The sequence below is a fragment of the Epinephelus lanceolatus genome, chromosome 16 (genome assembly GCF_041903045.1).
Source record: "Epinephelus lanceolatus isolate andai-2023 chromosome 16, ASM4190304v1, whole genome shotgun sequence".
Lineage (NCBI taxonomy): Eukaryota > Metazoa > Chordata > Actinopteri > Perciformes > Serranidae > Epinephelus > Epinephelus lanceolatus.
Genome location: NC_135749.1, coordinates 9540434 through 9593350, shown reverse-complemented (window position 1 = coordinate 9593350; position 52917 = coordinate 9540434). Strand labels below are relative to the sequence as shown.

Genomic DNA, 52917 nt, shown 5'->3' with positions numbered 1-52917 from the left:
CAAGAGGGTTGCCAGTAAAATATTTCTCTGGGATTTTTCTGTTGGAGGAGAATGGGTCTCAGAAATATTTGATGTACTAGGTGAATGTGGACTTGAAGATGATTGCTTTAAAATGGGAGCTGTAGAGGTAGAGGAGTTGAAAAAACAAATCAGGACTAAACACACACAGTCATGGGCAGTAGAAATCCTGCAAAAACCAAAACTGAGAACTTGCTGTTTATTTAAAAAAGATTATAAATGTGAAAAATATGTTAAGTATAATTTGTCTAAAAGTAAGAGGTCACTGTGTGCACAGTTAAGATGTGGTATATTACCACTACATATTGAAACTGGAAGATACAGAGGTGTAACTGAAGAGGACAGAAACTGTGAATATTGTGAACTGAACGAGGTGGAGAATGAAATTCATTTTACCCTTTATACCATGATTTACAACAAGTTTTGTTTAGAAGTGTTTCTGCTCCTGATTTTGATTCATTTAGTATGGAGGATGGAGATTTAATTGAATATCTTTTTGATAATGTCTTTGCCTTTGCTGAATTTATTTTCAATGCATGGGACAGGAGAAGAAAAATAACCTAGAACAGATAAATGTCTCAAATCTTATCTTGATTTATTTAATTTTGTTTATTTGTCTGGATACAGGATATATATTATTAGTTTATGAATCGGATCAATTATGTATTTATTTATGTCTGGTACTGATAGAACTCTGTTTTTTGTTTTGTTTTGTATCTTTGGATCTGTGCTTTTTTATGGTTAGGTGGCTGTGGGTGTGTTGATAGGTTGGTATATATATTGGAGTATGATTTATTGGTGGGAGGCTTATGTATAGATATTGTGCTGTCCAATTAGCTGGAATGTTTGTTTTGTTGTATTTAATGTGTCTGTATAATCCCATGTAGGATGGGTCATGTAAATGTCCAGACAGGAAAATAAAATATTCATTCATTCATTCATCTGCTTTTCTGGGGGCAGCAGGCCAAGCAAAGCACCCCAGACATCCCTCTGTCCAGCAACACTTTAAAGCAAGGCATTCCCAGGCCAGATGAGATATGGAATCCCTCCAGCATGTTCTGGGTCTGCCCCGGGGCCTCCTACCAGTGGGACGTGCCTGAAACACGTCTAATTGGAGGCACCAGGAGGCATCCTGATCAGATGCCCAAACCACCTCAACTGACCCCTTTCGACGCGAAGGAACAGCGGCTCTACTCCGAGCTCCCTCCGGATGTCTGAGCTCCTCACCCTATCTCTAAGGCTGAGCCCAGCCACCCCAAGGAAGAAACTCATTTCGGCCACTTGTATCCACGATCTCATTCTTTCAGTCACTACCCAGAGCTCATGACCATAGGTGAGGGTTGGGACATACACAACAACAAACTGGCGATGAATGGAGAGAAAGACCAGGTATATGTACACTGCAGGAGAGGACGGTGGCAATCAACTTGATGCAGAGCAGCTGTGAGGTGAGTAATGAGATGAGCAGGAGCCACGCCCAGACAAGAGAAACAGACACCATGAACACAGAACAAGTGGGCGGGGAAATCAGGAAAACACAGGGGCAACTTCTTTTAATCAGTATTAGATTATGGTGATATTTTACACATGCACACCTCAGCTGCCACTCTGACACCCCTGGACTCTGTATATCACTCTGCCTTAAGATCCATCACTGTAGATAGCTGTAACAGCCATCACTGTGATTTATGTGCTAAGGTTGGGTGGCCCTCTCTCTGTGTAAGACGTCAAAGACCTTGGGTTTTATTAATTTATAAAGCTCTTATTGACCTTTTACCTTCTTATATCAGTTCAGTGCTTTCCTTTAATGTGGGCCCGGTCTAGTGATTGGATTACACTCCAGGTGCCAGTTTATTTGTTGCCACTTTTAAATACCTCAATACTTTGTACTGCTTTTAAATGACTGATGGTTCACTGATGTAATTTACTTGCATTTATTCAATCAACTAAGAAAACAAACATTACACAATGGTGATTCAGCAGCTGTTTCACAGGCAGGAATTCAATCAGGAAGACAACTAAGGAAGAGGAAATTGCTCTGTGTACTAGTGTCAAACATGTAGACATTACATTACTTCCCTGCTGATGATTTACACTGAGGACTTAAGATTTCAGAGATCTATACACATTGTTCCTCTGTGCTAAAGCCCAACAGGAAGAGGAGAAAGCTCGACCTGCAGGCCAACAACGAGAGGTGCTGTGTGTCTTTACAGAGAGCCTCACATGATCCCACTTTAATTATCACCGCCCCGCGAGACAGACACTGTGGAGTCCGTCTGCATCCTGGACACCATCATCACCCAGGACCTCAAGTGGGAGAACATCAGCTACCTCAATGCATTTCCCACGGCAGCTGAGGAAGTTCAACCTGACGAGGGTGATGATGGCGCACGTCTACACCGCCATCAAGTCCATCATCACCTCCTTCATCACCATTTGCTACTGCAGCATATTATTTGCTCTGCTGAGAAGGCTGCAATCTTCCATCCCTCCAGGACCCTGAGGCGAGCATGAAAGATAATTGCCGACCCCTCAAACGCCCAACTTTTTAAAACACCTCCCTCCAGCAAGAAGCTGCAGTCCATCAAGACCAAAATCTCAAGCCACAACAGCAGATTCACTTTGACTTGGCTTTTTTTTGTTACTCACTGTATTGTTATGCACTAAACACAAATTCCGTCTTTGGAAAAACCTACATGGCAATAATTCTGCTCCACCATTTGACTGTTTCATATCAATACACTTTTTAAAAATGTCAAAATATACCCTCTCCGTCACTTGAAAAAGCATGCTGGCCATCAATACAATTTAGGAGCCACATGCAGGACACCAAAACACACCTATCAAAGAAACAAAGGACAGTGCCTGATTGTACACCCCAACATAACTCACCACAGGAATGGGGAGCAGTGACTTTGCAGCCTGAGGACTTGCATGGTGTATAGTAGCATGAATGAGTTACACCTAGAGCCCATTCAAACCTAATCAGACCCTCTTAAGGTGGACTGACCTTTAAGGTGGCCCAGCTAACCATAGTGCACTTCTTCTAGTCTCAAGACCTTTTTAAACAGGAGTTGTGCAAATTTGCAGGAAAGCCCAATCAGTCTTCTTTCAGCATTGGCAGTATAAACACTAAATCGGGGAGTGCAGCAAAATGCTGCCTACCTACTTTTGTTTATACAGAATGCGCCTTTTTCGGGGCAATGGGGGGCGTGAGCAAGTAACGTGTGACGTAACCAGTGACGTGGGAGGGAAGCCGTGGGAGGGAAGCCGTGGCTGGTCAGGCGGCGATTCTCTCGTAATTCGGCCCATCCTTCACCTGGCGGTTAATGGCCTCTTTGTTTGCGAGGACAAGGAGGGCGCACAATTCCTTGTCTCCCCAGTTGCTCATCTTTACAGTGTCTGTCAGGTTTGTGTTTCCCTCTTGCTACTAGCTGCTCATTCCTGCTATCAGCTGTTTATCCACCACCAGTGGCTCGCACATGTGGCGTCATCAACAGCCCCTCCCACAAGTCATCAACAGCCCCTCCCGTTGCGGAAGGCCCCCTTGGGCTGTTTATACTAAAAGGGTTCTGCCAATATGTGTACCCTACGAGGCAGAGAATTGGGCACCTCAGATCAACTCGCCAATCTGGCTCTGTGTGTCTAAACGCTCGCAGCTTGCCGGCAAAACGGCCCAACATTCACCGAAAATCTGGCAGTGTAAAAGGGGCTTCACTTTTTAACTTAGCGTAGGCTAATGGATTGATATTTGAGCACAGCTTGGGTGGAGACAGACGGTATTTTGTGGTTGCTCGCCATTGCGTCTCGCCAGTAAAGGAGCAATAAGGGGTTCGATGTCTGTCATTTTTTTCTTTTTTTTTTAAAGTACTTTTTGTTTCAATGTTTTGTTTTGTTTTTCTTAAAGATGATTTTTTTTGGGGGCTGTTTCGCCTTTAATGACAAGACAGTTTTGAAGTGTGGAAGGGGGAGAGAAAGAGGCGACGACATGCAGCAAAGGGTCACAGGCTGAAATCGAGCCCATGGCCACTGCAGCAAGGACGCTGCCTTTGTACATTGGGTGCTCGGCCTAACCACTGAGCCACTGGGTGCCCCGTTTTGTTGGTTTTCAAGCCTGTTTTTCATTAGCGAAAACTAGCATTAGTATGATCACAGTTAACCATAGCTGTAAATGCACTGTGCTAAGCAAGCTAGCAGACAGTTAGAATTAGGGTTAGCTCCATCCTCTCATCCAAATATGATACATCTTGGATTCAAAAATCCGACGTGGCGAGGGCCAAAATGTTAATCTCAAGGCTTCACAATGGGAGTTCACAAACCAGTGGGTGACATCACGTTGGCTACGTCCATTATTTTATACAGTCTATGAGAACCCAGTGCTGGTGTCATGATCCGCCAGGTTGGTAATCCATCCATGGGAAGAACAGATACTTTCATAGTGTATGCAGCTAAAAAAGATTGAGTTCTCTTTTTCCCCTTTAAAAGCATCACTGTGGAGCAGGCTAATGAGCAGTCGAGGCATCAGCAGTGTCCTCTGATGGCACTCTGCCCTGGCACCTCATTTCCATCACAGAGGATGATGGCAGCTCACACGTGCACACAGAGGCCCGGCTTACATAATTTAAGAGTGCAGCCTTCATGAGCTCTACAGCTGGGACGTTATCATCCTCTCCGCTGACAGAACAGATGAGCGTTACAGCCGAGCCTCTGAGGAGTCATTCAGATGAATCTGACGGCACTTATTTGCATGAATGAGAGGTCGGACACAGCTGGAACATCTATCAATTTCTCTTTATTTATACACATATAGAAAATGTTTGGCACATTTCTCCTTAAAGTACATTATATATATCTTTTATCTGAACATTTTATGGCTCTATGACCACTTATTATTATACATTGATAAATTGAAACCCAAAAGGCAATCTTGGCACTTCTTCACATTCATCAGGAACTCTTTGCTCCACAGCCAACCAAGAAAAAGCAGGACCCAGGAAGGACAGAGTCTGATGTCATCCACAGCTGTCTTTAATGTGACCGTGGATGCTGTCACCGCTCGTGTTTGGGCATAATGTCTCCTCTGTCCACCACGGCCATACCAGGCCTGCTCATTTCCTTCGGGGACACATCCGCGTAAAACTCAGCCACCACAGGACAGTGGTCTGACGCCACACCGCCCCACGACCAGTTGTCTGGGATCCAGGGGTTGGTCAAGCCCTCCCGCACTACCATGCAGTGTCCTGTCGGAGGAAGAGACACAAGGAGACGGGAAGTCAGAGGACACGTAGGAATGCATGCAACTGAGACAATGTACAAAAGAATTTACACAAACTTTGACCTTGGAGAAGCTGCTATAGCTTATATCCAAATATCATGAACTAAAGCGTGAGCTGAAATTGCAATTGGGATTCATTCATCATTAAAAGACTTGGTCTCAGACAGGTAAAAAACTCCTAGCTTTGAAATGATACCAACACCCTGCTACTTTAATTTTCACAGCCCTGAAAGACTCGTATTTTGACTTTACTTTTCTTTAAGTAGACTGCACTTGAGACTTGTTTTTGACTTGACTCGTAGTTGTCCTACATAACATTTTTCAGTGACTTTGAATTGAGACTTTGAGTAATCTCAAAATACTCTTGACTTGTCTTAGACTAGTCTTAAATGACTTGAGTCTTGAGTTTGAGTTATCTTGAATACGTTGAGACCTTATTAGGACTTGTTTTACGTGACTTTGATTTTAAAGTTGACTTGGACTTGTCTCAAATAACTAGAGACTAGATTTTGCTTTGAAATTTGACTTGAACTTGCCTCCAAGATTTAATTTGGTCCTGTCTCAGATAACTTAGACTAACTCGACTAAGACTTAAGATTTGACTTATACTTGTCTTATTTTTTTTTTCTAATATAATTTGAAACTTGATTTGTTTTGATTAACTCTGACTCGAGACTTGAATTTGTCTATTTTTAAATGACTCATGACTTGACCAAGACCTTTGTCCAATAATATGAGACTCAATGTGTTTGGACTGACTGACTTGAGACTGAGTAATCTCAAAAGACTCAATTTGGACTAGTCTTAAATTACTTGAGACTTGACTTGGAGTTATCTTGGATATGTTGAGATCTTACTAAGACTTGCTTTAATTGACTTTAATTTGAGATTTGACTTGGACTTGTCTTGATTCACTCTGACTCACAACTTGACATGGACTTGTCTCAAATAACTTGAGACTAGACTTAAACTTGTTTCATCTGACTTTGCCTTAAAATTTGACTTGAGATTTAACTTGGTCCTATCTCGAATGACTTGAGGATTGAATTGGCTTGTCTCTAACAACTTTGACTTGACTTAGACTTGTCTGAAAAGGCTGAAGACTTGATTTGTACTTACTCTTATAATCGGAGACTCGATTTGTCACCGATAACTGTGGCTTGAGACTTTAAATCAACATTTCTCAAAAGATTTGAGACTTGATATAGACTTTTCTCCAGTAATATGAGACTCGATTTCTCTAAAGTGACTGACTTGAGACTTTGACTAATTTCAAAATACTCAAGACTTGACTTGGAATAGTCTTGTATGACTTGAGACTTGACTTGGAGTTATCTTGAATAACCTGAGACTCACAACTTGACATGGACTTCAACTTGTTTCAACTTCAACTTGTTTCAAGTGACTTTGCCTTAAAAACTTGACTTGAATTTGACTCTAGAGTTAACTTGGACTTGTCTTGATTGATTTTCTTTTTTTGTTACAATTTGAGACTCGATTTGTCTCAATTACTGACTTGAGACTTGACTTGGAGTTCTCGTGAATCACTTGAGATCTTACAAGACTTGCTTTAATTGACTTTAAGTTGAGAGTTGACTTGGATTTGTCATGATTTACTCCGACTCACAACTTGACATGGACTTGTCTCAAATAATCTGAGACTAGCCTTTAACTTGTTTTAAATGCCTTGAAACTTGACTTGAACTTGACTCAGGATTTAACTTGGACTTGTCTCGAATAACTTGAGAATTGACTTTGTTTGTCTCAAATGATTTTTTCTTTTACAATGTGAGTCTCGGTTTGTCTCAACTGACTGTGACTCGAGATTAAGCTTGGACTTGTCTCGAATAACTTGAGAAACACTTGACTGAGACTCGAGAATTGAATTCGACTTGTCTCAAATGATTCAAGACTTGACCAGGACTTTTCTCCAATAATGTGAGATTCGATTTGTCTAGATTAACTGACTTGACTTGTTATGAATGACACAGTGCACCCACCTGAATAGATCTTCTTGAGGGAGCGGCTCACCCAGATGTTGTCCAGACAGCGGGTGCCCTGCGGTGAGCGGGTGCTGATGTTGGTGAACAGGGACGAAGGTACCAGAGCACAGAGCTTCTCTTTCCTCAGTATGTCGAGCTCTGAGCTCTGAGGAGGGGAGCCGAAATCTCCCAACACCAACAACTCCTTCTCACCTGCAGAAAGACACATGGAGGAAAAGGATGAGATTAGTGTCTGACTCGTGTGGTGATGTGTAGAAGACTTTCACTGGTCCGGCCTGACAGACTGACCTTTGAGTGTCTCCTGGATGCTGGGCGAGAGGTGTGGACACTTGGCGTCATCTGTGTTGTGGTATTTGCCGTTGGACTCTGCTGATGCAGCTGTGGCCGGCATGTGGACGTTCACCACCGTCAGCTCGTATGTACCAACCTGACGGGAAAAGTTAGATTTTGGTCAGAATCCAGTTGGCAAAAAAACTTCTTTTTAGCAATGTCTGTGTGTTCCCACATCTCAGCAATTACCTAGTGAGTTCAGTGTTAGGGCAAAACCTGAATTACATTCAGTAGCACGAGGAAAATGTGTGCTTTGTGCTCTCTGAAGTGTTCATGGATCAATATATTGCTTTCCTTCCATTCCTTTATTTCAATATAACATAAAAAAGACATCGATTTATTATTGAATACATTCGACTCGAGCAAACATCCCTCATCTGAGTGCTACAATCAGTTTTGGGAATCAATCGTTACTTACAATAAAGTGAGCCAGGTAGAGTCGAGGGTAGGTATGATTTCCGTTGCCGTTGACAACAGGAGAGTCCAGAACTGCAGCATCCTTCAGATCAATACCAGACGAGGAGTCCCACAGAAAGCCGGAGTAGCTCACTCCCTGTGAAAAAAGAGGATCATGGGAAATGGAGTCAGATTTGGTTTCAACGATTATCATACATACATTCATTCATTCATTTTCCATAACCGCTTATCTGTTAGGGGTCCGGTGGGGGCTGGAGTCCCAGCTGATATTGGGCAAGAGGTGGGTTGCACCCTGGACAGTTCGCCAGACTACCAGACTATCACAGGGCTGACACATAGAGACACCTACGGCCATTTTAGAGTCACCAATTAACCTGCATGTCTTTGGACTGTGGGAGGAAGCTGGAGTACCTGGAGGAAACCCACACTGACACAGGGACAACATGCAAACTCCACACAGAAGGGCTCCCCCACTCTAGGTTCTAACCGGGAACCCTCTTGCTGTGAGCTGGCAATGCTAACCACTGCACCACTGTGCCGCCCGGATTATCATACAGCCCTACTTAAATAGCCTCAGCACTATTCCAAATGAATATCTTATGACCACTTATTAATATGTAATTCACTGCATCACAAGGCCACCAACATGAACTATCTCTGGGCTTACTGAACGGCAACAAGCTAAGCTGTTATTTATAGCACTTTACGTAGCAACCCTACATGTTTATGACTCTATATGACTATTTGTCAGTCCGTTACAGACACGAGCAAGAGGGATTCTGACTGAAATGAAAATATTACACACATTTCCTGATCATAGCTTGATTGAATTCTTTTCTACAGTGCTGTACGAGCCTTGAGTTTACTCTCCCTTATCTCAGACAGAGAGATGTATTCTAGATATAAGGTCAACTAAAAAGGCTTAGTCACAGTTATCAAACTACGTTTTCTGCTCATTAAAAAGATGGTTTAGTGACTCAAAATGTCCACAGAGATAAAATGATGTTTTAATGATGTCTGTGAGGAAACAACTTCTTTGCAGCAGTGAGCACTTGAAATGCAGAGTAAACTAGAGACCATCTGGTGATGGGGTCACTCCAGCCATGATACAGAAATCTTTAAAACAAATTTAGGTCAGGGGCGTAAAGTGTGTGACGATGGCCCCTTCCCTACTTCCTGCCCTCTTACTTCGATCCCTGTGCTTGGACCCATCTTCGAACTCAGCCTTCACTGTGATTTCAACTACACATGTGTGAAGTTGTTATTTCAACCACCCATCTTATGTGACCGAGGCCACGGAACCACAGCTGACCCAGCGCTAGTTTGCTTTGTGCTCGTGATGTCTGAGCAGATATTTTAAAGAAGAGAGATGGACAGCTTCTTGAAGTTAAATAAATCCACTGGGATTAGCTTTACTGGAGCGGCTTAAACCTTAAAAATTGTGGGGATTGATCTCTTACATTTGGGGGGAGATCAGCAGAAGTTTGGGTTTGACACATTTGGGTACTTGAGTTTCTGAATTGAAGCCGTCAGGTGCCAAAGTGAAGCACAGCAGAGCAGCAGCAGTTTTCTGTCCCACGACCTTCAGTGTAAACGCACTCAGTATCAGTGTTACAAATGGCTGCTGTACCTTGCCGTTGTGTCTGGTAGGTTTTTCAGACACAACACTTTTCCACAGCCCTCGTGGCCATTTCCACTTCCGTACGCTGGCCAGGGTTCCTTGGTTCAACTCCACACAGAACTGCAACATAAAACAGAGAGAGGATGTTTTGTCAGCACTTTGCACAGTTGACCAGATTTGTTGTCAGTTGCACTTCATTATTTGGTAATGATGTAAATTGTAAGTGTAGTTTTAGTTCTGCAAATTTCAGTAGACTAAGTAAGTGAACTCGTGGAAAAATCAGTTACTAACAGGAAAACACCACTACAGTCCATACAGGCCTGTGATAAAGTCACACAAGTAGCTGCAGTGTGACCTGGCTAGACCTTTGAAAATCCTGCTAACATCAGTTTATAGTCACACCCGTCTCAGTCAAATTATTAGCTAAATGGTATGTCCATTTAATTAGGCCCTGTCTACAAATACAGATATTTTAAAGACTGACATTTTCTTAAACATTTTGGGCTCTGATGCACATGCAAACAAGTTTAAGGTGGCTAAAATAGAGATTTTTAAATGCCTTCTTTAATGTTTACTTAAATGTATTACTTCATAAGGCACCAGATTTTGTAGCTGTGACATGAAAAGACAGTAACATTTTAGACATTTTACACTGCAGGGATGATAACAAGGTTATAAGGGGTCAGTCGTGGTATTAACAACAGGAATATCTTCATAAATTGTTTTTTTTTCGGTAATAGGGTGATAATAGGACACAAGCAGGAGAAATATTAAAGAAGTAGGCCTAAAAGTAGACCAGACCATTGTAGTAATAACATGGCAATGATTTAAAATGGTAATAAAATGGCTGCTCCTTTGCTTCTACACACTAAGATTATATTAACCATAGGTTTTTACCACTCTCTAAGCAGCTCTGTGGGGAAAATATTAGTAACAATGTTGTTGTAGTACAGCTGAAATTCAGAACTCTGCATTATAAGCCACCCGGGCCAAGGACACTGTGAGTTGATGACTATGAGAATCCAAGCATGGTGAACACAAAAACCCGCCACAGGGGCCTGAAAACACACACAGTGGTTAACTTAAAAAACATCTCCTGATGTTTATCTGATAATTAAATGCCAACACAACTATAGAGCTTCTGATCTATTCCTAATCTGCATGAAGCACATGACAGAGAGGAGTTCATGCAGAGTGCTGTACTTTATTCTAACACTTGAGGGCAGATTCACTGGTTTGCAGCAAAAAGAGGTTTTAACAGTCCAACACGCAGTGAAAAACAAAGAGTTCATTGAACTCCAATAGCCTTATCTCACAGAGGAAATACAGTGAGAAAGAGGAAGCGTCTCGTTGACATCACTGAGAGCTAAATCAGTATGGTGTAACGTCCTGGAGAACACGCAGAGGTAACTCGGGGTGTAAATGAAACAAGTAGGGGAAAGGAGAGGAACAGAGGGAGAAGCACAGATGGACATGCTCGTGAAGGCTCAGGTTGCTGCTCTGGCTGACCTGCCACTCGCTCTAAATTTAACCTGAGAGGCTCCCTTTGGGACACCGGGAGAGTCAAAGGTACACCACCTAGTGCACGCACACACAGACACGACCTCCCCATGAGAGACCCACGCTGAAATAACATCCATTAATATTTGAATTGACAACCTGCAGCATTTGAATAATAAATGTCTACAGTAGAGCACAAGTCTCACACAAAAGTACATTTGCTATAGCTGCAAAGTGCAAGCTGCAAGCTTCGAATTATGTAATCCATGGTCTTGAATCATTAATTTGAGCACTAACTGAACGTGGCATTGAACAACAGTGTCGACATTTTAGCATATGTTCCCCATGTAAAGGGGACAAATCTGAAGTATACCTGGTGTCTCCATCCTAAACTGAAGCAAAAAGATCCAAGCAGGTCATTTACACTGTTTATATAACGCTGCATTAACGTTAGAGTCAAGTAGGAGCTCAAGTTGGGTCGCTGTTTTAGCGTAAGGCTAGCCATTGTGATTTAGGTATTGAGATGCTTAGACTACACAACTTTAGCCCTGATTTTCCACTCCCTGACCATTTTTGGAGCTCTCAGACGAAAGCCCAGATCAGAGGAAAAATCAGTGTTAGCTCAACAGCTGCATACCGGTACTTAAGCGCCCTGAGGTTGTGGGTTCAACACTTCTCAAGGCTCACTGAATGAATGCTATTGTCCAAAGGGGGGAGTGAAAAATTGCACATTGGAGGATCTGGGTTCAATTCTTCAGTGATCTATCAGTCTGTTTTGCAAACTGATGTCTAAGGGAAAAAAATAAGCGCCTGCCAAGAGGTTCGTCTATGGACCGCAGATGCTCCCCAGATATCTAGCATGCTAAATATCCGGACCAGTCATGGACCTTGTCAGGAAACTACAGCCAGTAAGAGCGCAAGACATGGGATGGGGATAGAGACATGTATGCTGCGGTGCTCTCTCAAGAGTGACATAAAGAAACTGACAGAGGGAGGGAAGAGAGAGGTGGAAGGTGGACTACTGCATGTAACATTTCTGTAAGTTATTAGCCTAACAGAGTGCTGCTTTGTCACTTTGACTTTGATATTTTATAGTATAACACCCCACAACCCCTGGTTGGGTCGACCCATGCAGCAGATTACATAATCATCGGGTTTCCTCCTGGAGGAAGATCTTATAGTGTCAGTCAGACATATAGTGTGAAAACCACAATCACTTCACAATTACAAGACAGCAAGTTGTGTAGTGTAACAGCAGGGCTACAGCGATCTGACTTTGACAGTCATGTAGTGTGAACTTAGCTTAAGCTATGGTCCAAAATAAACAGTGAGAGTTTTAAGGCAATGGACAGGCTCGAGGTGGGAACACGTTCTCACCAGAAACAAACCGCACCAGAGTTCGTTTGCAACCGAGACCACCTCCTCAAGAAGGTTTCAGTCCGGTTGTTTTGGTGCACACCTTGGTGCGATTGCTGTGTTCACACCTGCTGAAACAAACCGCACTTAAGGGGCAAACGAACTTGAGTTCGATTGAACCGGATCAAACATGGCAGGTGTGAAAGCACCTTTAGCAGGTGTCATCTGATGAAGCAGTTTGTAAAACCCTTTCAGGCAAATTTCTGCATGGTGATTTTGGCCGATAGAAATAAAAGTAACTTCTAAATATTGTTCAACACAGTGTTCAGTTACTGTAATAATTTGTGCACAGAATTTAACTTGAGAGCACTTATTTGTGATCTTAAATGTATTAAATATCTCCTTGTCCAGGCTTTGGGTACTTGTAACATACATGCAAAGCACAAACTGCTTCATTTTTGGCCACATTGTTTGACAGATCTCTGGAAAGTGTTAAAACATTCTGTCCTCATAGGGACAGGAACACAAACACAACACTTTTACAAGGACAGTACAAAGTTCCATAGCACTAATTAACACTTAAGTCCCGTAATAAAGTCTATGAGGTTATGACGCAGTGCTACAACAGCTCTATCAGGCTGTGGTGAGATATACAACCACAGACCTGCACTCTGTTTTCACTCCCCATTGCTGAGTAAGTAATAATATTAATAATAAAGCAATTTCAGGCTGCCAGGAGGGTTCAAACCCCCGACAGCATTTACGTTCAGCTATAGTCCCCAGGGGCCATTGAGCCTGTAAAGCGAACAAGGATGAACAAGTATTACTTTGCCAAAACACCCTCATAATTCAGCCTGTGAGGACCGAAGTGCGGGCACAGCATGTAGCCGGGGCCCTGGCAAGGAGCCCGGGCCTGGAGGAATCACCTGACACCTGGACGAGACCATGCAGGTACAGGAAAAAATCACAGAGCAGAGGCTCGTTTCTCACTGCCAAAGATTTAATTATCTGATTAAGATTTAATTTGGCTTTAAAGACAACAAATTTAAAAAAAAGCCTAGGTGCAACCCAATCACCAGAAACAAATGTTGGCACTGTGCATTTCTGCAAACCATGGTTTCAACAACGCTGTGTTAAGTTAATCAGGCACGAAAAACACTTGGTTATGGTCAGGAAAAGATCATGTTTGGGCTTAAAACCCTGTTTTGGTGGCACAACAATGTTTCGGCTTTAAAAAAAGACACCTTTGTGTCACTATTTCAGCAGGTAACACAGCCAGATAGACGTAAAAAACAGCTGCTTTTGTGCCAACATTCAGGCAGGAAATGCAGCAATGTTATGGTAAAAAGACAGCTGGTTTTCGTTCCACTATACCCAGCTGAAAAACAGCCGCAGCTTACAAAAAACACATCCACATGTTGGGGTAAAGCTGCTGGAAAATGCAATGACTCACTTAAAAAACATTCTCGTTTTTTTGTTCTCCAACAGTGGTCTGCAGTCGTCTTGCCCAAGTGACACACTACATTCCCCTCCACCACCCCATGAAAAAGTCAGCTCATATGCTACATGACATTAGAAATGTTGATATAATACATATGGTACGTACAAATGCTGTGGGTTTTCACCAGTATCAAACCAAACAAGTCAAGAAAAACTTTTCACGTGATGAGATGTCATTTGAGATAATGGTTGTCTTAATAAATGATCAGTGCTGCTTTAATTTATTGTTTTAATTATTTCAGTGTCCCCATGCTCCTTCCTAACCCTGAGAATACGTTTAACCCCGCTACTGGTAGAGCAAAACCATCCTTTAATTCTATTTAATAATTTAGTGTTGTGGCTGTAATGAACACTGCTGCCTCTAAAGGCTGCTAGGAGAACTTTGGCAAGGAAACAATAAAGGATGTAAAGTAGATGTTAACTGTCTTCCAGACATTATTACTGAAATTTAATTGAAATGCTTTTAAATTTTCTGTCATAATTCTTTTAACATTTAAATTCATCGTCATTAAAAAGTGATTACAAATGTATTAAAAAATGATTCAAAATATGCCACCTTTAGAAATATTATTCAGTTAAAGAAAAATGTATTGTTCTTTACGTAAGTTTATTTGGATCTAAAGTTCGGTGGTAGCACCTGTTGCATTATGGGCGGCAGAGAGCGCCAACATGGCTTCAGGGCAGAGAACCAACATGGTTGCAAAGGAAGTACATACGGCCCCAAAATAATAATATTTTTTGTTTGTATCTGATTATAATATTTGTTTAAGTGGCCTGTTTGGACAATTCAATATATTTTCTGTTGCTGTGCAAACTTTTTGGGACCTGTCTACCATCAGAAAATTCACATGAGAGACTTTTGTTGGGCACGTCAAAATGCTGGACATTTGTTTAGGGACTCTAAAAGTAATTACGAGATTTGTATTTCAAACCTTGTTTTTTTATTTTGTAGTTTTCAGGGATGTTTACATATGAGTATGTCTCAGATCTCTCTTAAAAAGAGAAATGAATCTCAAGAGGCAGACTTCATAAAGGCCAAATATCCAGTTGTGTTTCTTTCATTTCCCCGACACCATTCATGGTCACTGTGACTGAAGCATGAGCAAAAAAAAGACAGACAGCCTCTTCACAGCAGGATGAACAAATAAAGACATTTAGGAGCAAACAAGAGTGAACTCACTGAACCTTCAGGCGACTGCCAGATCACTGGGTGTGAGGTTGCCAGTATCCACACAACACGAAACAACAAGGAGAGTGTGTGTTTGTACTTCTGTGCTTTATGAGGTGAAAAGCTTGGTCATTACTGCAGTTATTACGTGTTAATTATTGTATTTTCACAAAGGCTATTTGATAGTAACCAGGAAGGCCTTTTACAGTGTGAGTAATCATGAGCTTGAAGCCTAACCACAGACACAGAGTTCCTTAGCGACAAAACAGACAGAGGACAACAGTCTAAAACCGGCACTAACTCTCTGAATGACTAATCACAGCACATGTCCAGCAAACATGTCCACCACACTTAGAGTGAAGTGCTCTCATGGGTATTTGGAAAATGTCTCAGACTAAACGGACATTTATCCTGTGCAGCCGAGGGTCTTTCCACTGAACGTTAGCTATGCCACATTTTTATGACACAAATCCTCATGATTCACACTTTGCACAGATTATGTTTTGTCAGAATGAAAGAGTCTTTTGAGAGTCTGTTCAGCTGTGGTAGCTGCAGCCTGCTCACACAGCTCAGCTCTGCTACCTCTTTCCCAAATTTGGATTTTGTGGCTTCAGGAAGTGACAAGACGGAGGCTGAAGGCAAATCCAGCCTTCGAAAGACTGTGGGTGATGCTACATCAGTGTTATGTTCAGTTGATGGTGAAGGCATTGACAAACTGGAGAAGAGACCCAGCAATACACCCATTGTAATTCTTAATTTATCTTTAAATGTCCATTTTCTAAGAGCGTCCAGGAGGTAAAAGAATACTTCACCCCTTAAATGACCATTTGTACATCAATACTCCCGTGTTACACTGAATTAGTGAAGAGAACGTTTTTTCATGCCTCCAAGGAATAAAGAATGTATTTAAGTAAAAGGGGTCTGCGAGTTGGGAGAGTTGCTACCTCAAGCGAGGGAGTTCAAGTATCTCAGGGTCTTGTTCACAAGTGAGGGTAGAATGGAGCATGAGATGGATCGGCAATTTGGTGCAGCCTCTGCAGTGATGCAGGCACTGTGCAGGACCATCATGGTGAAGAGGGAGCTGAGCCAGAAGGCAAAGCTGTCGATTTACTGGTCCATCTATGTCCCAACCCTCACCTATGGTCATGAGCTCTGGGTAGTGACCGAAAGAATGAGATCACGGATACAAGCAGCCGAAATGAGTTTCCTCCGTAGGGTGGCTGGGCTCAGCCTTAGAGATACGGTGAGGGGCTCGGACATCGGAGCTTGGTCAGTTGAGGTGGTTCGGGCATCTGATCAGGATGCCTCCAGACCCAGAACACACTGGAGGGATTACATATCTCATCTAGCCTGGGAACGCCCTGGGGTCCCCCAGGAGGAGCTGGAAAGTATGAGGCTGTATCAAAATATCTGTTTACAAGCTCTCACACAACTCGTGCAGTATAATCCAAGTCTTGTTTACATAATCGAATGCTCAGTACCTCCCAAACAGACAGACCTTCCTGACAGGAAACCAAACTAAAAGTTAAACTTATCTGTTCTCTTTACGGAGCCAGACTCCATTGACAAAACCAGGAATTTAACTAGCTGGAATCTGCCTCAATCAGTTAGTTAGTTTGTGCTATTGTGTGACTTTTGTGTTTTAAACCGTTAGTTCAGTTTCAGCAAAGTCACACAGTAACACAAACAAACCACTAGCCCCTTTTACACTGCCAAATTTTCCCTGAATGTTGGGCCGTTTTGCCGGCAAGCTGCGAGCGTTTAGACACACAGAGCCGGATTGGCGAGTTGATCCGAGGCGCCCAATTTTCCGCCTCGTAGGGTAGACATATTGGTGGAACCCTTTTAGTTTAAACAGACCGAGGCGGCCTTCCGCAACAGGAGGGGCTGTTGATGACTTGTGGGAGGAGCTGTTGATGACGCCACACGTGCGACCCACTGGCGGTGGATAAACAGGAAACAGCTGATAGCAGGAATTAGCGAGCAGCTAGTAGCAAGAGGGAAACGCAAACCTGACAGACACTGTAAAGATGAGCAACTGGGGAGACAAGGAATGGCACGCCCTCCTTGTCCTCGCAAACGAAGAGGCCATTAACCGTCAGATGACGGGAACGGTGAAGATCGAGCCGACTTACGAGAGAATCGCCGAAGGACTGACCAGCCGCGGCTTCCCTCCCACGTCACTGTTTACGTCACACGCTGAGCTACACATTTTGTTACTTGCTCACGCCCCCCATTGCCCCGAAAAAGGTGCATTCTGTATAAACAAAAGTAGGTAGGCGGCATTTTGCCGCACTCCCCGATTTAATTTTTATACTGCCAATGCTGAAAGAAGACTGATTGGGCTTTCCCGCAAATTTGCACAATTCCTGTTTAAAAAGGGCTATTGATTGAAGCAGTGGTTGACCAGTAGCTCTCATATTCAGTGAGGTAAAATTGCTGTTTTTGTAACTGGAATCTGGCTTTGAAGAGAATGTATAAGTTTGACTTTAAGTTCAGTTTCTCATCAGAAGGAGCTGTCTGTTTGTGAAGTACCGAGCATATGACTGAAAGAATGAGACTTGGTTTATACTGCATGAGTTGTGTGACAGTTTTTAAACAGATGTTTTGATCCAGTGTTGCTGTAGTTAAATGTGGACCCCAGTGACTTCGATTCAACAGAAATTTTCTCCATTTTAGGATTCTTTTTTCACTGCAGGCATGTGAGAAAAACAAATGAATCAAACTACGTCCAGTTGTGATCGATTCAATTGCCTTGAGATAATTCCACGTAACATGTGGTGAGTAACTGATAAACAAACAATCATCTGGGGGGTGAAGCATTCCTTTAATACCATACAGCCCTATTATAGCATGAACACGTGCTCCTTACAATGAAATGCAGCACATTTGCATTAGTAAAATACGTCTTTCTCTGTTCTTGAGAGTCTTCTGAATCAGCTGTAGAGCAGGAACTGACCAGCTAACCTCAGTCAGGCCAATGAGCAGCTTACTGCCTGCTAGCTTCGATACTAATTTGACGAATCTCATTTTCAGTATCATGAACTGAGCCCTAAAATAAAATTAGCTATAGGCTCTGAAAGCTGTAGCTGTGTTAATATTGAACTACTGCCAACAATACTAACAAATGTATATTGATAACTTCACGAGTGTTGCTGTTGCATAAAGTTTCATATAATAAGATATATTTTGGCAAGCTGCACTGCACCAAGTGAGGAGAAAGATCTGAGAGGCAACGGAGGAAGTCTCTCTTCACTCCGCAGGAAGAGACACTGCGGAGATAGAGGATGAAAAGAGATGGTGCTAATGACTAAGACAAGACAGAAGAGAAAGGAGAACAGGCAGAAAATCAGTGTGGGAGGCTGGCAGCAGTAAAAACACTGCAATGTGGGCTACCACTTGTCCAGAGGTAACTCATCCTCCCACCACCTCCCTCTCTACGTCCAAAATACTCTGTTGCTAACCTACTTCCCTTTCCACGGAGCTCCGATTTCCCTGCCAAGGATCCATCTGGTAGCCAATACAGAAGGTGACATCGCACATGTGCAAATAAGTGTGTAGGCTGAAGAGGAACACATCATACTGCTGAACTCTGACATTTTACGAATACACTGGCATCTGAACAATAATGCTGCTGCCCTACATCTCGGCTGCTTAGTCAGAGAGTGAGCAATCCAACTTTGCAGCATACTTTGTGTATCAGTGGCTCTGTTTGTGAGCTTAATGTTTTCCTCAGCATCCACGCTGACAAACTGAGATACAGAAATTGTGTTCACAGCAATACGGAAAAACTTCATAATTCATTTTTGAACCCTCGCACTCAGAGTATTAGCTGGCAGAGTGAGGTGAATGTGTGCAAATCTTTTGGCCGTGTTGACCTTTAAGGGAACGAACAGCAGCAGAGTCCAATGAGAGGAAGCAATCGTAGCATGTTAGCTGTTACGTAAACTACTTTTATTCAACCTCTGTATAAACTCCTGCACAAAGGAGGCAAGGACAGTTACGAGAAGGAGGTCGAGCTGCGTCTTTTTTCAATAGTGACTGTGAGTAGTTAGCAAGCTTGTTAGGTAGCCTGAGTTCTTGGGACTGGTGATCAAACACTCAACCATCTGGCTAGGGTTTGATGACTAGTCCATAGAACAAAACGCCAGGGGAGGTAGGCCTATTGTAACTGACTAGTGCTACGATATTCTTGGCTTGCTAGTGTGTTTAGCTACCCTGGAAATCCAGAGTTCTCGCGAGAGCACAATTTGAATTTGCTCAGCGAGTCACTCTGGCAATCAGTAATGATGCTCATTATCTAGCCGAGCCGAGCTGCACCAATCACATTGGTGTATCTGATATAGGCGGGCCAGAAGCGAGCTAAACAGATGGCGACAGCGCTGCGATGACGAAGTCCGGAATCAGTCAGTAAACATTGCAAGATGGCTACGGATGAACACCAGTTGTTTGAAACGGCTTTGGCCGCTACAATGAACGAGTTAGACTTGGCTTTTTCTCTAAAAGACGAACAGAAGACGGCGCTCGAGTCTTTCCTTTGCAAGGCGGATGTTTTTGCTGTTTTGCCGACTGGATATGGCAAGAGTCTAATCTACCAGTTAGCTCCGCTGGTAGCACTCTGGATATGTCACCCCGTGTATTGTTCTGATTGGTCGTAGTGTTATCCAATTGCGTGCAGTGATATTTACAAATGCATGCTTGGTGCCGCCCCTCGAGTTGGGCCATTTGCATTACTCATAGCCAGACCCTTAATCTTTCTAGATTTGGGTCTGGATTTCCAGGCTAGTGTTTAGCTGGGATTTGAAGCCAATTTTCGTAATGGCCAAACAGTTGCATTACAACTCCTGAGTCCATCATGTGATGCCATTGAGCCCAAAAAGACTTTTCCCCGTAGACTTACATTGGGAAAGAGACGTCTGTAAATCCATGAATACTTTCTGAGCATCACAACCCCCTCGAAATGACTCGTTTCACTATCAGGATCTAATCCATTTGGTCTGATGACATTTGGAAAGTCTAGAAAAGCAGCAAGACAAAATCAATTTATCCCCATTCATGTTGACAGAGCGCTAAACTGGAAGTAGCCAGCTCGACCAGTGGACAAGTAGAAGAAGCAGTGCCAATCACTGGGGTAATTTCATACCGTGGAAATAGAGCTATCTTGGCTTCATGTGCCACTGAGAAACTTTCATAGGAATCAACAGGGTCTCGCCTTCAACGCTGTTTCCAGGTCTCTTTGGCCCTACAGCTTGCCGGCTACAATAGTTCACCAGGCTGGCCAAGCTTGTAGCACCACGTATTTCATGTAGAGGTGTGGATACATTTTACATTGCCACTTTCTGTTGTGACTTTTTCCAACTCTATTAGTACTCGTACTAATACTTTCTAAGTGAAAACAGTCAAGTACTTGAGTTGAACTGGGTCATAATGAAATATGGATGTAGTAAAGTAGTATTAATATTGCGATACAGACTGGGATTTTAGAAGGTGGTAAATTTGCTAAAGAAATATCTCAACGTTTTAGAAAATATGCTCATTTTCTCTCCTTCCAAGAGTGAGATGTTTAGATTGATATCAATACTGTATTTGCATTAAAGATCCAGTGTGTGTGATTCAGAGGGACACACTGGCAGAAACGGAGTATAATAGTCATAACTTTGTTTTCATTAGTTTAACATCACATAAAACTAACAACTGTTGTGCTTTTGTTACCCTAGAATGAGCCGTTTATATCTACATGGTGGTGTGTCTCAAATCAAAAAACACATGTATTTGTACAATGCAGGGACGCTCACGGTCGCACAGTCCTCAGCTGCTATTTCCAGTTTGAAAAGTGGTCCCTCCCCTTCTGCTACGTAGCCAAGATGGCGACCATTGAGGGCAAGAAGTGTCCATAGTTCCACACTCAACTTCTTGACCGTTTTGAGTGCACCATCCTGGTACTCATAGTGCACTGCATTTTTCCATACTTCTCAGTGTGAACGCACTTATGCACTCAAAATATTAAGTCTAAGTACAGAAGTACATGATTTCAGACACAGCATGGGAGTAAGTCCTATTCCACTGAGTCTAACATGTTGTTTCTACAGTAGCTCAGAATGGACAAACTAAACACTGGCTCTAGACGGGGCTATTCTCATATGTCACGTTGGCTACCGTAGTTCTCCTACACGCTTGGCATACGATTGAAGTTTCAGTTGGCTGCAATCTGCAACCTCAACGCTAGATGCCAGTGAATCCTACACACTAGACCTTTAATTAGTGAACTTTGGTTCAGGTGTTGGGAGGTGTACTCTGAACGTTTGGACAAAAGTTTCCCCCTGCTTCTGGTCCTTATGCTAAGCTAAGATAACTACATATTGACTCCAGTTCTGGACTAACAGTAACACACGAGATTGATAACAATCTTCTTATCAGAAAGAAAGCCAAAAAGACTCATTGAACTCTGCTGGAAAGCTGTTTACAACCAACACTCATTCCTCTGTAATAATACAGGAGGGTGTGGTGTTATTCTGACCTTTGATCAAAACTATTACAATAAAATGTGGGTTGCTATGAAACTGATTTTTCCTGTAAAGTTCAACACTAACACGATTTAACATTTTAGAAGTTTCAATACTGGAATTTTGAGCACTAACCCCTCAGATCAGCGGTATAACATGATGTAACAGAGGAATGACACATATTTCAAGACAGATCTTGCTCTAAATATGCAGTAAATATGTGGAAAATGTTGTATATTTCATATTTTCCTCAATTAGATCGGTGCAAGTAATGGAGTGATCAGGTTTAACATGGTTAAAGGCTGCAGCCCAAGCTTCCTCTCATGCTGAATAACTCCCAGCTATCAGCAAAAAAGTGCCAGCAAAATTGTTTATTCTGCTATTTAAAAAGAATTTTAATCCTGATTACTGACACTGCTGAAGAGGGCACCCTCCGACTCATAGCAACCGCCGTCATATTTATAGTAATGAAAGCACAGGAGAGCGCTAACACAGTTCAAACTTCAATGTGAGCCTCGAAATAGAAGACATTTACACTCAGGAGACAGAGACACAGAGCGAGAGAGCGGAGGGAAAGAGGGAACATTTGCATAACAGCAACACATTAAATAAATGTGAAAACACTGAGCGAGAGTTTCTGAGCACATTCCACCGAGTGGTGAGTCATCTCATTTATAATGCTGCAAATCACAGCAGCCTTTCACACCTACAGTAACAGCCCCCCCCCACACACACTCTGACAGTGTGACCCAGACAGAGAGCAGTCGGGTGCACAGCTCCACTTTACCTTATCGAGAGCCTCCCGCTCCAGCAGGTCCTGAACCGCCAGTAACTTGATGCTGGAAACAGAAAGAGAAGATGGACTTTACATTCAGCCTACACATACATTCTAACTACATATACCAACATATCAACACCTGACATCCAAACACCACAGACTGTTCCACTGGATGAGTCTTGCATGGCCACCATTTAGCCAGAGTAAAATATTTAAAGCCACCCTGTGTACATTTTTTATCTAATTATAGCATCTGATGGCATGAATTTTTGTTTGTAGATTAATGAGACAGTCCCGCTGAAAACTGGCACAGTGTGTGTGATGTGGGAGAACTTGTGTGCATTGCTGGCCACCACACTGTCTTCTCTGATACTACTGCTGGGAGATGTCAGAGCCAGAAATGTCCAAATATTCATGCAGTCGCTTTAAACGACACCCGCTGAGGATAAAACTCTGGTTATTGGCAGCTCTATTCTGAGGAACGTGAAGTTAGCAACACCAGCGGCTATAGTCAAATGTATCCCTGGGGCCAGAGCGGGCGACATTGAATCAAATTTAAAACTGCTGGCTAAAGCTAAACGTAGATTCAGTAAGATTGTTATTCACGTCGGCGGCAATGACACCCGGTTACGCCAATCGGAGGTCACTAAAATTAATATTGCCTCGGTGTGTGAATATGCAAAAACGATGTCGGACTCCGTAGTTTTCTCTGGACCCCTCCCAAATCTGACCAGTGATGACATGTTTAGCCGCATGTCATCATTTAATCGCTGGCTGTCCAGGTGGTGTCCAGCAAACGATGTGGGTTTTGTTAATAATTGGCAAACTTTCTGGGGAAAACCTGGTCTTATTAGGAGAGACGGCATTCACCCCACTTTGGATGGAGCTGCTCTCATTTCTAGGAACCTGGCAAATTTTATTAGTAATTTAAATCCCTGACAACCCAGAGTTGAGACCAGGACAGAGAGTTGCAGTCCTAAACGCCTCTCTGAGCTTCTAGTTCAGTTACCCAGCCATAGTTTTCATAGTTTTATACAAACGGTGTCTGTCCCCCGACCACCTAAATTATTTAAATCTAAAATTAAACAAAGAGGAGTTGTGCATAACAACCTCATAAAAATTAAAACCTCTTCTGTGACAGAAAGACAAAACAGGAGAATTAAATGCGGACTGTTAAATATCAGGTCTCTATCGTCTAAAGCAGTGTTAGTAAACGAATTAATATCAGATAATCATATTGATTTACTCAGTCTCACTGAAACCTGGCTGTGTCAAGATGAATATGTTAGTCTAAATGAGTCCACTCCTCCCAGTCATAATAATACCCACATTCCTCGAGGCAGCGGCCGAGGAGGGGGAGTTGCAGCCATTTTTAACTCTAGTCTGTTAATCAGCCCTAAACCTAAACTAGATTATAATTCATTTGAAAGCCTCGTTCTTAGTGCTTTACATCCGACCTGGAAAACCTCGCAGCCACTTTTATTTGTTATAGTGTACCGTGCTCCTGGCCCGTATTCTGAATTTGTATCTGAATTCTCAGAGTTTTTATCCAGTTTAGTTCTTAAATCAGATAAAGTTATTATTGTAGGCGATTTTAACATTCATGTCGACGTTGATAATGACTCCCTGGCTACCGCGTTTATCTCATTAATAGACTCCATTGGCTTCAGTCAGGGTGTACATGAACCCACTCACTGTTTTAACCATACCCTCGATCTAGTTCTGACGTATGGAATTGAAATTGATAACCTAAAAGTCTTTCCACAGAATCCCTTGCTATCAGATCATTATCTGATTACTTTTGATTTCTTTTTACTCGATTACACGCCACTCAGCAACAGTTACTATACTAGATGTTTATCAGATAGTGCTGTCACAAAATTTAAGGAAAAGATTACTTCGTCGTTAAATTCAATACCAATACCTTCAGTAACAGAGGTTTCCCGTGCCGACTTTAACCTCTCCCAAATTGATCATTTTGTTGATAGCGCCGTAGGCTCGCTGCGAACAACGCTCGACTCTGTAGCTCCTCTTAAAAAGAAGTTAACAAAGCAAAGAAAGTTTGCTCCTTGGTATAACTCTCAAACCCGTAGGTTAAAACAAATATCGCGAAAATTTGAAAGGAATTGGCGATTAACCAAACTGGAAGAATCTCGTTTAATCTGGACAGACAGTCTCAAAACTTATAAGAGGGGCCTCCGCAATGCCAGAGCAAACTATTACTCAGCATTAATAGAAGAAAACAAGAACAACCCCAGGTTTCTTTTCAGCACTGTAGCCAGGCTGACTGAGAGTCAAAGCTCTATTGAGCCTTGTATTCCTTTGGCCCTTAGCAGTAATGATTTTATGAGCTTTTTTAATGACAAAATTCTAACTATTAGAGGCAAAATTCATGACCTCCTGCCCTCAGATGGTAGGCCTACCTATCTAACCTCAAACACAGCTGTAGAATCTAATATATATTTAGATTGCTTCTCCCCAATTTCTCTTCAAGAATTGACCGCAGTGATTTCTTCATCTAAATCATCAACGTGTCTCTTAGACCCCATCCCAACTAGGCTACTTAAGGAGGTCTTTCCTTTAGTTAACACTCATATATTAGATATGATCAATATATCCCTATTAACAGGCTATGTACCACAGTCTTTTAAGGTAGCTGTAATTAAACCTCTCCTAAAAAAGCCCACCCTGGATCCAGAGGTGTTAGCCAACTATAGACCAATATCTAATCTTCCCTTTATGTCAAAGATCCTTGAGAAAGTAGTCGCAGACCAGCTGTGTGATTTTCTCCAGGATAATAATTTATTTGAGGAATTTCAGTCAGGATTTAGAGTGCATCATAGCACTGAGACAGCACTAGTTAAAATTACAAATGACCTTCTGATTGCTTCAGACAAAGGACTCGTCTCTGTTCTTGTTTTATTAGATCTTAGTGCGGCGTTTGACACAATTGACCATCAAATTCTACTGCAGAGACTGGATCACTTAATTGGCCTAAAAGGTTCTGCACTAACCTGGTTTAAATCTTATTTATCTGATCGTTTTCAATTTGTTGACGTTCGTAATGAATCATCCTTACGTACCAAAGTTTGTTTTGGAGTTCCGCAAGGTTCTGTGCTCGGACCAATCCTATTTACTCTATATATGCTTCCTTTAGGTAACATCATTAGAAATCACTCTATAAATTTCCATTGTTATGCGGATGATACACAGTTGTATTTATCGATGAAGCCAGAAGAAAGTAATCAATTAACTAAACTCCATAACTGCCTTAAAGACATAAAAAATTGGATGAGCACCAATTTCCTGATGTTAAATTCAGACAAAACTGAAGTTATTGTTCTTGGCCCCAAACAACTCAGAGACTCTTTATCTGATGACATAGTTTCTCCAGATGGCATTGCTCTGGCCTCTAGCACTACCGTAAGAAACCTCGGAGTAATATTTGATCAAGATTTGTCTTTTAATTCTCATTTAAAGCAAACCTCACGGACTGCATTTTTTCATCTGCGTAATATTGCGAAAATTAGGCCTATCCTGACCCGAAAAGATGCAGAAAAATTGGTCCACGCTTTTGTTACCTCAAGGCTGGATTACTGTAACTCTCTATTATCAGGTAGCTCTAGTAAGTCCTTAAAAACTCTCCAGCTAATTCAGAATGCAGCAGCTCGTGTACTAACAGGAACTAAGAAACGAGATCATATTTCTCCTGTTTTAGCTTCTCTGCACTGGCTCCCTGTAAAATCCAGAATTGAATTTAAAATCCTACTGTTAACTTATAAAGCTCTAAATGGTCAAGCTCCGTCATATCTTAGAGAGCTCATAGTGCCATATTATCCCACCAGAACACTGCGCTCTGAGAACGCAGGGTTACTCGTGGTCCCTAAAGTCTCCAAAAGCAGATCAGGAGCCAGAGCCTTCAGCTATCAGGCTCCTCTCCTGTGGAATCATCTTCCTGTTACGGTCCGGGAGGCAGACACCGTCTCCACATTTAAGACTAGACTTAAGACTTTCCTCTTTGATAAAGCTTATAGTTAGGGCTGGCTCAGGCTTGCCCTGTACCAGCCCCTAGTTAGGCTGACTTAGGCCTAGTCTGCCGGAGGACCCCCTATAATACACCGGGCTCCCTCTCTCTCTCTCTCTCTCTCTCTCTCTCTCTCTCTCTCTCTCTCTCTCTCTCTCTCTCACTCTCATCCTATTACTGCATCTTGCTAACTCGGCCATTCTGGATGTCACTAACTCGGCTTCTTCTCCGGAGCCTTTGTGCTCCACTGTCTCTCAGATTAACTCATATCACAGCGGTGCCTGGACAGTGTGACGTGTGTGGTTGTGCTGCTGCCGTGGTCCTGCCAGATGCCTCCTGCTGCTGCTGCCATCATTAGTCATTAGTCATACTTCTACTGTTATTATACACATATGACTATTGTCACACAAGTATACTGTCAGATATTAATACATACTTTCAACATATTGTACCACAGTAGCCAGAACTATAACTATAATATTATTACTTTCATTAATGTTGTTGTAAGCTACTGTCATTACCTGCATCTCTCTCTCTCTCTCTCTCTCTCTCTCTCTCTCTCTCTGTCTCATTGTGTCATATGGATTACTGTTAATTTATTATGCTGATCTGTTCTGTACGACATCTATTGCACGTCTGTCCGTCCTGGAAGAGGGATCCCTCCTCAGTTGCTCTTCCTGAGGTTTCTACCGTTTTTTTTTCCCCGTTAAAGGGGTTTTTTTGGGGAGTTTTTCCTTATCCGCTGTGAGGGTCTTAAGGACAGAGGGATGTCGTATGCTGTAAAGCCCTGTGAGGCAAATTGTGATTTGTGATATTGGGCTTTATAAATAAAATTGAATTGAATTGAAACGACACCCTAAAGGAAGACTAGGCAACTTCTGCTGAACAGCGGCAGTTTAATGATAATTACAGGATAAATTTCATCTCCCAAGATTCTCTCGAGTCACTTTAAAGACGTCATTATTAGGCAGTGTGACTGGGACAAGGCTCAACAGTGCAAGTAGCCAATGCCTCTAGAAATAGATTTGACTACAACCTACCTACTGCTAATCATTCAAAAATCATTCAAGCAGCGATGTGCCAATCACAGTAGAGTTTTCGTTGATGATGCAGCTGTTGTTGAGTGAGAGAAAGGTGAACAACACTGAAAAAACATATTGGTACGAGAGGCTATAAGTTAAAGTTAAAAGTGCAGACGTCGCTAAACCTGAACCCGTTCATTTTAAGTTTGAGCAAAAAATAAATGAGTAGAAAGAATCAGGTGAGGGGGAATCGCAAGGTTCGACTAACGAGGCTTTGCACTTTAAACCTGGTCTCACTCCAAAGTAGTCGAAATCTGGTGCTTGGGCAGTAACTTGTGGCGTGAGACACTAGCTATGTTTCCATCCAAAAGTGATTCGAATCATTGGAAAATGCGCATTAAAAGAAATACGAATCCTGTGTGTTTCCATTAAATGTACGGACTTTGGTGAAAACTACAAACTCGTGCGAGTTTTCCGCAGAACTGGAAACAAAACAAGTCTTGCATTCTTCTTCTTCTACGTTTTCTGGCGGTTGGCAACCAGCTTGTAAATGCATTACCGCCTTCCCGACCCGGAGTGTAGATATCACCATGGAGAGAGGTGCGCTACGACTTAATTCGAACATAACTGTTTTCATCCCCTGTTTTGTGAATCAACATTTTTTCGAATCAACCAAAACCCAGCTAAAGTGAGCGTATTTTAGTTTGTGTGAATCAGGGGATTTTAATTCGAATTTTGGCGTTTCCATCATAATTTTCCGATGCAATACTTCTAGATGCGCATCTAAACAGGCTGATGGAAACATGGCTACTGACAAAAAAAGCCGTCCTTTAACGCTGGCATGAAATGCAGCCGATCGCCGTAATAGTTTAACGGCACTTAGTGGCATCAGGGGGAAACGTGGCGGGACAAGAACAAAAGTTAATGCGGCAAAAGTTGATAGATGAGTCCAACAAACACCGACTTTCACCCAGGAGAGCAGTGTTCACATCTTGCAAGATTCTAAATCCAAACCCTGTTCTTTTTTCCTAAACTTAACCCCATGCGGTGTTGTACTGATGTAGTGCTTTTATTTTGAAAGAGACTGCATGTAAATGGTAAATTGCCAGTGAAAACGGAGGTGTATTTTGAAAGAACACAATGCATGTAACAAGGAGAACTTGACATGGTGTCCCAGAGCGTCAAACACCAATGCACCCAGGGTACCTTTCACATCGTATTTGGACGTGGAAAGTCCATGACCAAACATCAATAAGTGACGAGGTCGGAGTGAGAATGTGTTCGCACTTTACATTACCCGACATGGTTAACATTATTGTTGGCATGGTGGCTAATTACAACAGGGCAGCTAACACCAACGTTAGCAAAGCTACTGTGACCCCGCAGTCACTTCAACCCCCACTGGAGCCGGCAGAGGGAGAGCACATACTTTTAATGTGACTTGGCTCAAAATGCCAATATAACTGATGTTTTTCAGTAGTGAAAAGTAACTAAGTACATTTACTCCATTACTGTACAGAACAGTTTTGAGGTACTTGAGTATTTTTATTTTCTGCTCCTTCATACTACTCCGCTACATCTCAGAGGCAAATATTGTACTTTTTACTCCACTACATTTATTTGATAAATTTACTTTGCATATTCATGTTAATAATACAAAATATTGCCAAGAAATAAAAAATAATAATGTAATATTATAGATTAGGACAAATAATCTTGATTGAATTATGAGCTACACAGCTGGTAAAATATGTTAAGTAGTTAAAATGAGCTCCCACATTAAAGTGATGAACACATTAATGCATCAATAATTATAATGCAACATATATCATTCTGAAACAGTCCATTCTGCATAATGAGTACTTTTACTTTTGGTACTTTAAGTATATTTTGATGCTAATACTTTTGTACTTTTACTTTGGTAAGGTTTTAAATGCAGGTCTTTTACTTGTAACAGAGTATTTCTACACTTGTATTTCTACTTTTACATAAGTAAAAGCTCCGAGTTCTTCCTTCACTTCCACAGTCCTCCACTGGTTTTCACATCATAATTGCACACGAGCAGAATGAGCACACACACACGCACACACACATGCACAGTATAAATATGCTAGCAATAACTTAATAAACTCTGTGTCACTTCAACATGTTTCACTGTGCTCCTAAATTTCTTCATGTACTCCTTTTTCATGTAGAAGTTTAAGACTGTTTTGGTTTTGTTTCCTGTGAATTCAGCGTGTCCTTTTTAAGAGGAAGATGTCATTATTTTCTCTTTCAAAAGTTACAAAGTCTTACAGCCACTCTAAGCAAAATATGCCTAAATAAATCCATTAATGACCCAAAGTATTATGTAGTGTTTTTAACCTGTCCTTCAGTCTGTAGTCTCAACCAATTCAAAGAGCCAGACAAATCACATTACCCAAATAAAAGCAAAGTACATTCGAATTCATAGAATTCAAGGTGAAGACAGAACCACCCACACTGGATTTGAAGATGGAAAACAGTAACAGTGATGATCTTTAAAACTGAGATACTGTCTCACTTCTGGTATGTGCAGTTTTGAAAGTATTTGCCTCTAAGACATCTGACACTGAGATTTCTGCCCTGATCTCAGCACAGTGGAGGTGAACAGAAGTTTGTCTGTGGCGCTTACAGCAATGAAAACTGACATTTAAACTCAACGGGAACTTTGCAGAGACGGCTTCCTGCTTTTCTTTTTAGAATTCACAGACGTTACTGTAAACAGCTCTCAGAAATGATGTGTTGTTCTTAACCCAAAGGTTTGCCATACCTTACTTATCTAACATGCTGAAGATGGTGGGTTTTAATACAGGGTTCAACATGTACAGTAACGTTTCATTATGGTAAGAGCAGAGCTTTATTCTATTATCATGCACACGCTGAGAGTCAGACAGAGTTGACACAACAGACACACATGGCACCAGCCAAACTGGATCCTCAACATAATAAACAGCACATTTCCTCAAGGCAAATTCAGTGTTTCTTTAAAGTGCCAGATCGCTGGGAAAATCAGATGGACTCTGACTGAGGGAGTTTGGACTGGTGTCCTCGTTTCTATCTGCCAGCACATTATTGCTCTGTGAAGGGGGGGCCTTTACAGCCCAATAAACATTTATCTGTTTACTTTTTAAATGATTTTCCAGACCAACAGTCAGCACAATAAAAGGCAATACATTTCCGAGAGGCACCGCAGCTTTCTCCCCTCTGCCTTCATTTGGCTCTGAAGAGGAACTGCTTTGCAATGCAATTTGCGACAGAAGTGAGGAAAGCGTTCCTCAGTATTTCATTTGGATTAACGCCTTTTACAAATGGCCTCTGCACATAAATAAAGTCTCACATAGTAATAAGAATCAAATAAGTTCCCAAATTCCTGCTAGTTGACACCCACAGTCTTCCACAGCTCAATCTGAGCTCTTTATTATATCAGAGCCAGAGGAGGAAAAGTGCTGCTTTATTCACACACACCCTCAGCTCAGCCCGCAGTGCCGTATGCTAAACTGATTCTCTGTGGTGCAACACAATGAAACCAAGTTGGTGGCATTGCTTTGACCCCATTCACCTCTAACCTACTAATCCGAAATCAGCCACACAGAAAATCACATTGCATAACAGTCTTTTCTATTAGTGAAGTGCTGCTGTGTCTGCTGGGTATTACAGGAGCGCTGTACGCTCTCCAGACTGACTCACATTCACAGAGTCCCACAGCACCAGCATCATGTAACAACCAGTCAGCAGTAGTGAGGGAGAACATGAAGGAGTGACAACACAGACGTGGTCTCACACATCAGGCTGTGAAGGCTGTAAAAAGGGCAAATTCACTCTCTGCACACGTGGACTGACCACCATGCTGTTACGCAGCATTTAGGTCATACAGGAGAGATGGCAGCGATGTTAAGAATATAAGTCACCTCATGTTGCACGTTTTACAGAACAAGGAGACAATTTTTCAAGTGTAACATGCCATCATATCATTTAAAGGGACAGTTCAGATTTTTTTTAACTTAGTTTTAATTTCAATTCCAGCAACTTATTCAATTAATTTCAGTATTTCCATCCTGTTCTTTTTTTTTTTTTTTTTTTTTTAAATACACTAAACACATGCCAGCTTAAAGCATTCATTTTGAAATAAAAGAAAATGTATAAATTGGGAAAAAGGTAAAGCTTGGCTCTATCTTTTCATAAAAATTTACTTTTGGAGTCTGAAAGAGTACGTTATCTGTTCCATCTGGTAAATTTCCCGTACCATCTCAGTCCTCATATTACATGTCGGGGGGTCAGGTTTTAACCACTTCATTGTGATGCATTAAAGTGCTGATGTTGTCAGTGTTTGTAAAACAGTATTTTATTTTTTTTTATGGGGAACTTATCCATAGACAGTATATTACATACAGTAGATGTCAGTCGGCAGGCTTAGCCTCGCGTCACCAGGCTCTTCACGTATGGCAAAGAGCCTGGTTTCCATTCACTCTGAATTTTGTCTGGATTCTGGTTCTGGTCTAGAGAGCGGATCCGGAATTCACCAAATTCACCAAAGTAAAAGTGTTCACCAAAGTAAAACTTTAAATTCTGGCGCACCATCGATTTCCGTCCCCGGTTTAGTACCATATTGTTGTTGTTGTGGTTGATAGAGCATGCTACATGGCGAGCATCACGCAGTTTTCCTCTCTCTTCTGCCCCCAACGCCCCAAATTTTATCAAATAAAATGCATTTACAAACTACAGGTATAATGTACAAAACTAGGATCAAGTGCCTATTAAATAAAACAGACAACTGAAATAGACAATAACTTGTAATACAGTTAAATACAATAAAAGAAAAAGGTTAACTTAATGGCTTTGGGGCTTTTCTTGTAAATTATTTTCTTTAAGTTAAAAAGTTTCACTGCATTTTTATTAGCTTGGTGCTTTTATTTTGACGGAAAGGCACATCCATCGAATTCCAGATCCTGTCTCTCTCGCCCTGGTTCTGGTTGCTTACCAAAACGGCCACTAAACGGCCCCAGACTAAGCAGGCTGGAGTCTGACATGGAAGCTAAGCAATCTATTGCTGCAGAAGGGGTCAGCAACAAAATGTTTTTTAGCCACCTAAAAAAAGGTCCCACCGAAAAAAAATCAACATCAGTTTAAGTGTACGCGATATTTAGAATATTTTCACTGACTTGCTTTAATGTCAGACAATGATTTCCAATGGGAAAATGAATCCGTTGTATCGCTCTCTTCAATGCCAAACCTCATTAAGAAAAACAGTAATTTAATGTTTCTGAACACAGGAGCTGCTGGACTACTGCTGCCTCAAACTTGTAATATTTTAGTTTTTTTGTGTGCCTGTGGCATTCAAAAGGGTCAGTTTAGATTCACCAATGTCACACAATATAACAAACTAACCAACTTAAAGACGCAGCAGTAGACTAGCTGCTCCTGTGTTCAGCAAGCTAAAATTACTCTTTTTGTCAATGGGGTCTGGTGACTGTGACGAGAGCATAGATGGGGAACGGAAACTGTTTATGGCTCCACCGTCAAAATGGGTTATCTGACGGAATTGTAAAGCAGTGAAATTACTCTTAATATAGCGTATACTTAAACTGCCATAGATGTTTTTAGATGGGACTTTTTTTAGGTGGCTAAAATATGTTTTGTTGCCCCCAAAAAAACAAGATGGGGGTGCCCAAAATGCCAGACTCAAAGCTTAAAAATGGGAGTCCACAAAACAACTAGTGACGTTACGATTGCTATTTTCATGATTCTTATACAGTCTGCGGCAGGACGACTAAACTGTTGAGTATTGATTGTGTTTCAGGTTAGTGTGTGTGTGTGTGTGTGTGTGTGTGTGTAGTCTCCCAGTGTACGCTAACCTATGGTATGTTCAGATTAAATCACATTAAGTCTACCACAAATCTAAATTCTTGGAAACAGTAGAGCTGTGTATCCTGACATGTCAACACACATCAACTTAGGGTGATAAAAATAACCCAAGTGTGGTAATACCCTCTTCATTCAGCTCATGTATTACTGAAGCATGCTGGCACAAACCAGGGAGCACTGCATTGTGTCAGGATTTGGAAATGAACTCACCAGAGCCACATTCTGAACTATTTCTAGGTATGTAAATCTTAATTCTTAACACATTGGCTCCCTCGTTCACTGTGACTGGAATGAGAATCAATTAAAGCAGCTGCTGATGCATATTCAGCAGGCCGCAGCCCGTACGGTACAGTAGGTGAAGGATAAAGAGGCTGTGAGGAGGTGAAAATGGATCGAGATGTGTGCAAAGCTCTGGGCCTGAAAAAAGGCTCAATAAATTTAGATTTTGGTAAGAAGATCAGGTGATACCTTGCGTGCAAAACAAACAACAAAGGATGACACAAACTTTTCTAAACAGTATGCAAATCTCTGTTTCAGGGAGCTAATATTAAAGGGAATAATTAGATTACAACACACAGAGGTAGCTTGACTTCATTATTGTGTTGTGAATGTCGCATACAGAACCTTTAACATCACAACCAGGCATATATAGTTTCTATAGTCTCTGTTTCCTACTGCTTGTCCGCCCCGCCCGACTGAGCAGCCTCACATTACATAATACTGAGAGTCGAGGCAGAAACCTTGTCGCCTTCGTAATCAGTCCGCAGATCCTGTTTTCAGAACAAACAGGCCTGCAGTCAGAGGGACAATACCCCTTTCCTCTACTGTAGGTGTGATCACGCTGCACAATGAAAGCAACTCTTGCAGAAACCCTGCTCCACTCCCGCTGGCTCAGATCCTGATTCTCCCGTTTCTACTGGCAGGGCTTCAGTCCCAGCACACCCTGAGCTCTCCTGAGCTTCAGTCATGTCATGTGGACGTAAAGGATGATGCTGACTCGGTGATGCAGCCGCTGCTTTGATTGTACCTCGGGCCCTCAGAGGCCGACACAATGTGCTGTGTCTGAAGGAGATAATCCAAACAACACTTAAAGAATGAAAACACACACAGACACACACATGAGGGCGAAAACACAAACAAAGGTCGCAGACACACTCCGTGACATCGAGCCTAATTCGCCAAGTGTCACTGTGACAACAGAGCCTGTCGTGAGCGCAGTGGATCTCTGGGTCCCATCTACAGCTGTTGTGCAGACACAAACACGACACGGTGAAGCTGAAGAGAGTGTCTGCTCCAGTATTTGTCAGATTAAAGGCAAATCTGAGGACAGGCACAAGGTTGCATAAGAAGTGACGAGCAGCAGCAGTAGAGATGACCTTGAACATAAAAAATGCCTCTTAGGATTTTCGAGGACTCAATAAAGAACGAGCTCCGGGCTGCAGTACAGCACAGCACAGAGTGAAAGAGCAGCAGAGACGGTGACAATAAATGTGCTTCTTCTTTGGACGGGTTATGAGAAGATTCTGTGTAAGGAAGAAACAGTTCCTCTCTGAACAAAAATATATACACCTATGAACATACATAAATCGATGGCAAAATTAACTGCACTTGTACCATTGTACTTGTTAACATCTACTAACATTATTGAAGGTGAAAAGCTAAATGAATGTTTGCAATGCAGCTTAAAAACATGTTTGAAATTGTGAATAGCTGTTTTGCAAATTTACATTACGACATACATTTTGTAAAAGCGTGTATTTGACATAGGTGCGTAACTTAACTTACTCTCTGCTGGATGATGCAGTAAAATGTCTGGTGAGTCGCAAAAGAAAAAAGCGGGGCCTTTAATGGGATTTTGAAGGTTTCACACCAAGATAAAATTAACATGAGAAAATGAACAAATATGAGAAAACATAAATGTCAGCTGGGGGAAACAGACCTTGACCCCGTAAATAACAATAATTTAATGTTAAAAAATCCAGCCCTGTTTACTAGAAATTAAATACAACTAATTTGAAACAGCAAATGCAGTTTTGAGGGAACCGTAATGCCACGCAAAGTCTGTATGGAAATGTTGCTAAATAACATATCTGGCAAGTTGTAAAAAAGCTGATACTGAATGTCACAGTGTATATTTCATTTTTTCCCCTTGAACATATAGACAGTTTTGCAAACCGCTTTTACCGCTGACTTCAGCATTATTATTATTATTATTATTATTATTATTTTTATTAATACCTTTTTTTATTTAACCGAACTCATGATTTTTCCCTTACTTTAAACAAAGTGTCTTTGTTGCCTGCATCTAACCACAGACATGAGTCTGGACCATAGACTGTAAAAATAATAGACTTGGCCACTGTGTTTATCTGCGGACTGCTAGTCTCGCCACCAGACAATCAGAGATCTCCGCCTTCTGATAGTCTGGGGACACTGCTTTCTAAAGTGTGTTTAACACACCGGAGAAAACGGCCAGCAACAAAGCAACACCTCTTGCATTTTTTAAAGGCGCTATATGTAAGAAATCTAAAGCAAATAGTCATAAAATCCTCCTAATATGTCACAGAGACTAAGGAATAATGTTCATATAACATACTGATCTCACTGACAACAACAGTACAGCCAGAATATTAAAAATTAAATTAAAAATAAAAATTTTACGGTCCGCAAATCATGTTTATGTTTTGAATTTGTGTTTTGGCCTGTTGTGCCACCCTCTGCCGTCTACCAGTCACGCAGTCAGCAGAGTCTCAGCATCAGTTACAGTTACGACTGAGCAGCATTAGCAGTGTCCCAGTACATAGCATTAGCAGTCTCCTTCGCTGTATCCCAGCAGCAACGTTAGCAGCAGAGAAGCCGGACTTGTTCAAACGGTCCGCTGGAAAACCGAAGATCAAGGACGCAGCGACGTGGCCCTGCCACGGCAGCTGCCCGTGGGCAAACAAATCAGTCTCCAGCGTGCCGCTGTCCAGCAACCTCGAATCTGTAGGGGAGGGGGGGCGGACACGACTCGCGGCAGTATTTTGAATTTGAGTGCAGTAACCGTTTTGGCCACATTCTTACATACAGTGCCTTTAAAAGGACACGCCCTCCCGGAAATGTGCACTCCCCCTTTTCTCATCCGCAAGGAAACAAACACACAGAGAGCTTGAAAATGGATGCCGAGAGATTTAACTCCATTTTATCAAACGTGTGCTCAGTCCACAAGATTGTGGAAATGAAGGACTTACAGCGACTTTGTTTAAAACTTTTAACGCAGTCCGACTATGTTTACGAGCACAAGAGTTCAGCGAGCCACGGAAGGGCCGCCCTGCGGATTTACTATTGGTTCTGCAATGTAGGGAGTTTTTTTAAACTCTGAAATTATATCCACCCATCTAAACACAAAATCAGGGAGAAAGACATCAGTCTTTAGTTAAGAAAAGCCTCTAAAGACTGACTTGTGAGTCTAGTGGACTGCAGTTTTGAAGCCTTGAGTTTGGCATTTTGGCCGTTGCCATCTTGGATTTCTGAAGCCAGACATGCAAAGTTTTGGATGGAGAGGGTGGAGCTGTGGCGGAGCTATGAGTCTGGACGCAAACCCAGGAGTCTGGTGTCAGAGTCTTGCACTTTGTATGTCGACTATCTGACCTCCCTGTGAATCCAGTGCGATATGTAAATGAAGTGTTTCATTAATGGGGCTCTATGCGTTTGAGTTGTCTGCACACGCTTCTCAACATGGAGGTGGCTGAGCTGGTGGCTATCAGCTAATGGTGCTAACTCCATGAACAGTGCTAACTAAAGGCAACAGTGCTGACAGAGCTAACAGTATTAACCAGGGGTGAACAGAAGGGAGGGTGGGCGCTATGCTTTTGCTACAACACTATATATATATATATCAGCGATAACCGCCTTATGAACTCAGTGAAAGAAATGCTAACAGCTAACTGTGCTAGTGACAAACAAAGTGTGTTTATTTAGCCACATTTTGGGTAAATATGAGTGTTTGGAACATACTGAGCATACAGACAGTAGAGAGGAGGATTATTCTGCTGCAGTGGTTTAAAAAGTTTAGTTTTTCACCGTGAAACTCAACCTTAGAATCGATTCCTACAAAAAGAATAAGCTACAAACCCTTTTCGAGACACTTTTCGAGCCTACACAGGGTGAGGGTTGGATCCTCAGAACACAGGTTTTAGGTGGAATAATTCTTCAAGGTCAGTTTAGCGATTTCTGTATTCACACTGATCCAGTGGCAATGAAAGGCAAAAGCCATCTGAGGCGCAGTACAAAATAAAAAGAAGCTAATTAGTTAATTTTATGTAATTATTATTGTTGTTTTTTAGCTAAGCTGTTTATTTGTGCTGCTTTTTCACTGGCTCTTGTTCTTGTTTGTAATAAATACGATAAATATAAAAGAGAAATACTTTTGTTTTGTCCGGAGGGGGCACCAGGGGAAGCTTGCCTTGGGCACTTAATATGCTAAGTCCGGTCCTGCAGTGACCCATAATTCTCCTCACTCTCCAGTACTTTTTAGGATATTTATGTTTTGTTTCAATCCCCCTGATTAAAGTGGGGTTGCATTTACCTTAGTGACCGCAGTAACTCAGTTTGATTTGCTGCTGCAGAAGACAAACAAGTCTAAATCAGCTTTGTTTAGCAAAAGAAACGAGGGCTGGGAGCGCTGTATTGGCCCGAATGACTCCTGGCTGGCAGGGCCTGCTGGGCAATGCCCCTAACTCACTGTCCACCCACAATAAAACGCTGCGCCAATGGAAATTTCCACATGAGCACCCAACACCCTGCGTCAGCTCAGCACAGGCCTTCTTTGCAGCACCCCATCCTCATGACTTCAGCACCCATGCTTGCCTCGATCTCACTGGATTCCTGTAGTGAATCGGGCTGTCTCAGTGAGACCCAAGTACTATTCACAAACATCGCAGAATGTCACCCAGTGTGTTTAAATGTGTGTGTCTGATAGTTCTGTCAGTCTGAGGGGATTAAAAGAGCGTGTGACGCTGCTGCCAAACTCTCTGCCTGCCTATCTCATAATCCAGGCCTACAGTGCAGGCCACAGATGTTGGGTGCATCATCTCAACAGCTGCACGGCGCTTATGTGCATTGCAGTCAACAGATTTGTGAGCATAGATGTGCACAGTCTCGTCACTTATTAAACCTGGGAGTGGCTCCTCTGTGGGTGAAAATGTGCTCTGTGGTATCAAAGAATGTGTGCAAGTGTTTGCCCACACAGGTTTCAAATTATTTGCGTCGATTGTGTAATTACAGTAAACTAATGACATCATGGTTAATGAATGTAGGTCATTATGGCATGCCAGCAGTATTCTCACTGATAGCTGGTCTCAAAGTTAAAGTGTAGTTCAGCATTTTGGGAAATGCCCTTACTTGCTTTCTTTCCAAGACTGAAATGAGAAGGTCGATAAACTCATGTCTGAAATTAACATCCATCTTCTTAAGCATGTTTGCCTAATTGTTGAACTATTCCTTTAAGACCACAGTTTCCACAGCCTTCCTAAGCCCTACGAAGAGACAGACATACCTCTCGAATTGGCCTTTGCTTCAGCAGACATCTCAAGCAGGCTACAAGCAGGAACCAACTCCCTTCTATCTAACAGCAGGAAAAACACTGACTTCATGACAAATAACATCTGACCAAAGCTATAAAAATGCCATCATGCCACATGATTAATGCACGTGAAGTAATAAAACTGATTAGAGTGCAGCACAAAGAGACTGCAGCTATAATTGAGTATTTATAAATCACACACGATCAAAGGCATTATTCATTAATTTTAAGATTTCGAAATATGCATTTGTGGAAAAACAAAACTGTACCAATGGATCAGAACAACACAGCATTATGTACGTTGTCCAAATTCCATGTTCTTGGCACGTTACACTCTGTTTTTGCAGCCACCTAGTCTCCACTCTTTATTGCTTTATGGTGCCAAATGCTTTTCATTTCGGAAAGGAAGCAAACCTGACCCACACTGGCTGCCATTATTATTTGGTAAGTGCTGAGCTTTCCACTGAAGAAACAGTTCAGTCAGAAGATACTGCTGCATGATCCACAGTCTCCATTGAAAATAGTTTGGGTCACTTAGGACAGCTTGACATTTAGTCATCCTGTTTGCAGTCAAAAATAATGTCATTATTTTTTCGAAATTCATTGTAATTATCCAGTCAGCTTGTAAGCTTATTGGAAGTATTCTTTTCTCTCAGGTAGGCATGTCAGTGTCCAGGGGAGCTGCCAGGTTTAGTCCCAGGATGAGGTACGGAGAGACAGAGTAAACACATCTGTGCTGGTTACTGTAATTTACAAGCCGAGGACAGGGCTGCATTTTAGACCATGCTATTTAGCATATAAACAAGTTTGCTGTTCAGTGTGTTACAAGTAAGTAGTACACTAGTCGGCGATGGGAGGTTTCTGTGAAGTGCTGTAAAGTTTAGTTGATTGAAAACACACAGTAAACACACATTAAACTTGGCTTAATAGAGATAATTTCAAACACAAGTACACACATCAGCTTCACTATAACTCGCAGCATTCACAGACAAACACTTGTCTTTATCTGGACCCATTTTCCCCACATACAACATGTTAACGTTATTAGCACAAGCCTATGGCATTTTACATTGTATAAATTAGCCTAGCAGCTAGTGAACTTTTCCTCTACTCATATGAAACCAGGGACAACAGCAGCATTTAACAGAGGTAACATTAAAAAATTCTGCAAACAACAGTCTTATACGAAAACACGTTTTCCAAACAAATACAACATGCTAACGTTATTAGCACAAGCCTATGGCATTTTACGTTGTATAAATTAGCCTAGCGGTCTGCCTTAGTTATGACGTTGATTCGACGCAGAAGTATAAATTCCGCCTTACACATTTTGTTCAGCAAGATAATCTTCACAAATGAGCACCACTGTGATGATTATTGAAGCCGGAACGCAATCGCCAGAAGTACAAAGCTAACGTTAGGCTATGAACTACAACAGGGTTGCATGATTTAACAGTCCCTAACACAACGATGCTGAAAAGCTGTGGTCGGCATGATGACTTTCTGTAGTCTCATTCAGCCACTTGTTGGCAACCGTCATTTCTAAGATAGTGGGCGTTCCTATAGAGTGTGCCAGTAAACCCAGAACTCCGTTAGCGCTTTTAGCACTTCTGGTTCTCTCTTCTAAAAGTCAATACGTTTTTTGAATGGGATTTTGGTAAAATGCCTCAAATAAGGTCTGTGGTTAACAAAAGTTAAGCGTGTTTCAAGTTTTGTTCTACGACATAAAACACGTCAGTAAATACCCTACTTGTGAATTTTGAAGCTTTTACGTGTCGTAAAAGAGGCGGTTGCTAACAAGTTGCTCAATACGACTATAAACCCTGTCGGGGACATTAAACATCATCACCCCTGAACAGGCGAGAGTGCTGGCAGTCCGCCATTACAGCTTCTTATTTAGCTTAAACAGTCCGATTTCCCCATTATACAATGTTTTTAAAATGAAGCGGCTGAAATCAGTTGAAAGCTTAGTGGCAGTGACGTCAAGAGTCACGCGACCGTGGAGTAGTCATGTAGTCCGTTAAAGCCTAACGTTAGCTTTTTACTTCTGGCGATCGCATTTAAGCTTCAAATGCAGTATGAAAGGTGCTCATATGTGAAGATTATCTCGCTGAACAAAACCTGTAAGTATCATAAACTTGTGTTAGCCACAGAGCTTATTTTCTGACATAATCCAAAACGCAATGCAAAAATCACATTCACTTTCTCTTCCAGGAACCAGCGCGATGCTAAACTTCCGGGTTTTGACGTCAGCCCTGGCACACTCTACTGGCTGTTCTACAAATGAAGATGCACGTGCATGTCCCTTTAGTGAAAGCCTGATTCACTGGCGCAGAATCCTGCACAGAAAGCTACTAATCCATTTTGTCTTGTGGTCGTCTGGTGGGAGGGGCTTAGGACAGAGAAGGGAGAGCTATGTTTTTAAATTCCACTTTTCTGGAATTTCTACCACAGTTTCAATTGAACAAAAAGCTCAGTGTAAACGCAGCCATTCACGGAATCTCTCCAGTGAATTGATAAGCTACACAACAGGCAGAAGCAGATCTGATGAGCGTAATATGATTAACAAGAGAGCGATGACAGCAGCTGCCATCTGCCTGCCTGTCACTCACAGACCAGGAATATCACCAGAAACACATTATCATATAATTGGCTTTACTGGCTGTAGTGTAAACACAGTGGACTGGGCCATCATCTGTTAGCCACCTCTGCTAACAACATCAAGGAATGCTGCAGATATGAAATGTGAAAGGCAGGACAGTGAGGTTTTGATCTCCTGATTGGGCCTCAATTTCATTAAAAAATATTAGCTATAGATTCTGATCTGTGTGAGGGTAAGTAATTTCATGGCCTGTATTCTGTCAGATACACAATCAGTAAGGAAATAAAACCTATTTCAAACCCATAGAAAACTCTGCTATGAACTGTTTTGGCTAACACAATGAGGATGTAGACCTCTTTGTCTGGTGTCCTCTGGTGTCTCTTCCTCTTTCACTGTGTCCTGCAGCTACAAGCTTTTAGCAGCAACTCTTCACTTCATGTGTGATGTCAGCCATCCATCCCCTATCATCATCAGCCCTGTCAGCGGGGTCAGGGGTCGACTACAGACGTAGCACCACTGAAAACAAACCCTGGTGACTTGACACTGTCATGGAAAATGTAAACAACCTTGAGTAACCTTTGTAAGCCTTAAGTGGCTTTAAGATTCAGCTTGTTCAAGTCAGTTCCACCCACCACCGGGGTATATCCACTTCCTTCTCTGGTTACAGTATACCCTACTATCAGCCAAAAAGCCATTGGAATATATAGGAGAGTATATCCACTTTCCCTCCGTTAACCTAACCATCTGCCTAGTAGTACACCCACCTCATCAATTACCATTACGCCACATGTTTCCATGAGAAAGTGTTCACAGTAATGAAAGGTAACTGAACATTTCGAAGTTCAAAAGTTTGTGGAGGCCATTTGGTTAAAAGAATCATGAGGCAAGGAGTCACGATGTTGGTAAATGGCATAATCAGACCTTCCCAGGGAGCCTCATTTTAATAAGACATGCAACTTTTTATCATCTGAGCTGAAAAGGAGTTCTGATATATTTTTAATCTGCTTCTTACTTTCATAAATATGACCATCATGAGTATGAGTCATGCTAACGTTGCACTTGCCATTTCCACTGTAGAGACTTGCGAAGCACTGAAACTGGCAAAAAATGCAGACCAGGTAGAGCAGCACAAGCCTTTCAACCTCTCCCACAGTCCAAAGACATGCAGGTTAATTGGTGACTCTAAATTGTCCGTAGGTGTGAATGTGAGTGTGAATGGTTGTCTGTCTCTATGTGTCAGCCCTGTGATAGTCTGGTGACCTGTCCAGGGTGTACCCCGCCTTTGCCCAATGTCAGCTGGGACAGGCTCCAGCCCCCCCGCGACCCCAAACAGGAGCGGTTACGGAAAATGAATGAATGTGATTAACGTGTGGTTATGATTCAGCACAAAAAACATGTGGTTATTGTTCGTAAAAGATCATGTTTTGATTTAAAATACCTGGTTTTAGAGGCACTATCCACACTAGAAATGCAGTTAAAAAACAACCACTTTTGTTGTTTGTCGGTCTCAAACAGTGGTCTAGAGCCTGGCAAGCATCTTGCCGACGTGTCACGCCACGCACCACCTGATGACAAAGTCAGCTTATATGCAACGTCACTTTGGAAACGTTGATATGATACGCATAAAAGGTACAAATGTAATGCATCCGTGGTTTGCAGAAACGTACAATGCCAGTATTTCTTCTGGCAACAACGCTGCCCCCAGAGCTTTTCACATAAACTTTTCTTTTACCGAAACCATGTCAAATGCTTGTCTCTGAGTGAGACTTAAACTACACAGAGAAATCATCCCCCTGCATTGGGTATGGTGGTAAATTTTTTCGGCTTGCATAATTTACACAAATGTGACCGCCGGAGCGGTTGTATAGTCCGTGTTGATTTGCCCCAGGCAGTCAGTGTACCGTACAGACCTCACCAGAAACGACATGTTCTTTCTGTTATTTCCCTCCGGTCTCTCTTTCTATCCCACTCCTGTCTGTATGTTTATGAAGCAGATTTAAATAGCTCTGGGATACGTGGGAATTTATGACGCTAATGGCCTCTTTACATTGACTTTGTATGTAAACGCAAGTTCACTTCAAGTTTTGTCTGTACACACGGTAAAGTTCAATAATTTAAACATCAAATTATGGTGCTACATGATGGGGACTATTTCTTGACAGCCAACGAGTTTATCCAACGGCTCAGTACGTCAGGGCATGCTATAGTCGGAGATGTCATAGCCAAGCAGTGAGCTTGTTCTCTCTACAGTCACAATGGCACCATGCCTCACTTTAACCCATTTTCCATGCATCCATCCATTTCATCCACTTATCCGGGGCAGGTTCGTGGGGGCAGCTGGCCGAGCAAAGCACCCCAGACATCCCTCTTCCCAGCAACCCTTTCCAGCTCCTCCTGGGGGACTCCGAGGTCAGCATGTTCTGGGTCTGCCCCGGTGCCTCCTGCTAGCGGGACATGCCCAAAACACCTCCAGCGGGAGGCGCCCAGGAGAATCCTGATCAGATGCCCGAACCACCTCAACTGACCCCTTTTGACGCAAAGGAGCAGCGGCTCTACTCTGAGCTCCCTCCGGATCTCCAAACTCTTTACCCTATCTCTAAGGCTGAGCACAGCCACCCATTTTCCGTCAACATGGATTTGGTTCTGTTCGGGTTCCCACGTGTAATTTTGAACCATTAGGAGCATTGGTTCAGAACCCTGAAAAGTTGGTTCCCAGCTAAAACCAAAAAATTTCCTTGATCCAAGATGCCAACCATGACAACATCAGTGGGTGTGTCATATTCCACAGGTTGGAAAGAGAGGATAGAGTCTTGCACCTAATGGTCTTCTATATCCTCTTGTCATTAATAGGTGGTCCCTGCTTGCAGGTGACCAATGCCATTCGCCACCTTCCACTACTGTTATTTCATGTAATGAATTGTGTAATGCTCTCCGTTAATGACTCATCCTTGATAACAATGATTCAGATCAAAACTGGTAGAAATATGAGCACCAGAAATCCACAACAGAACTGGTTCAAGAACCACAGCTAATTTAACTGGAAAAGGGATATGTGACAACAAGACTGGAATGTTGAGAACAATCACTGCACCACCTGTTGTTCAACAAGAACTAGTTCCAGCACATAACCTAAAACCACAAAGTCTCACTTTTGTCAGTTTCTGTACAGATACAACAAACAAGATCAAACACGTCAATTAGTGAGCATTACAGCTTTTGGTATTTGTGTTTTTTGAGTTTAGACAGAGCAAGGCTAGCCATTATCACCTGCTCCCAGTCTTTATGCTAAGCTAATCGTGCCTTGACACTCTAGCATTTCCAAAATGTGGAACTATTCCTTTAGTTTGTTCAAAGCCATAACAAATATCATGTGAACTGCAAACTGCAAGCTCATGTTTACTGGCCTGGCTCGTCCCTAATGAGTCATACAGAAAATCAAAGAGATGACAAAAGATGAAATCTTGGTGAGCCCATTATTCTTTGGACAAATCAATTCCTCACTGCCATCCTGTAACTTCATTTCATGTTTTGATTCTTCACTTCCTGTGTGCAGGCAGGTATGTGGGACGGTAAACTGGATGAATATAAGCTTTCACACTGTGCATGTTCTTTCTTGCAGCCTTGCTTTACAGTTTGGACACAGAGGATGGATGATGGAAGTTCTTGCTTCATGCACCTTAGAAGTTGCACAGAACTGCAAGAAACACAAGAAACTCTGGGACTGTTTCAAAACTGAGACACAAGAGAAGAACCACAGACTGATGAAGCACGAACACTGAAATGTCCTCCTACAAAACGTCGTGTAGAACGAGAGGATCAGATGTGACAGCAACACAGCTTTTCCCTTCTGCAGCCACATTTGCTCTGAATCAAGTGAGTCCCTGGCAGCTCACATCTACACCTTGATCCGCATTAGCCCTGCTGTTAAGAGCGAGTGGCGGCTCTTTCACTTCCCTTCAGCGCAGTGTGTGAGGCTGACTAAGGGCTGGCTGATTACTCACATCAGCAGGCTGTGGTGGCTGAGCGCAGTTTGCTGTGTAACCTTTGGTAAGTGGGAGTTCATTGAACTCTAGTAGCTCTCTGCTTGTGCCTGGAGGAAAGCCAGGAAGTGTGTAAACTCAGCCTGGATCTTGTGATTGCTCACACAGCGGAGCCCAAGCACTGCACAAACACACCGCATCTCGTCTACAGCCTCCTCCTCTTCCATAACAATGATCCTATAATGTCACCATTAGGGTTGTTGTCCGTGGCTTGGGAACACAGGAAGTGGGAAGCATGTACAAGAGGGTGGGAGGGTTTGGCAGGCGATGGAAAGGGAGGGGGCATGGAGGGAGATCTAAGATGGAGCCAAAGGTAATCAGACAGTTGTTATCAAAACACATGACAGACGCTCCTTGTTCAAACTGATCAGTCATGCGAGGCTCCAGGCTTTACCTAAGGCAGTTTGATCTGGGTCTGGGTGTGGTGGAGTTTATAGATGCACTTAATGAACATGGATGATTGCAATCCTTTCATATGAAGGAAATCATAACATGCCAATCTCTTGTCAGTAAATTGAACATTTTTACAGCTGGCCAGAGGCATAAAGGCCAGAGGTGGGAGCAAGTCATTGTTTTGCAAGTCACAAGTTAGTCTCAAGTCTTTGCATTCAAGTCCCAAGTCAAGACAGTAGAGTTCTGAGTCAAGTCCCATGTACACCTCAACAAATGTAATGTCATTTTAACAACAAACTTATTCATAAAATTCACAGAAATCATGAATGCTTTTTAAAATTTGTCTTTGTTGTTGCATCACCATCTGTAATTTTTGACCTGCATGTTTCGCATATTGCAGTTTGTTTTTCAATGACCACTGCGTAGGTTTTGTACACAAACCAAATGAGCCGGTATAACTTTTCCCAGCTGATGCTCAGTAACATGCAGTTTGTCACGTTTTTCTCCTGCAACTTGGATGCTGTCGGATCGGTTTAAACAAAGTGGATCTGGGAAATTTAAAGCCTCATTTCCACCTAGTTGTACAGCACGGTATAGTTCAGTTTGGTACGCTTTTTTCCCATTTCCACTGAAAAGTTGTGGATGGTACCAATGGTACCGTCCCCATGTTTGGTCCCCCCTCTGTTGGGGTACCTAGCACACAGATCTGGTGGAGCTGTGAACACTGCAGTCTGATTGGTCAGTAGAGGACGGTCACTCTGCTCAGGGCTGAGTTGTGTCTGGTTTTGAGGATCATGTAACCACTGTTCATACTGTGGAGAGTTTTATTAGTAAACTGTAACTATAAAATAAAGGATGTTTTGCTGCCTCTCGCAGCAGCTGGAGTCTGAGAAAAAAAATCAATCACTCTCAATTCACTGGGCCGACTGCTGGCAACTTCAAAGGTGGAACGTTAACTTATAATGTTACTCCATGTATGAGTTGACGACGTGAATCAATCAACACACCTTAAATTCCGATATGACAACTTTGACCATTACTTTAGTTGTTATTGTTTCTCTTGGATGACAGACACTTTTAGTAATGAGTCGATCTTCAAATGTTTCGACTGGATTGTGTGAACTGCAAATATTCTAATCTAAGCATTGGAGAGTGTCGTTCCTGTGGGCTCCGGCCGGCTGTACTTGCCTGAAAAGGACTAAATGCACAACCCAGCTATTTCTAAATATCTCATGGAGAGAGACTCTCACTGCAGCCTGTTCTGTTTTGTTCTGACTGTTTGCGGTAGAAACACTAAATGGACCAAGGGTACCATGTCTGAAGTGTTACTTCTGGTTCCAAAGACACCATACTGAAAGCGTTTGGTAGAAACAGGGCTTATAAGTGTTGACTTGTTGGTAATGAATAGTGTTAATGTTAGCTGATTCAGGTAATGAAGGGGAATTACTTGATTCATGTCACAATTTAAATAACATACTGTTTAATCTTTGCACCTGGGGGAAGGTATAAAATATTTGCAAGTCAAATAGCTTGAGTCATCTGCAACTGCAACTCTTTTTTTTTTTGACTTCGTCAAGTCGAGTCTAAAGTCATCACATTTATGACTATAGTCTGACTCAAGTCCAAGTACTTTTTGAATAGTCTATCAGCATCTGGCAATTTTTGTAACTCTCCGAAACAGACAATGTGACAATTATATTCATCTCATGCAGGTGTGTGGAGGTGTTGAAGTACTCATGGTTTGAACATTTCTCTCACACTTTTTTTTTTCATTCCTCACCCAGCTACTTCCATGACTAGTCAAGTGAACAGCCAAGTGTAACAGTGTTAAAGCTTTCAAGACGTGAGTGTCTCAAAACGTGTGCCACTATCCATGGTGTCGCAACCACAAAGACACGCCAAAATCAGTAGTTCTTGGAGAGAAATCAGGGATGCAATGCAGGAGAATCAGACGTTTTTTCCACTAAAGCATGCTGAGCTGTTAAATATCTTACACACCAAGTCAGCTTTAAGAGGAGAAACCAACTAAACTGAGAATTCCAATATGTTTTTTCCATGGCCTTGAAAAGTTCAGTCAGTATTTGTGAACATGAGTGACTCTCTGTCAAAGTGTTTCTTGCAAAGAGTGTGTTTCGGGGGCCTTTCCATATGGCAGAGAATGTTTAGGTGTTGGGATGGATGATGGCTGCATTGCAGAGGATACTACTTTCACTGACAGTGGCAGTTCCAGGGGTAACAACATCTCAATCATGACCAAGCAGGTCAGGGCTCACCACCCAGGTTGGGTACTGCAAAGCCGCAGTCACTTTAACTGGCAAACTGACAGTGAGACTGAGGAGGTCTGGTCACACCCAACAATGAATAACCAAAGAAAATGGCGACCAGTCATGTGAGCAGAGCAAAGTAAATATCGTGTGAGCTAATAGAGGTTCTAGACAAAGTGAGCTGAGCAGCTTGTTGTCAAGCAAATACACGTAGAATCCCATTGAATTAATCTTGTTACTCATTGACTTTGGAGCCTGACACTGAACACTGCTCTCAGAGTTTATCAGGGCAGATTAACCTAGATTCACGGAGGCCTGCGCAAATGTTGCACCCAGGGCAAAATAACACGGTCATTTTATCTAGTCCACCACAGATCGGGGTGCTCTCTGCTCCACATCCATTTTCTTTACAAGTGAGACCTTATCAAGCAACAATGCTGTGAATCACAGGAACAGAGACATTGCATCAGACCCAAAGCTTGTCCCTGTTGCATTAAAACAGGTTTGGCCCAGAAACCTGCTGCTTTGATAGTGTTGGACTGTTGCCTTGTGGAGAGCTGGTAATGGAAATGTTAATCTGCTCTATTGTGTTCACGACACCTTTTCTTGCTATGTGTGTATCTGAATATGTTATACTGACTTTATACGCAGCTGCAGACTTTATTGTTGTTCTTGTTCTCTTGTTTTTTATTCTTCTTTATTCATGTTGTGTATTTGTTATTTTTATATTTGTACATTTCTGATCATGTTTAAACTGTTTTTTTTTCACATATTTTTTTACAAGTTCATTTCTTTCATCTTCTATTTCAAGCTTTTTCTTTTTTTTTTTTATTGTTTTAAAATACACTGCGAGGTTCATATATTGTTGTTGTTGTTAGTAGGACCCTGGGTAATATTTTTTATGGATCACTACTGACCCACCTCCCACCCTCAGTGCCATGTGTGTACCAAGCGGCAACCTCTGGGGCTCAAAAATGAAGCCAATATGGAAGTACCAAAAACTGCAGTTCCTCTAATGGCCACTTGAGGCTGGCTCCAAGAGCGAATCAATCCCCATAGACCTCAATGTTAAAATGCCTGACTTTACAGCAGAAATAAACATGTTTACAGCCTGGTCCAAAAACAGTTTCGGTCTCTGAGGCTAATTTCCCCTTTCATGACAACTGTACGGAGAGTGATTTTTTTTATATAACTCACCCATTTCAATGTTATTAAAGCTTAAAATCATGCATGATTAAGGGCGTGGCAGCTTTGAGTGACGGATGGGGGCTGTCCTTTGACAAGTTGTTACCAAGGGGACAACATTTGTGGGTAATGTAACCATGGCCTTTCAGCATGTTTTCAGTTCATGCAAGTTAGCTGTAATATTATGATCGCTTAAAAAGTATTGTTCAACATTTGGTTGCACTAAAGACCATCTAAGGAATCACATGTTCAGTTTTTCTGGTGAGTACATTTTGTTGTAATGATTTTAAGCCTGTTTTTCGCTAGCATTAGCATTAGCATTAATATTATCACAGATAGCTGTAAATGCACCTTGTTAACTACGCTAGCAGCTTGTGTTAGGGTTATCTCCACTCTTTTGTCCAAATATAGTCACTTCTGGTTCCAAAAAACCAAGATGGCGACGGCCAAAATGCCAAACTTGAGGCTTCAAATCGGGAGTCCACAAACCAATCGGCAATGTCACAGTGGTTATGCCCATTATTTTATACAGTCTATGGTGTGTACACTGTCATGTCCAAGTACTCATCAAGTAGAGTGCACAGAAAGATCCGCAAACCAACCAGTGGTGGTAAATGGTGAATGGATTTTCACTAATATAGTGCTTGTCTAGTCTTCCAACCACTCAAAGAGCTTTTACACTATGAGTCACATTCACCCATTCACAAACTGGTGGCTGAGGCTACAATACAAGATGCCACCTGCTACTCAGTGTTTTAGACATTCACACGCCAGTGGCACAGCCATCAGGAGCAGTTTGGGGTTCGGTGTCTTGCCCAAGGATACCTCTACATGCTAACTGGAGGACCTGGGGATCGAATCCCTGATCCTCCAATTATAGACAACTTGCTCTGGAATAAAATCTGCTCACAGGTTTATTACGTGTCAGTTTGTTTGAGGCATTTTAATTAAACACTTTTATTTAGGAACAGCGACCCTGTGAGCACAACACAGGGCCTCAAGATGAAGTAATAACCCAGGACCTTTGGGTTATGTTGTACTTTCAGTGCAATTAATCAAATAGCCAAACCAAGTGACCTGCAGTGAACCACATTGGGCCGCTGGGAATCTGAAGTTCCTCTTATGTCTCTGAGCATGTGATTCTGACTGTGGTGTGCCCACGCATTGCCCAGTTTATGAGGATTCTTCTACGGGGCCACCAGCACTCTCCAAAGTATCTAAACTATTGCAAAGTCACAGTATCAGCTGTGTCAGAATCTCTTTCACTTGCTAACGATAATAATGATAATAATAATACAGCTCATTTGTATAGCACTTTAAAAGGTCCCCAGGGGCACTTTACATGGTAGGAATGTTGTAGGGTGTTTATTTTAAACATGGCATATGCAGTGGCACACTGACCTGGCCCACATATGGCTACTAGATGGCACCGCTGTCACACAGTCAGCGCTCTCATAAGGCATCTATGCCATGAATGGGCCAAGAATGTAGCCTGTATACAACGAGGAACGCGTCCAAAACATCACTAATACATATAGCTTATATACAGTGTATATGCACTGTAAACTGTCTGCCTCTGAATATTGTTTTCATATTTATTCTACATTTAGAATATATATTTGTTTATTTAAATCTTTATTTGCCTATTTACTCTATTTGTTTATTTAAAAAGGACTTGAAAATTTTTTTAATTTTATTATTCAATGGCTTTCAAAGACTTTAATGCACTGCCTCATCTCTGTTCTCCATTACCTTGATATGGAAAGATGAAGCTCTGCCTCACTGTTGACACCTGAGACCACCCATTATGGCACATTACTATGATTATGTTTAGTGAGCTCTGGATTTACTCACTCATTTTCCAGCAGGGTCATGCACACCACCTCTTTGACCCCCGGGTTGTTGGCCTTGTCGCAGGAGCAGCCCTGCAGGCTCCAGGTGGCCAGACGCACCACGGGCTTCCCGTCCCGCAGGCCGGGCGGGGGCTCCACGTTGGGCCGCACAGAGATGATCTGGGTCGGTCCTCCGGGCGGGAGGTCCAGGTCGTCGCTCCTGAGACTGAATGAAGTCGGGCTGGGGTGGGACTTGGTGGTGCAGGTCAGCCCTCCGTTAGTGTTAGTGGAGGGCGCCCTGGAGCGCTCCACGAACACCTGGAAGCGGATTTTGTCCAGCAGGGAGCTGTTGATGTGGTGGACCCTCACCAGGTCCTCGATGCTTTTGAACGGGCCGTGTTCCGCCCGGTAGGCAACGATGTTCTTGGCTATTTTCTCCGTGATGCCTCGGATGCTCATGAGCTGCGCCGGGGTGGCGGTGTTAATGTTCATCCCGGTGCACGACTGGTGATCCAGGTCTTTGCGCAGGGAGGACGGGGAGTGCTGGGACGAACTGGTCCTGCTGGAGACGCATATTTCCAGTTTGATCACCTCCAGTTTGGTGGCCCCGATCCCGCTCACCAGAGCCAGGTCCTCCACCTTTTTAAAGCCTCCGATACAGTCCCGGTACTCCACAATGTTCTGCGCAACAGTGCGGTTGACTCCCGGGAGAGTCATGAGTTCTTCCTCGGTGGCTGTGTTGATGTTCAGCCGCTCCTGGTTCACCAGGATGTGGCCAAAGTTACAAGCGGCGCTGAATTTGCGCTTGCCGCAGCTGAAGTCTGTGGGATCCCTGGGGATGGAGCGGTGGCAGCCCAGACTCCCACCCATGGCTCCTGCGGGTCACAGGGGCTAGGATCAGTGCAGCGGACGGGAGCAGACAGAGGAGCACGGCGGAGAGAGATCAGGCTGAAACACAACCACCACGGGGACCAGAGAAATGACAGTCACAGACATGTACACAGACATCCCTCCTCTCACCACACACTGCCTCATTAAAGACAATAATAACAATCATACGCACCATCCAGCAGCTGTCCTCAGTCCTGGCTACATGCTGCATGTGTCCCACACACCGGTCCAGTGTCTGTCTGCAGCCTGTGTGTGTGTCCTCAGCGGCAGATAAGAGCCAGGTGTACAGGCTGCTCCCTAAACTTTGTCCTCCAACAGTCCGCTGTGTCACTGGCCACAGGTCGGCCTCCACACACACGCTTCTGACAGAGACACGCCAGCTCTCACATCTATACAAACCATCGCTACCAATGTGCGTCAAGTAACACAGGTTCAGACAGGCAATAACCGGAACACAGAGTCTCCAAAATAAAAGTAGGCTCAGTAAGCAAATGGAGCACGCAAGCCAAAAGGAAATGAAATAAATAAACGGACCTATACGTGCACACTTATGACAAATGTAATCAGATGTAACATTACATAGACAAAATACATAAATAAATAGGTCTATATATTATTAAATGTGCACTTAAATTCAAATATAAATCAATCACTTTGAAGATGCCGAAAATATGGGAAATTAATTAAGAACAGCATGCATTTATTTTTTATATCTATTGACTGTTATTTATTTCCACAATAACCTCTCT

The 52917-nt window shown here is 42.4% G+C and overlaps 1 protein-coding gene across 1 annotated transcript; it reads right to left on the bottom strand.

The window, feature by feature from the left end:
- Positions 1-4790: 4790 nt before the first annotated feature.
- Positions 4791-52597, bottom strand: eepd1 (endonuclease/exonuclease/phosphatase family domain containing 1). Its single transcript, XM_033637234.2, has 8 exons — positions 52341-52597; positions 51300-52225; positions 22479-22530; positions 9674-9784; positions 8045-8179; positions 7585-7723; positions 7294-7488; positions 4791-5258 (listed from the first exon to the last, which is right to left on the bottom strand). The coding sequence occupies exons 2-8, from the start codon at positions 52145-52147 to the stop codon at positions 5068-5070; spliced, it is 1671 nt and encodes a 556-aa protein (XP_033493125.1). The 5' UTR covers positions 52148-52225; positions 52341-52597; the 3' UTR covers positions 4791-5067.
- Between the last annotated feature and the right edge of the window lie 320 nt (positions 52598-52917).

Coding starts and splice junctions, on each gene's coding strand:
- eepd1 (XM_033637234.2), bottom strand. CDS start 52,147: ATGGGTGGGAGTCTGGGCTGCCACCGCTCCATCCCCAGGGATCCCACA. Junction 22,531..51,299: donor ATGACCCTGCTGGAAAATGA/GTGAGTAAATCC, acceptor TTCTGTTTCCAG/CATCAAGTTACTGGCGGTTC. Junction 5,259..7,293: donor CCTCAAGAAGATCTATTCAG/GTGGGTGCACTG, acceptor TTCCTCCGACAG/GACACTGCATGGTAGTGCGG.